The sequence below is a fragment of the Xenopus laevis genome, chromosome 7L, assembly GCF_017654675.1.
Source record: "Xenopus laevis strain J_2021 chromosome 7L, Xenopus_laevis_v10.1, whole genome shotgun sequence".
Classification (NCBI taxonomy): Eukaryota; Metazoa; Chordata; class Amphibia; order Anura; family Pipidae; genus Xenopus; species Xenopus laevis.
In genome coordinates, this window is record NC_054383.1 from 100,563,792 (window position 1) to 100,624,739 (window position 60,948).

The following is a 60,948-nucleotide window of genomic DNA, read 5'->3' on the forward strand; positions in this document are numbered from 1 at the left end:
CACTTGTTGGCAAGAAATGGTGCAACATCACCCCCTGCTGGTCAATGTAGAGATTGTACTAAACAGGCCAATGCCAACACATTTGCCCTAATATTCTGTAGGGCGGATTAAAAAAAAAAAAAACCAATTTCTAACTTTGCCTGCCATCCATCATGTTTTTTTAACCAACAATGTAAAATTTGAATGAAATTGCAGGTGCCTGTAACTGGAACACAGTGTACTAATATGGACACAATAATGTTAAAGCTTCCTCATTGTAGAGCCTTTAAGGGGAAGATTTATCAAGGGTCGAATAGTAAATTTGAATTCGAGTTTTCGAGTGTCAAAATGCACACATTCAAATTTTAATCCCCCTATTCGAATGTAAATTTGAATGTGAGATTTATCTCAACTCGACCATGGAAACAGTCCAAGGGTCAGATTTATCAAAATGTGAGTTCAGATTTTATTAAATAAAAACTCACACATGTTCTATTCATTCCTATGGGATTTTTTTAGAAGGGTATTTATCAAAGGGGAAGTTCCAATTATCAGCCATTTATAAATATCCTTCTAAAAATCTAGGAACTATCTAGGAATGAATAGAACCTGGGTCATTTTTTTATTTATTAAAATCTAAACTCATATTTTGATAAATCTGCCCCCTAATTCGAATATTCGCCACCTAAAACCTGCCGAGTTCATGTCCAAGTCAATGGCAGAGGTCCGTTGAGCCATTTGGAGATGGTAATAGCCTTCCTGACATTCAAGTTTTTTTTTTTTTTTGGTAGAAAAATTCGATTTGTACGAATCGAATACGAATACAAATCAAATACTCTTCAAATTTCCGGGTCAGAATCATTCGATCGAATATTAGACATTCAAATAACCTCCCAGTCAAATTCTGATTATATTCAAATTTAAAAAAATTCACATGAATTTAAAATTCGACCTTTGATAAATGGGCCTCTACATGTTGGTGTGTGTTTTGTATAGCTCATGCCAGAGACACACAAGATGAATAGACGGATACCATAAGAAGAGCCATGTCTGGGGCTGGTGCACCTGGACCACCTGTTACATGTGATGAGCGATGAATACATTTTGTCCTGTGCCCCCTTTTTTTCGGTGGTTTAATATCCATGTTCTGCATAGCCACTTTCTGTTGTTGTGATCATTCGAGCCCAGCCAATCAGCAGAGGAGGAAGGGAAGAGCAGCTAATGATGCACCATACACTGGCAGATATGTTTCCTCGGTCAATAAGATTTTTCAACTTTCCCAATCCCCGAACTAACAGATATCCATAGTAATCTTACACCCGAAATGCTGGTACAATGCCATTGTCGGGCTGCCTGTCACTTCTCTTGCCGACAATGTAGTACCAATGTTATTGCCAGGGAAAAGGTTGATGTGAAGCGAGTCTATTAGAAAAAAACGATGTTTCAGCCTTGTTGTTGGGATTTGTTTTCATTTAGTCTTAGTGAGCTTGGGCACTAATGTTGGGGATGATGCTTGCCTCACAGTCGTTGGTTCGATTCATTCACAAGTGTTCACGGAGTTAAAGTCAGGGCTCTGTGCAGGCTGGGCAACTTCTTCCATTCACATCTCAGCAAACCCGTTCTGCATGGACATCACTTGATGCATTGGGGCATTATTGTGCCAAAACAGGAAAAACGGAATATACTTGCACACTGTTGCGTTGAATTAATGTTAATGTTTGCTATTACTGTAACCAGAAGTCCTTTGAATCAGAACTGCTCCTAAGACACCCTCAGCCCAGGTGTATTTACCACCTCCCAACCAAACTAACTAGGCTAAGAGCAGAAAGTGGTCACTCGTGCTAAACTGGAAGTGACACTTTAACAGGCTGGAGTTCGGTTTACATTTATCCTATGATAGTTCTGCACTGCCACAGCCTGACCTACTGCAGCATCTCTCTCCACGTCTCTACCTCAGTAGCAGGAGGGGGTAAGTATCACTGGGCTTTGTTTGGATTTGTGAGTTGCCTTAAAAAAGAACATTGCAGTACTATATAACTGGTGATACAGACACCTTCTTATCAGCTACAGCACTGCTGTGGTACTGAGGGCCGGAATTTTTCTGGCCTACGTGGTCGAGGGCCGATAATGGAAGCCAGTGTTGACCACTCCCTGTTTTTAAACCACGCCCACATTAAACCACATCCCATGACTAATGAATCCTGTTTTCATTCGTAATCAGCCTATGGAAGGATCGCGCCGCCCCTAACCCAGCGTCACTGAAACGTTACAGAAGCTCATTTAGCAGCGTCGGAGGGTCGGGTTAACACAGGTTTGCGGGGGCTGGGAGCAGTTTTAAGGGGGGCTTTGAGATGATCTATTGCGGGTGCAGCATTTTCTTGATACTGACACGTTCCTATGATTTTTATAGGAACGTGTCAGTATCGCTTTGAATCCATATGCCTCCTCCTCCCCTGTGGATAGAACAGCAGCCCCCCGCACACAAAAAAAACCCTACCAGGCTCATCACACACAGGGAGCATAGGATAGAAGCTTCTGATGAAGTGACCTTGCAGTCACGAAACGCGTAGAGCCATGCACTCCCCTGCCTTGCACTTCTGGACTTTGTGATTTTAACGAGTTTCAATAAAGGATAATATTTTATACAGTCATTTTCATATGTCTATCCAAAGGAGTTCACCAACGTGTGCGCATTTATTCTTGAATGTGCACTTCATTGCCATTACACAAATGTACTTTTTCATTTTGTCTTTAAGTTTATGCACCTCTGAATAACGGCATCTAAAACTTAAAGAGTCTAAATATGACTATAAAATATATTATTTTCATATATTTATACTCACTATTTGAAACATCTTTAATTAGCACTTTCAAGATGTCAGACTTGCTGGTTATACAGTAATGTACCTGTTTGGTCCTGCTTTGATGTGCTGATATAAATTTATAACCAGGAAAGAGGGAACTAACTAAGGTAGAGCCTAATGAGAAGCTATCACCTTTTTTGCCCCACCCCCACCAATTATTTTTCCTCATTCTATTTATGCCATGAATTCTTAAACCAGCACCAATAATCTACACATATTAATATTTATTTACATTTAATGGAAACCTGGACTCTGCCCTTTTCCCCCCAGGAAAGATGTTTTTCCTATTAGTCTGCATTAAAAGATGGACATTACATCAATGCTTCAACGCAGTTTTATTTTGCAAGTGCATGATGTACAGCATTTTATCAACTATATATTAATGTTTAAGTGCAATTCCTGTTATTTAGGGTAACCATTTCAGAGGATTGAAGAATAAAGCAGATTATTATTATTTTCCTTATTATCTGCAGAAACAAAGGTGACTCATTTTGCACCATGACTATGGTACCAATAGAGACCCAGACAGTAGCAGTTTAGGACATGGCTAGTCTTTGAGAAGAAGTGGTGTTTTCACTTGCTCTGCCACCTCCTTTCCAAGTAGGGTGCACACAATCTCTAGAGCAAACTCAAAGCTGGTCCCGGGGCCCCGGCTTGTGATGAAGTTTTCGTCCTTGACCACGCGCTCTTCTGAATATTTATATTGATCTACAAATAAACCGACAGTCGTTGTCTTTAATATCACCAGCACTACTCTAATAAAATGTGTAATTAATTATTCAACCTAAAGTTATAAAGAAGCCATTAAGTAAAATAATACAGAACCTATTATTTCTGTGTTCATTGCTGATCTCCATCCCATTGGGTACAGACCCATAGAGAAGAAAGAACGCAATTAACACATGCGTTGCGGTGTCATTAAACACATATATAACTGTACAGCAAATAGACTGGGTGCAGGAGATCAGTCGGCCTGTCTGTGTATCACTGAATTACATACAGACAAATGCTTTGTACAAGGTGACACTAGCAACTATGTCCCTAGAACTGTAGTTAAAGGGGATGTTCACCTTCCAACACTTTTTTCAGTTCAGTTGGTTTCAGACAGTTTACCAGAAATACTTTTTTAGTTACTTTCTATTTTCTATGTGTGACCTTTTTTCTAATATTTAAGTGTAAAGTTTAATTTTTCACCTTCTGAAGCAGCTCCAGTAGGTAGAGACCTCCGTGGGTACATTTTTTGGGACCTGTACCCGACCCGTACCCGCAACCTTACCCGATTGGATCCGCTACCCGACCCGCAAGTACCTTATACACAACCCAGCCCCGTGAGACCATCAAGAATCAGGAAGTGCTGTCATTGTAAACCGGAAGTGGCGTCCTCGGAAGTAGATGTGACCAGAAAAAAGTAAATATCGATATTGAGAAGACCCGCGGCCCGACCCGCAAACTCACAGAACCGCGTCTTTACCCGCACCCGGAACTTCTACCCACAACCCGCAGGGTACCGCAGGTTTTTGCGGGTAACCCGCAGGTACCCGACCCGCTGCAGGACTTTACCAGGAGAGGGGAGTCACCGACTCTGTAAACTGTTCTAAATTGATACATTTAATTGATACATTTCTTATCTTTGTCCCTGCTGAGCAGAGTCCTTGGGTTTCATTACAGGCAGCTGTTAGAATTGATACAATAGTTACGAATATTCCAGAGATGCTGCTGAGAAATTTATCCACTAAGGGGCAGATTTATCAAGGGTCGAAGTAAAAATTTGGATGAAAAAATTTCGAATTTCGAGCTATTTTTTGTGTACTTCGACTAGGGCAGGGATCCCCAACCTTTTGAACCCGTGAGCAACATTCCGAAGTAAAAGGAGATGGGGAGCAACACTAGCATGAAAAATTTTATTGGGGTGCGAAATAAGTGCTGTGATTGGCCATTTGGTAGCCCCTATGTGGATTGTCAACCTACATTGAGGATCTGTTTAGCAGTACAACTGGTTTTATATATCCAAAACTTGCCTCCAAGCCTGGAATTCAAAAATAAGCACCTGCTTTGAGGCCACTGGGAGCAACATCCAAGGGGTTGGAGAGCAACATGTTGCTCACGAGCTACTGGTTGGGGATCACTGGACTAGGGAATAGTCCAAATTCAATTCGAATTTGAAAAAAATATAAAATTCGAATATCGAAATTTATCATGTACGGTCTCTTTAGAAATGTGACTTCTAAAACCTGCCGAATTGCTGTTTTAGCCTATGGGGGACCTCCTAGAACCCAATTGGAGTCAAGCTTTTTTTTTTTATTCAAATTCGATTGAATGCACTATACTTCAATTCATACTATTCGAATTTGAAGGAAAACGGCCTATTCAAACTTACATTTTTTTAATAAATTTCGGTTGGTCTTTTTTTATTCGAATTTCGAAGTTTTTTTTTTTATTCGATATTCAACCCATGCTAAATCTTCCCCTAAATGTTGCAAAATTGTAACAGTTTAGAGTCTGCACTTGAATTACTGAGCTGCCAGAGACAGAACATTAAACTTTAAAAAATGTAAAGTAATTGAAAAAAGTTGGAGAACGATCTGAAAACAAATGAACTGAAAAAGTGTTTGGAAGGTGAACAACCCCTTTAAATACGTCATATATATATGTTTTTTACGTGCTTATCATAACATTTCTAGTGTTTGTAGGAGATGTAGATCTAGGACGAATGAGCTACTGTATACATCTTGGGAAACATAAGTGGCACTTTACAAATGCAACCACAAAAAAAATAAACAACAACAACAAGGCAATTTGCATCCGAAAATTGACTGTGCACTTGGGATCATAAATGATGCTTATAGTGTGCGGACCACTGGATAAGAAACTACACTACACAGACCAAAGGGTAATGCTTTCAGCTGGCTGATGTATCATATTACAGTATAACCAATATGTTACCTGGATTCACAATTTTATCTTTTGCCAGAGGGTGTGTTGTGATGGTTTTCCCAATTCCTACACCGTGTACAGTCAGGGCAGTGGGTCCTGCAGAAACATGGAACCATATTATAAAGGACGGATCTGCACACACACTGGTTAATGCAGTTGGGGGAGTATCCCCTTTTATTCAGCCACCAAACATTGAGTGTTTGGTGGCTGAATAAAAGGGGATACTCCCCGACTGCATTAACCAGTGTGTGTGCGGATCCGTTTTCTAAATACATACATTGCTAATGGACCCGACCGGGTCAACGGAAGAAACGCACCACCAGTTGCAGGATTGGTGAACTACAGGTGTGCGGTAGGAGAAATTACATTGTAACCATATTATAAAGGGCAACTTAAAGGGAAACTATTGTGAAAATTTTAATTTAACATAAGCTCCCTCATACTGAAAAAAGAAACTTTCTAAAAACAATCAATTAAATATTCTGAATCATTTCTGAAATAAATCGCGAGGCAGAGCTGTACAGGTAAATCCAAGAGAGTCGCGCAGATCTGCTCCTCTTGCTCACTTCTCTTCTGGAGGGGGGTCGGGGGATGAAGGGATGCCCCCAGGGAGGGCAGATGAGCTGCTGCCCAGGGAGATAATGGGTCGGACAGGGGCTTTAGGCTGCCAGGATCTCACCTATGTAACTGGCCTCAAGCCTGTGGGCTCCGGATTCATAACTTCCGGTTTCGGCAGAAGTCGGGTTAGGGAGAAGATGCGGAGTGCAGAGCTGCAGAGTGAGTCGCCATATCGCCGTTCTCCAGTAGACAGGAAGCAGTGTTTTCTAACAGTATTTTTTTAATAAAGCCTTGCTATGAATACACTTTATGCAGGGTAGATCTATTATTAGTGTAGGTAGAATGGATTTTTTAATAATAAAAATAAAAAAATTTTTAGCGTTACTGTTCCTTTAAGTTTATGTTCACTATTCCTCTCTCAGCATCTGTTTCTCTTCATTCTGTCTTCATGCAGCAGTTGGGTGTCAGTTATTCATTGACAGTTAGATCCAATAAACCTTATAGGGGGCTTCCTTTCCGAGCAGATGTATTAGAACATACTCAAATAACGATTCCAGCACAAACAAAATAACTGCCTTTGGCACAAATTGTGCATGCAGAAAGACAGGATTTCTGGTGATTTTAATAGAGTGAGCTCTAATACATCTTCTAGGCAAAAGAAGCCCCCCTATAAGATCTATTGGATCTAACTGTCAATGAATATCTGACACCCAACTGCTGCATGAAGAGAGAATGAAGAGAAACAGATGCCGAGAGAGGGATAGTGAAGATAAACTTGATTATTTCAGAAACGACGCAGCATATTTAATTGATTGTATTTAGAAAGTTTCGTATTTCAGTATACTGAAGCTTATATTAAATTTTAATTTTTGTGATAGTTCCCCTTTAACATGAACATTATGAACTATAACTTTTCCCCACATTCTTTTCAATCATATTTTATTTTAACCGCATATGCTTAAAGACATTCTTTACATCTGTATCACCCCCCTAGGACTCCAACTGCTCACATTGGAAAGAGAGTTTAAGTCATTAATAAACTCTCGCTTCTTTCAAGGTGGGAATGTTAGCTCTGCATATGGAACCATTCCCCTGCCTTGTGCTGCCAGTACTCAGTATCACAGTGCACTATAACAGAGCACCACTGCCACCTTTTCACCTGAATATAAGTGCAGTACAGTGATGATAAACAAATTTAAGTTCATCAAATGAGTAGAGTGGAGGCATCACTCGAAGGACTGGCTCAGATACATCCAGTTGGAGCTTATACACTCTGTGGATGGTATACTCGTACTCGGTGGGCTGTTTTCAGCATGTCAAAAGTGTGGCACAGTGCCTGAAATCTGCCCTGTCTGCTTTATGCACTAGGACATGATGTAGTAACAAGAGCAAACTTTGTCTTCGTAAGAAGAGTTATTTAATTTATCTAATTTCATAATATCAATAAATGTCAACTGCTTAATGTTGCTTTGAATTAATGATAACATATTTATTAGTTTGTCCATTTTAAAATGCTCTTACTAAGATATCTGACCTAGGTATTGGCCAGTAATATGCAAATACCAGTAATATGCAATTATGGAGTTCTGAAATATTCCCAACATGACAGATGACATGGATATTTTACGACATTGTAACTGTACTATACCTGCACATATAGCTGCAATTAAACCTTTTTTGGCTTCCTGCTCCTTCAACACCTCCTTCACTACAGGAGACTGAAACACAACACAAAAGCAGTGTGTTATTGGGTGTGCATTGCTAGCATATAATCATTTAAGTTAGGCAGCTTTCTAGCAGGTACTTTGTTAAAGGGGACCTGTCACCCTAAAAAATAATTCCAAACCCTATTTTATGATGTTAGTCAAGCAAAATAAACTTCACGTGCACTATATCAATTATTTAAATCTTGTTTCTTTTAGTCTTTGAATTAACAATCATGTGAAACAGGCAGCAGCCATTTTGTGGACACTGTTATTAAGACAAAGCTTGAGATCATCATTAGATTGTTTATGCACCAAAATGGGGCACCTGATGCCCATGTACTGGCTACAAAATTAATTTTGGAGACGGAGGGGGGAATTTAAGGTGCGCAGTGAACTTGAAAGTAATTGCCTGCCATGCCTCTATGCCTAAGGCATAAAGGAAGGGCAGGCAATATATGATTGACAGCTCAGATTTTTAAACAAGTTTATAACCACTGTGATTGTTTAATAAAAAAAAAGAATTTGGGTTGCATGAATAATTTTAAAAGGACTTTTATTATACAGATTTTCAGGTGTGAGTGACAGGTCCCCTTTAAAGAAATGCAGTTAAAGGTTTTGTAGGAAGTTGGAAATGTTGAGCATTACAAACGTATGAGGATGTCTTAAATAGGTGGTTCACCTTTAATTGAACTTTTAGTATGTTGAATGGCCTATTCCTAGCATTAAGTTTTCATTTTATTTGTTTTTAACAGTTTTCATTATTTGCCTTCCCTTTCTTACTCTCTCTAAGTTTCAAATGAGGGTCACTGACCCCGGCAGTCAAAAACCATTGCTTTGTCAGGCTGCAATTGTATTGCTACATGTTATTACTTATCTTTCTTTGCAGGCCCTCTCTTATTCATATTCCTGTGTCTTGTTCAAACCACTGCCTGGTTGCTAGGGTAAATAACATCTAAGCGACTAGATTGATGCGGAAATATAACTGGTGAGCTGCTGAACAAAAAGCTTTATAATTGAAAATCCATAAAAAGAACTAATTTCATATTGTCTTAGTACAATATGGGACCAAAATGCTCAGCCCCTTGGGTTTGATGGATATTGGATCTTTCCATAATTTGGATCATCATACCTTAGCTCTACTATAAAATTATGTAAATGTTAAATAAACCCAATGGGCTGGTTTTGCTTCCAATAAGGATTAATTATATCTTAGTTTGGATCAAGTACACTGTACTTTTTTATTTTTGAAAAGAAAAAGGAAATCATTTTTAAAATTTTAGATTATTTGGAAAAAAATGGAGTCTATGGCAGGTGGCCTTTCCGTAATTAGGCGCTCTCCAGGATAACGGGTTTCCAGATAAAGGATCCAATACCTGTATATCAAGGTCTACGTCATATTAAAAGGTGAACAATCCGTTTAACTACACAAAACAAATGATCTCTTCTGCCTCTACAGACTTCTATACAAAAGTATAATGAAACACTGGATGATGCTAATAAAATCATTTACCTCTGACAAATTCTGAGCACCCAGATTGCCCCCCGGAAGTACCACCACATCATATGGCCCCTGAAAAACAGAAAGGAAGGAAATGACATGTTGTGTGGCCCCTGGGATGATGTTGGTTTCATTGTCCAGGATAAAGTGAGTATATGATAATGGAGCTCTATCATGCTAAACCAAGAGTTGCAGTTATTTCTCTGAGAAAATCTATTGCATTATGCTTGTGAATCAGCCGAGCTACATTACCAAAACAGGACCAAATACAATTTCACCAAGGATTCAGCAGTTGTGTGCAAAACAACTTACAGAGGTCTACTTAAAACAAATCATTAGCAATGCAACAAAAGACCCACAATTATCTCAGTACTCAGGATACCAGAACCACCTGCCTCAATGATTACATCTAGATTGCACTTACATCAGTTATAATGGAAAAGCTCAGGAATTCCAAGCAACCTAGACCTAGTAGAGCTTGCTTACAGACCAAACAGATCAACAGAAGACAGTCTATAAGAGTCACTGCACTATGTCCTACAGCAGCTGGTGGAACAACATACGTGTATGTGCACAAATGCTCCTTCAGGGCTATGGCTCAGCATTCATCCCCATCAGCACAGGAAAACTCATCCTAAAACTAAAAAACCGTGGTCTCTACAGTATACTATGGAATTGCTAAATTTCCTGACCAACACAGACCCCCAGTCTGTCATAATTGTAAGGAACACATCATCCACAATATCATTGAACTCCACAACGATGATGCGCAAGCCTTAAACTGTTCTCTTACAATTAAGACTTAGACTTAATTCTAAGAGACAGTAAGTGGGTAAGGAGCATGAGAGACTCAGAAAATTGCTGGACCTTTTTGTGCAGGAAGCTCACACATACTAAAATTACACCTGTCTAAATTGTTCTCTGTATACGTTCATGATTGTGTATCCAAATACAGTAAGGGAGTTATTAAACGTAATTTATTCTGATCAAGGTTTCTTGGGCAAAAACTCGAATTTTTCAAGATTTATTGTACCCCACGAAGCTGCCAAAAGTCCGAATCTGAAAATCCACCATCTCAAACCTGTCGAGGTCATGTGGAAATCAATGGCAGATGGCCCTTTTCTAATTTGAAGATATGATAATCTGAAAAATTCAATAACTCGAAAAAAAAATCAAGCGATTCAGGGGTCAATTCTGAAAAATTCTTACGATTCAAGTATTTTCACGATTTTAGCGAGACTTTTCCCAAACTGGATTTTTCTATTTATTTTATAAATAAATAAGGTAAAATCGTGGATGGGAGTTTGGTTGGGTTGGTTTTATTGAAATTAGGAGAAAAATTCAAGTTTTAGTAAGTAAACCCCTAACTGTTGAATCTACAAGTTCACGGATGACACCACAGCAGTGGATCTCTAGGAGACATATAGTATAAAAACAAAAATCAGCCATATAAATTATAGAAGGAATGTGCTTAAAAAATGTGTTTGGGCCTGATTTATTTAAAGATTTCCCCAAACCCTAACTAGCCCTGATTAATTCTCTGGCACTATAGGATAGGAACCAATTAGCAGCTAGACTGACCTGATAGGGAACTGAAGCCAGTCTTTGCCTGAGTGAATGTGCTGTGATTGGCAATCTCCCTCCTATACTGTGCTTCTTGCAGGGACATTAGGACATGCCCACCCCTCATTTGAAAAACAAATAGTGACCATCACAGATCTATGGGGAGCATTTTAATGAAGGGGGTATTTTTGAAGAGAATATTAAATTTTAGACCCACGTAAAACTAGCACTGTTTTTTTGCATATCCTATGTCTCCTTTAAAAGCCAAACTTTCTTAGAAGCCTGATGAGCACAGCAGCACTCACTACATTGTTCAGATCAGCTCTTTAAAGCTTACTGACGGGACACCTCCGTTTGGCACGGAAACACGACACAAAAAAATAAAAGCTCTCTAAAAAAGGATCATGAAGACCACAGAAAAGATCAATGCCAAAAACCTTCATCCTCTTGAAACAATAGAATTGGCCTTCTGCAAAAACAGAAAGAACAACCACTGTTTTTTTTCCAAGCCCTGAAGAAATGTTTGCCAACATAGCTGAAGCATTAGAAAGGGTAGTTTGGCTATGCAATTCCCCTGTATAAAGCCCCTCTGTCTCGCCCAGATCCTTTAGGTGCTGTTCAATGCACCCCTGTCACTGTTTGAGAATTTACAATATCTTGTATAATACACCTTACTGCCAATGAGCTTTTTGTGGTTAGGTCTGATTGGTCTAAAAATTTTTTAAATAAAATCTGAAGGCAATATTTTATCATAAAATTAAAAGTACACAAAAAAATCTCTCCTTGAACTGATATGGATATATTAATATTAAATAGCAGTTTGAGCTAATGTCTCTAATGTTTTTTGGTGTCCATCAAAAGAGTCTATAGACATTCTGCAGTTTCAGAAAGTAATACCTAACATTATAAATGCAGAGGCTTTTCATTTAGCATGCAAGTGAATTATTAGAGTGTCATGTCCGAAAATAGACTTTGACCTTCAAACTGCCATTTAACCAGCCATGCAGAGCTGAACTGGACTGCCACTAAATCAGCCCTGGCAGGCAATGCACCCAAGCCCACGTCTGCCTTTGTAATTAAGAGTTAAAATGAGCATTCCACTGGAATAAGCTATATAAGTATTAAATATCATCTTTATAATGCAACTATCGTTTCATATCTCACATTATCATTCATGTGAGGCATCTAATGACAACTAATTGGTCCCTTAGCATAGAAGAGCACAAGAAAAAGTCACAGGTTAGCAGAACATACAGACTAGAACATAAGAAATAATAAATAACTGGATCAAAGAGGAGTGTTTTGGATTCACTGTGTAGCACTTCTATAATTTCAGTGTGCTACAGTTGTCCATAGTTTCTGGCCCTTATATACTCCGGAACAGGGATCACTTTAGGCAGTACAGATGATGTAGCTAAGGAGGGGTTCTTGTGCAGTAAAGCCTGTAAAGGATTTAATTCTCCTTGAAAATGACTTCCAAATAAAAATGATCAAACTACATCCGTTTGATAAATGCAGTATTTTCTCTTGTGCTCTTGTATCACAACAACATTCACACATGATTAGAGACACAAACATTTCAATGGCCTATTTATAGAGGACCCGGATACTCCAATAAATATTGCAAACTGTGGATAATGTATCTGCTTTTCATAGTCTGAAATTCTACATAGAAAAAAACTGTTAATTTGCTTTTTCCAAAGCATATGGTTCTGATTTACAATAGAAAATACAGTATAATAAAGATAAAGTAGGAGTGATGAATAAGTAATGTCTCACCTGTGTGCGGGCCTCCTCCAGACTAGTGTCGGGACACAACATCACATCTCTGCTGCATTGAACAGGATCCTTTCCGCTTAGACCTGCAACCGTTACCTTTATCTGGTGAATGTAAAAATCACAACTGTAAATAAACTATTCATAACAAAAAAATGAGAACCCATGCTAAATGGTAATAAACAGTAATCGTAAAAAAACAAACAAAAAAACATTGCAATTTGTGTCCAAATTTTGCACAATAAGAGCTTATAATTGCTGGAGGTAAACTGCTCAAACTAGTTATTTATCTTGATGGAAAACAGAGCAATGCTGCAAGTGTTTCTTTCATCTGCACCCTTTCTTGCACCTTTTCTTGTCCACGGTCAAAGTAAATAACACCTTTTTTTCCCTGAGCTGGGACAGTAAGGGGGACATGTGGAGTGTGTCTGGGAATAAGGATCTGGGAACTGCACTGAACTATAAGGCACCTAACTCCACAGATTGCTCCTCCATGGTGCAGCTGACAGCCCCACACTGTATAAAGTAAACTGCTTGCTAGCCAATGCATTCCATGTAGAGAGTATTAAGCAATGTATTGGTTGTATGTTTGAGCAGTCTTATGGATGGCAGCATATGTTTATATATATATATATATATAATCAATGTTTCATAGCATGGAGTGGTCTCCACCATGGTAGGCTTGTTAAGTTCTTACTTCCTACTGGAGGGATCACCTGCACCTATGACCTGTAATACCAGTCATGCCTACTTATTGATACTTGGCTGCTGAAGATACAGACAAAACAGCCTTACATAAGGAGTTGCTGCCCCAGTGTTCTTATGCTATCCAACTAGCTCGGTACACACACATATCACACAGCACACCATGATCTACCAGCAGGACACATTTTCATTATTGTTCTTTACTACTGGCCTGTCACCATGTTCAGCTGGCAACCTTGATCCATGGTTCTGATCAGCAGATGCATTTGTGTTGCTCTATGAAAATGGGCCCTTCTGGGTGCTACTGCCCTTTTCACTTAACATTCTTTGTAGCTACCATGCTGCCATGTAATAATGCTTGCACTTTTAGTATATGTTGTATTCAACAGGCATTCACACGTCAATGTCTACCAGTGATTTAGCACAAGCCCTTATTATCAGCTGATCTTGGGGCTAGGACCACAACAATCTCATCAGCCCTATGTGGTCGTTTAGGCAATGTGTCAAACAAATGTCTCATTCCCTGTAAAGCCCCAGCTCATTCCCTGTAAAGCCCCAGCTCATTCCCTGTAAAGCTCCAGCTCATTCCCTGTAAAGATTCCCTGTAAAGCCCAGCTCATTCCCTGTAAAGCCTAACTCAAGTCACAAGAAGCAAGGAGTGAATGTCTCCAGGCTGGCATAACACAATATCCCTTTAATGAAGTACAGCAGAGCTACTCAGGTTAATGCCAGGCCCAGGGGGGCTTTTCTGCACATTGTTGAACTGATGCTAAACCACAAGCTTCCAACTACTACTGTCCAACTACTTCCTGCATGTTGGAACTACGTGATCAACCAATAGACTGACAGTACGACTCTAGCACACCTCCAGAGCGAGCTCAGTGTTTTGGAATCAGCAGTTCCATGCCCAACACGCGACTCGTATGCATCGGGCAGCCGCCATGAATTACTCACTCCAGCCCTTCTCATGACATCAGTAGGAATGACCGTCTCCATCTCCTCGGCCCCTTTGGCCAGAATCACTAGAGCCCTCTTGCCCGCCATCCTCTCTGTCTCCGCTACTTCACAGACTCCACCTCCACCGTCAGAGCACACTGAAGTCACGGTACAGCCACACCCCCTGGATGAATTGACGGAAAGCCTCGCGGGCCAAACTCTGCTTTATTTAATAAAACGCGCGACAGGGGTCACTGACTGCAGAATCTCAAGCTCGTCCCACAAGCACAGCTTGGTTACGTGATCTGTGGCGTCACCCACTGTCTGTTCTATTACTGGGAGGGAAAGGGAATTCGTAGCGGCGACTGCAGGCGCATTTTGTTCCCGACCCAGAAGGCGATTATTAGGCGCTATCCGTGGGAGTAGCCTCACAGAGACACTCACGGTAGGGACCACCCGGCTGCCTCACACTCACCCACGGATAACGTCCTTATTCCCAGCAGTAATAAACAGCACATGTGACACTATATATCTATATGTTACACTCACACCCACTCGGCACAGCCGCCATTATTACACAAAGCCCCGAATAATGAGTAGGCTGTGGCTGTCATTTTGTGGGTAACTATGCGTTTTCCCTGGGACCCCAACCTGTGCTGCGCTTGTTCTACGGTACAGCAGAGGGGACATGTTGTGGGGTCCCAGTGCCATTAGGGCCTCTAGGAGAAGAGAAATTGATGGTACACATAGTGTGTAAAGAAGAGCGAAGGAATTCAGATTGTATGGGGGAGTTGTAGTTCTGCAACAGCTGCAGGGGGTTTCCACTTAGGGCTCCCCTTAAAGTATTCAACCCTAAAGTTTAAAAAACCCTACCCTATATAGACCCTCTCCCCCCAGCCTAAGTGTTAAAACAAGTTTCAAATAGTTTATACAGTGTAATTAAAGTTCATTTTGCTTGACTAATGTGATAAAATAGGATTTGGAATAATTTTTTTTTTTTGTGACTGGTCCCCTTTAAAGGAGAATTCAACCCTAAAGTTAAAAAAAACCCCTACCCTACATGGACCCCCTTCCTCCAGCCTAAGTGTTACCCCGGGCAAATGCCCCTAACGTTTTACTTTACCCCTCGGTGCAGATTTAGGCATCAGAGTTCAAGGGCGCCATCTTCAGCCGCTTCGGTAATCTTCAGAATGAGACCGGCGCCTCTGCAATTTTAGTGAGTTTCGGCGCAGTTGCTCCATCTGAGCATGCACCGACATGCCACTCTCTTTCCGAAGAGAAGAAGATGGCGCCCGTGAACTCCGATGCCTGAATCTGCACCGAGGGGTAAGTAAAACGTTAGGGGCATTTGCCCGGGGCAACGCTTATGCTGGAGGGAGGGGTCCATGTAGGATTGTTTTTTTTTTTAACTTTAGGGTTGAATTCTCCTTTAAAGGGGACCCGTCACCCAAAAAGATTATTCAAAATCCCATTTAATCACATTAGTCAAGCAAAATAAACTTTAATTATACTATATAAATAATTTGAATCTTGTTTCCTTCAGTCAGGGAATTCATAATTATAACAAGCAGGCAGCAGCCATTTTGTGGACACTGTTAGTAAGACGAGCCTTGCATCAACTCAGCATCTTGTTTGTGCACCAGAATGGGGGACCCGACGTCCCTTGTTTTTTAAACTAAAAACTGTAGTCTTTCAGAACCAACCCCAGACTTGGTATATACATGCAGAAGCATTCACACAGTCTCCGTCTAAACTCCCCCGATTTTACGCTGCATGGGCTCACAGTGTTTGCTTAAGTGTTACTGTGGTAAAATAGTGATGAATAATTTGCTGGGTAACCATGGGGGCAGCCATTCAAGTTGCAATAGGTCTGTACGGGCACATGTTTACACTGCATATAACTAACAAGCTGTGTAACATACAATGGGTTTAGTTCTTACACAAGAACCAGATGGCATTCATGGCTCTCTACAGAATGAAAACCTGACCTGTAAAATAGAACATTTGTTCATACGTAGATGCTGCGCGAACAAATACAAATTATACATGTAAACGAAAACGTACATTTGGCTTCTAGGATAAGCTAGGAAAATAAATGTGTTTTTCCTAATAGAATCCCAATACATTGTTGAATAGCAAGTAAAAGTATACACAGGTGATTAAGAAGCCCGTGGGTTACTAGCTCAATTTGGTAAAGAGTCCCCATTGTTTAATGTTGGTGTTCTCGGTCAGGCTGCTCTGTAGCACAGACGGGAGTGGTTTTGTTTTGTTTGTTTTTTTATTCTGGATTTCTCCCGGCTTATTGCTAAAGGAACCCTTTCATAAAACTCCTCCTTTCTACCGGAAAACCAGGTATAACTGGATAAAATAGTGCTGTAAAAAGGGAAATCCTATCATGCTGCATGTTTTAGTAATTTTTCTACTTGCGCTAAAACTTTTATTGTTTTCCTTGTGCTTTGACTGCCTTTTCTTTTAAACTCCAGTCTGCTGGTGTTTTATCACTGAATGTACACAAAAGTGCTCTCTGCCTGAAACTCTGACAGGGTTATTTATCAAAGGTCGAGTTGTGTTTTCCACAAAAAATTTTGAGTTTTCAAGGTAATTTTTTTGGTCAAAAATTTATTTTTCGTGTTAAAAAAACCCCTAATTAAATTGTTCGAGTTTTTTTTTTTTAAAACCTCAAAATTTTTCAACTTTTATTATACTCCAGAGCTGGAAATAGCTCAAATCCAAAAACACATCATCTAAAACCTGTCGAGGTCATGTAGAAGTCAATGGCAGAACCATTTGAAGAGGTTAATGGCTTTCATGATGATCCAGTTTTTTTAGGTGGGTTTCGCACAAAATCTTGATCAATTCAATCAGTTTGAGTTTTTGCAGTCGAAAACTCAATTGATTCGGGTGTTAATACCTGTAAATGCCCCTAAGTCTTTAATTACCCCTCGATGCAGAGTCAGCGCAGCGCAGCGGAGGTTATAAGCGCAATCTTCACCACTTCGCGAGTCTACAGTAAGTAAGCGTTGTATCGGCGCATGCACAGTTGTAGCAATTTTCCGGTCCCAAACAACTGCGCATACCCCGACAGCCACGAAGCTTCCCGAAGCAGTGAAGATGGCGCCCGTGAGCTCCAATGTGATGACTGCATCAAGGGGTAATTAAAGACAGTTTGCAGGTATTAACACCTGGTGGGGAACAGGGAGAGGAGACTATGGAGGGTAGGGGCTTTCATTAGTTTGGGGGTTTAGTTCTCCTTTAAGGAATTACCAAGGAGTGCTGCTGAACTGTTTTCTATTACTAAGCCAGAGTATGGTGCATTGGTAGGTGAGGAAGTTAAAAGGGGCCATACACTCAAGTGTGCATATTTGGGTTGCCCCCACTTTCACAGGAAGAGGCAGTTAACATTAAAAGGACGATTACAGTAAAGAAAAAAGAACTATACTGTGCCTCCACCATGCACACATGGCATCCATCCTGTGTGTGTAAATACAGGAATTAATGCAATGAACATAACACTGCTTATGGGGCAGATTTTGGTAAGAAAAGGCTTTTGTTTACATTTTGCAAATTACAGTTGATTAAGAACCACAACCACCTCACAATTGCCACATTATGCTGTGTGGCAGGCAGGCACAACCTGACTGGGATTCAAAATAAGCCCTGGCATTTCAAGTACACACAGAGCCAAATAGCCCCACCAGCCCAATAAATAGTGATTTTTATATGGCCTATTCCAGCAACCCCTCTGACATTTGCCAGAACCCACAGATTGCCAGTACAACCTGGTGGCAGCCTTCACTTTATGCTACTATGATGAAATCTAATTTGGGGTGATTTTCGTATGTTGACCCATTACAAGCATGACAAACTTTGCTACTTGTGTCGTGTGTGTGTGTGTATATATATGTATATGTGATTCAGGAGATGAAACAAAAGTGTGCTTTTGTAAATAACACAGCTTTTCTCCTGTGTTCAGTGATTTCAGGAAAATGAAGACACATACAGTCTGGTGTTTCTTCACGGTGTGCTTGGCTCTTTCTTTAACCCATCAGCATGATGAACACTATGAGAATGGGGAGCACAATGCTGAGTTTGACAAAAAACTGTTCCTTGGAGGAGAGGTATAATAATCAGTAGTAACACAATGCTGCAGTTCACTCACAGAGCTTTATAATGTGGCAACAGTGCTGATGAGAAAGGCCCCTACATGTACATCACATACAAAATGTCTTTGAACTGTCCCGCATCTCTCATTTTAAAGGGACACTGTATATTGTAGAGTGAATAATTTGTAGTGTAAACAATTTCATTCCTGAACCAGCAATTTTTTTTGTTGTTGTAATATTGGTGTGTAGCAGCCATCTTGGGTCATTTTGCCTGGTCATGTGCTTTCAGAAACAGCCAGCACTTTAGGATGGAACTGCTTTCTGGAGCGACATGATTTTTATCAGAGCACAAGTCACATGACTGGGGGCAGCTGGGAAACTGATAATATGTCTAGCCCCATGTCAGATTTCAAAATTAAATCTAAAAAAAATATTCACACAGCACAATGTGTCAGAAATAAAGCAATGTTAAACAAGTAACAGCAATTGGTTTGCCCATAGCTTGGGGCACAAGTAAGTGAGCTATCTTCTAGGAACCCAGAAAGCTCAGGAATACAACATTGTTATTATTTTCTGCCATGATTACTGATTTGTAGCTTTGTCTCATTTCCACAGGAAGAAGCTGAAGAATTCACTGAATTGAGTTCAGAAGATCAGTTAAAAAGGCTCAAGTCGATTATTAGGAAAATCGATACAGACTCAGATGGATATCTAACAGAGGGTAAGTATAAGAGCAATATTTTGTCTCTCATGTACATATTGTGACGAACTGACAGCCATATTTAAACAGCTGAGGGTTTATTTACTTAGCAAAATTAGTTCAGCACAGCACCACGTAGTTAAAAAAATGCCTTTATTCAAACTCTCATGGCAGACCCGTTAAGCAAAGTTTCAGGCCTATATATGGCCTTTTATCAAGCTATGTACAGACAAGTGCTATAGCACTTGCTGCAGTGGATTTCGTAAATTAACTTGTAAATTAATTTTTAACATCAGAACAAACTGGCCTTTTCAGAAATATTTTATTAAACTGGATTAAAGCAAATACCTTTGCACTTACATAGCCCTAGTAAGTCAACAACATCTGTGGCATCACTCCCAGAACACCAAGTGTTTTCTGTTATGCAAGAAGACACTCAACGTTATATTAATTTTCAGTGTGTTATAGACAGACCAATTCTAAACAACTTTACTAATGGTCTTCATTTTGACAATTGTTGGAAATGTATTCATTATTCGGGATTCTATTCTGCCTTTTTTAATCCTTAAAGGGTTGTTCTCCTTTGAGTTAACAAAAGTATGATGTAGAGAGTGATATTCTGAGACAATTTGCAATTGGTTTTCATTTCTTATCTGAGGTTTTTGAGTTATTTAGCTTTTTATTCAGCAGCTCTCCAGTTTGCAATTTTAACAATATACTTGCTGGGGTCCTAATTACCCTAGCAACCATACATTGATTAGAATAAGAGACTGGAATATGAATAGGAGAGGCCTGAACTGTAAGATGAGTAATAAAAAGTAACAATAACAACAAATTTATAGCCTTACAGAGCATTTGTTTTCTAGATGGGGCCAGTGTCCCCCATTTTAAAGCTGGTAAAAGTCAGAAGTCAGCAAATAATCCAAAAACCGTAAATAATAAATCATGAAGACCAATTAAAAATTTGCTTAGAATTTGCAATTCTATAAAATACTAAGGGGCAGACTTATCAAGGGTCGAATAGGAAATTCGAATTTTGAATCTTTTTTTCAGCTCACTAATTCGAATTGGGAATAATCCAAAACTTGATTTGAATTTCAAGATTTATCGAATTCGACTATTCGTCTCCTAAAACCTGCCAAGTTAATGTAGAAGTCAATGGGAGAGGTCTAGTGACCCATTTGAAGAAGTTAATAGCCTTCCTGACATTTGATTTTTTTTCGGAGAAAAAACTCGATTCATGTTTAGTCGAATTCGATCCGAGTTTTTGGGTCGGTAATAACCTCCCAATCGAATTTCGAGTATATTCGAATTTATTAGAGTAAAAAAAAAAAATTCTCATTCGACCAATGGGCCTTTAAAGGTTAACTCAAAGGTGAATCACCCCTTTAAACTAAAAATGTTATCAGGCTGTTAGGGTCACTAACAACTGGACTCCAGAAAAAAAGACTGACTGTGAGTGTTCCGTTTGTTGTTATTCTTGTTTTTAATTGGCCATTGTTTTCAGGCCCTCTATTAATCTCCAATTGTAACTTCTAAGGGAAGGGTACACGGAGCAGATTATCTGCTTTCCTCCGCCTGCGTTTTGCACATAGGCAATGAAAAGTGAGTTGACAGGCCTGTGTAGAGCTGCACTGAACAGATTTCGAGGGAAAAAGGCAAACTTTGGCATTTTTGCACTGAAATCCACTCAGCGTAGCATCACCCATAGGCCGACTTCATGCCTGTCAATGGGGCTACATGAAGGTGAGGCTGATATCAGATCCGCTTTCCTCCACCTGCATACAAAACACAAGCAGAGAAAAGAACTGCTGCTTGATATCTCGGGTAATTAAGTCCTAACAACCATATAGCAGGTAAATTCCATGTTCAGTGTTGCAGGAAAAATGCTTCAAAAATGAGTTTAAATGAAGACTGGTAGATTATGCAATAGTATTACGATAAAAGGACTGCATATACTATACTGTAAAGTGTATTTTGCATAATATTACATAGAGTTGAATTCTAACTCTTTGCTTATTGTTTATTCTGTACTTGTTACCTTTAATGTTTAGTTAAAAAACATGTTTGTTTCTTCTTTAATTCAACAGAGGAGCTGAGTTCTTGGATTCAGAAATCTTTCAAACACTATATATTAGACGATACAAAAGAGCATTTTGCTGAAATTGACAAAGACGCCAATGACATTGTGACCTGGGATGAATACAATATGCACATGTATGACCGAATAATTGATTATGATGAAAACACTGTTCTTGAAGATGAAGAAGAAGAATCATTCCGGCAGGTATAATATTGTAGCATGTATTGTACTGTGGATATGGAAAACCATTTTTCCTTCAAATCACTGAGCTCTTGTGTCTCTTGTGTGGGGCTCAAAAAGATAGAGCGCTTCATGCATATTGGTGACTCCCTTCATGAATAGTAACACCTATAACATAATCTGCCTTTGTGACAAAAGTATTAAACTAATAAGTAGCAATGTGACAAGAAAACAAATTAACTTTCGTCTCACTGCTCACTGACATCTTTACATTTAATACTGCAATAATCATACCAATACCATAAAACCAATACCGTTCTTTACCATATTATAATAAGTATTGGAAGCAAGTTAGAGGAAGACCTCAACTGAAGTTTTCGTTTAGGTTTTAAAGGGGCTGTTCACCTTTAAATTAAATTAAAGGACCAGTAACATCAATTTTTTTTATTAAATAAGTAGGAGTGTAAGCGGAGTTTTGGTTAGTTATTTCTTAATAAAGACTTAGCGATTTAAAAGTTTAATATGTCCTTGTGGGGTTTTTTTTCGTTCTACACTAACATTTTTTAATAAAAAAAATTGATGTTACTGAACCTTTAACAAGACAAAACAATTTGCCATTGGTTTTATAATAATTATCCTAGCAACCATGCACTGATTTGAATAAGAGACTGCAATATGAATAGGAGAGGCATGAATAGAAAGATGACTGACAAAAAGTAGCAATAACAATACATTTAAAGCCTTACAGCGCATTTGTTGGGGTCAGTGACCCCCCATTTGAAAGCTGGAAAGAGTCAGAAGAAGGCAAACATTTCAAAACTATAAAAAATGAAGGCCAATTGAAAGTTACTTCGAATAAACCATTATATTAAACCGTATATTATATTATTTAATATAATATACTAAAAGTTAACGTAAAGATGAACCACCCCTTTTATCTCTTAAAAAAGTAAGTCACATTATCTTGTTTATTTCCAGGTACACATGGACCCTAAAGGTTGCTTGTTCCTATATAACAGCATAGCAGTCTGATGATTAGTTTACACGAGAAAAGTGGGGGAATTCAGAAAATAATCAGGATATGGTTATACCATCCCTTTACTTTTGTTTACCTTCCCAAGGTGAAAGAATGTAGATATTTTGGTTACAAGTGAATCTAAAAAAAGCAAATGACAGTAATTGGTTATACCATTAAGGAGTCTGAGTTGCAAGACCAATTTTGCAAAGGTGCACATGGTTCAGCTCAAACAAATTGTCAATAGCTGACACAGTATGTAATGCTTACATGTTTAGCAAAATGAATGTGAACAGGAGCCCGGACAGTTTTTTTTTTATCAGGCATTTTACCATTGAATTGGAGGCTATCTGATGTAATTCCGATTATAATCTCCGTCCAGCAAGTCTTACATTTGTTAAGGTTCCACTAAAAATTTGTGTTTTCGAGTTGATTTTTTTTGGTCAAAACTCACATTTTCAGGTTAAACAAAAACTCAAATTTTTCCACATTTATTATACCCTGACCCTGGAAATAGCCTGCCCTGGTCATGAAGGAGTCAGTGTCAGAGGTCCCTTGAACCATTTGAAAATGATAATAGCCTTAGTGATATTCAAATTTTTTTCGGAGAGTTTTGCCGGAAAACTAGAAAAATTCAAGCGATTCGAGTTCTTTACTGCCAGGTTTCGCAACTCGCAGAATCCAGTTTTTTACTTTCAAGTTTTTTCTCATATTAGATACAATTCCAGTTGTTAGTTAATTCGAGGTCCAAAGAACTCTAGCATTCGACAAATAACCCCCGTAATGTGGGCAAGTTATTTAAAGGTTTATTTATTTTATTTAATAGCTAAAAATATCTCATAAACTGCTAAAAATAGAGAATTAATGTAAATTGCATAAAAATACTAAAACAACAATATCTTGATACATAATCTGTTGTGGCCAATGTACAACCTGCTGTATTTTCAAAATGTTTGATAACAGTTAAAAGCATGAGATATGCTCTCTGCAACATGAAATTAGAGTCTGTGTAACTTAATTCTGGGACAAGGGATTTCAGATGGAGCAAATATGTATTGCAATTACATCCCTTTAAATGGTGAACTATCACTAGTCTTAATATTCAGTGGCTGTTTAGTAATTGCAAATGACAAAGGGGAAGTAAAGTCTAAAATAGAATAAGGCTAGAAATGCCGTATTTTGTATGCTAAACATAAACATGAACTTACTGCATCACAAGCCTAATCAAACAAATGATTTATGCTTTCAAAGTTGGCCAAACGGGGTCACCATCTTGTAACTTTGTTAAACATCTTTGCAAGACTAAGACTGTGCACATGCTCAGTGTGGTCTGGGCTGCTTAGGGATCGTCATAAATTATCAAAACTTGCCAGAAGCCGATACAGCAAGACTGATTAATAATCAGAATATACAGACTGCACTGGGTCCTGTGTTGTCATGTAATCTAATGTGGAGTTTTTGTACTGTTTAATACAAACTTTGTCCAATTCTGCAGAACCAGTGGCTGCAGCAAAATAATCCTCCAAATAGAATCCCAGTTTATCCGTTTAAATCTGGCTCCATGATCTTTGTCCCTGCAACTGAAGTTGGAAACAGTAAAGGATATGTAAAGTCAAATATAAAATCCAATACAAATCTCTACACAGTCGCCGACTGCTCTACAGGGAAACAAACAAAGCTGCTTGAGTTCTGCATGGCTGGGAAGTAAGGGGGGACTCCCCCTGCTGTTTATAAGAATGATTGTTTCCCTGCGGAGCATTTAGGGACCGTCTGGCTATTCCTATCCACAGCAGTAAATTAAGCGAGAATTTCACTGCAGACAGTCAGGTTTTTCTTATAAAAAACGTATATTGAAGATAGGTTTATTTTTCATTAAAGAAAGTAAAAATGGGATTTTATTTTTTTTTGCCTTTACATGCCCTTTAACATGCTAATTATATTTTCTTTGCATTTAAAGATTCATTTGAAAGACAAGAGGCGCTTTGACCATGCAGACAGAGATGAGATTTCTGGTTTGAATCTGTCGGAATTTACAGATTTTGAGCACCCAGAGGAAACTGATCATATGTCGGTAAGAAGTAAATCAATAAAAGAAAAAAAAAATTATATATATAATATATAGTTTCATAAGATACAGATTTTGGCCTTTGTATATTCTTCACAACATTTTTTCTCATTATTTTAGGAATTTGTCATTGAGGGAGCTTTAGAAGAACATGACAAGGACGGTGATGGATTTGTTAGTTTGGAAGAATACCTTGGAGATTATACACAAGATCCAGGTAGGTTTACACATTATTAATCTGTGTCCATTCACTGAAGACTCTGACAACTAATGTTAGTACAAGCAAACTACAATTTTTAACTTCTCACTGTTGTTAAAGAGTGTGTATTCTGGGGTAGTCCAATGGTCCTAATCCAAGAAAATGGCAAGAAAATCATAGCAGCAACATTTCAATTGAATCCCTTAGCAGAATGTTACCGCTATGATTCTTTATCATACAGAAAATAAATATGAAAAAGTGTAATTATGGAAGGACATTTAAAGTAGCCTTATTGTATATATAAATCACAGTGCTCATATTACAGAGGTTGGCTTTGGAGGCTTAAAGGCCTACCAACACCAACACCAACTTGAAATTTCTGCTGTTCCTTTCTCAAAGGGGATTGGGTTTTAATACTCTATGCAGTGACTTTCTTTTTGTGACCTTAGGATTCCAAACGATACACTAGGATTTGTGAAAGACCAGTGTATTTGTGGTTTTAGTATTTTGTAATTTACTAGTTAGTTTTCTTTTTGTTTTTAGTATTCATTGTATTCTAAGCAGGTGTCAAGATGTTATGCAGCAGTATACTTGCCATTGTGCTTCCATCAAAAGTAAAGGGACAATGGCTTATATTACTGTGTATTTCAAAGGGGTTGTTCACCTTTGAGATAACTTTTAGTATGATGTAGAGAGTGATATTCTGAGACAATTTGCAATTGGTTTTCATTTTTTATTACTGACAGTTTTTGAGTTATTTAGCTTTTTATTCAACAGCTCTTCAATCTGCATTTTAAGCAATCTGGTAACTAGGGTCCAAATTACCCTAGCAACCATGCATTGAATAACAGACTGAAATATAAATAGGAGAGGCCTGAATAGAAGGATCGGTAATAAAAAGTAGCAATATCAATACATTTGTAGCCTTACATAGCATTTTTTTTCTTAGAAGGGAGTCAGCGCCGCCTCTTTTTAAAGCTGCAAAGAGTCAGAAGAAAAAGGCAAATAACTATAAAACTATAAAAAACAAATAATGAAAAGTTGCTTAGAATTGGCTGTTCTATAACATAATAAAAGTTACCTTCAAAGTGAACCACCCCTTTAAAGAACCCTGAGTGTTTTTATTTTCTTTAGAAATGATGTGAGAATAATTTCTAAAAATATATAATTGATCATACTAGAAAGTCAAACATGTCTTTGGTTTACTGTTCTTTATCACTAATGTGAATAATTATAGGAAACTGTAAACATTACAGGTATGGATCCATTATATGTCATCCAGAAAGTTCTGAATTACAGGAAGGACATCTCCCATAAAGTTCATTTTAATCAAATAATTACAATTTTTAATAAATATTTCCCTTTTTTCTGTGATAAAAAAAACCCATCATTTCCTTTTTCTCTGTAATAATAAAACAGTACCTTGTACTTGATCCAAACGAAGAAATAATTAATGTTTAATGGAGGCAATTACCGCCAATTGGATTTATTAATGTGTACATAATTTTCTAGTAGACTTAAGGTATGAATATCCAAATTACGGAAAGATTCCTTATCCATAAAACCTCAGGTCCATAGCATTCTGGCTAACAGGTCCTATACCTGTATCTTGTACCTGATCTCAATTACGATGCAATCAATCCTTACTGGAGGCAAAACAATACTATTTGGTTATTTAATGGTTAATGTTTACATGATATGGTATGGACATGGTATGGAGATACCGATTACTGAAAGAACTCTTATACGGAAAACTCCAGGTTCTAAACATTCTGGATAACAGGTCCCATACCTGTATTTATTCACATGTACAGTATTGGTAACATATTTCCTAGATTAAATGTATGCTGTGATAATTAACCTGTTAGATTAGTGCTCCCTCCCTACTTTATTTTTACTTTTTATTTTAATTAAGGTACAGTGGAAGATCCACACTGGTTAATCGTTGAGAAAGACCGATTTGTGAATGATTATGATAAGGATGGTGATGGCAGACTCAACCCTACAGAGCTCCTCTCTTGGATTGTTCCAAATAACTTGGGAATTTCTCAAGAAGAGGTAACTTATTGCTTTTTTGGTTCCTTATACACGTTGTTTCGATGTGCACCAGTTCTCTCATTGTATCTCTCTTTTAAAGCACAATATACTCATTTTTAATCTCCAGTGGAGCCATTTCATATTATTATTGTATAGACCAGTGGCTCCCAAACTTGTGGAGCTGTCGTCTAACATTTAGTTACGTGGCCCACTTAATTTACATTTTTGGCTAACTATATTGAAATCATTTTTTATTTTGCACAGCCTGTTTATTTACCCAGTTTTATCTTTACACTGAACTGTTAAGAAAGTGAACCTTAAGAAAGCCCAATAGGATTATTTAGCCATGAACATGTATTTATGCAGCTTAGTTATCCTTATCAATTACAAGGTATTGTGCTATTGCCAAGGAAACAGGAAATCAGCCAAACATGTTCTGATGTTCTTGGTAGGGATGCACCGAATCCAGGATTTGGTTCGGGATTCGGCCTTTTTCAGAAGGATTCGGATTCGGCCGAATCCTTTTGCACGGCCGATCCGAATCCTAATTTGCATATGCATATGGGGAGGGACAAAACAGGGAAGTAAAAAATGTTTTCCCCTTTGCATATGCAAATTTGGATTCGGTTCGGTATTCGGACGAATCTTTTGCAAAGGATTTGCAGGTTCAGTGCATCCCTAGTTCTTGGGAAAGTTCTAAAATATTGATGTCCTCTAATAACCTGCAGACTGCAGTGATGTACATAATGTCCTAGCACAATCTTTATAAAGTAATTTTTGTTCTTTATTATGTCTTTCTTTAAGGCGAGCCATCTGATGGAAGAAATGGATAAAAATGAGGATCAGAGATTGAGCGAAGAGGAAATTCTACAAAGCAAGGATATATTTTTATCCAGTGAAGCTACAGACTATGGAAGGCAGCTTCAAGATAAACATTTTTACCATGATGAACTTTAGTTTGATTTAATCCATATGATATTGTTTTATTATTTTTATTTATAGGAGATCACAAAACACCTCAGCTAGTTTGCTAGCTACACATTTGGAAATAGGAGCACACTGTTCTGTTGAGTAGATGGGTTATAAATGCCATTTAAAGCTTGGAATAAGTAGTTCTACATCTTAGCATTTTGACCGACATTTGCACATTAAATGTTCTCTTCCTTGTTACAGACTTTGGTTTAGGGCGGAGATATTGTTAAGTAGCAATATGCCCATGCTGGCAAGAATGATGATTGGACTCATAGTTTATCACTGTTGGAGAGACGGGACATTGGCTTTCCCTCATTTAAGCATAAATTGACTATATTTCCAAATTTTACAATTTGCACTTTCTTTCTCTTTGAAAGACTTCAAAGGAAAATATACGACTGAACTAAGAACGAAAATTCTTTCCATATCATGTGTGCTTGAGCAAATCTGCCGTATTGCTTGATTAGGAAAGCACTTAGAATACATTTGCATAAATGGAAGGATGTGTCCTGTTAACACGGTAAAATGTTTATGGAAACCATTAGTGTTTATTCAGACTTTGGTGGAACCTGCAATAAGCAGCCTGTAACTGCAGTTTCACTGACTTTTTCTCTGTTACTAGAGAGTGCCACACACAGATACACAAATAACTGAACTGCATAGCTACTTTTCTTCTGAATCGACTACACTTAAGTGAGTACACTTATATTCCTTTTTTATATTTCTGTTTTCCTCCGGATGTTTGCATTTTAGGTTAATACTCTAAAACGCATCAGTATTTCCATTTGCCATGAGCCCACCTTGGTTATAAGAAGGTGCACAGGTAACAACCAATGATTTAAAAGAAATTGCATCTACTTTACTAACTTTATTTTTTTTAAGTTGTAATCTGTCCTGTTCCCTGTTATTCTATCCTAACTGCTGTGATTTATTACCATCTTTCACAAATAAAAGATTACAGTAATATTTCAAGTTAGGCTTGTTCGATTATTTTTATAGCAGGTGTCCAAATCACCATCACAAGTGTACAGTACAATATACACTGAATTTATGGGCTCTAGACTGTGAAAAATGGAATTCTGTATTAACTTGTTTTATAATCACATGGTTACATAGATAATTTGAACTGGAAAAAAAGTTCAGCCCTTCCAAATAAACCCTAGTGCACACATACATATTTACATATTTAGATCTATCTATTCAGTCATATATATATATATATATATATATATATATATATATATATATATATATATATATATATATATATATATATATATATATATATATATATATATATATATATAATGTCAGTACAGTGAGCGCACTCTTCCCGGATTTAAAGTATAGATGGTGGTGCGTTGTTCAAAGCTTTATAATATACTCCAGTAAATGGACCTGCACTCCTTCATTTTGGTGAAATAAATCAATCTGCTTTATTCACAAATTCATCTCCAACGTTTCAGTCCTCTCGGGGACCTTTTAGTATACAAAATACAGCATTTCTAGCCTTTATCTATTTTAGACTTTACTTCCCCTTTACTATAGGTATTGGTGTGTGTGTGTACACACACACACACACACACACCAATACCTATACTAAACAAACTATAGATCTTAAAGGGGAAGTAAAGTCTAAAATAGATAAAGGCTAGAAATGCTGTATTTTGTATACTAAACATGAACTTACTGCACCACAAGCCTAATCAAACAAATGATTTATGCTTTCAAAGTTGGCCACAGGGGGTCATCATCTTGTGACTTTGTTAAACATCTTTACAAGACCAAGACTGTGCACATGCTCAGTGTGGTCTGCTTAGGGATCGTCATAAATTATCAAAACAGCACAAGTCAAATAGCATCTGCCAGAAGCAAATACAGAAAGACTGATTAATAGTCAGAATATACCGACTGCACTGGGTCCTTTGTTGTCATGTAATCTAATGTGGATTTTATAGTTTTTGTGCTGTTTAATACAAACTTTCTCCAATTCTGCAGAACGAGTGGCTGCAGCAAAATAATCCTCCAAATAGAATCCCAGTTTATCTGTTTAAATCTGGCTCTGATCTTTGTCGCTGCAGCTGGAGTTGGAAACAGAAAAGGGGATGTAAAGGCAAATATAAAATCCAATACAAATCTCTACACAGTCGCCTACTGCTCAACATGGAAACAAACAAAGCTGCTTGAGTTCTGCATGGCTGGGAAGTATGATTGCAGAGCAGTTAGGGACCATCAATCACTATCCACAGCTGTAAACGAAGGGGAAATTTCACTGCATACAGTCAGGTTTCTTATAAAAACAGTACACATTCTTTAATTAAAGTATATTGGAGATATGTTTCTTTTTCATTAAAGAAAGTAAAAATTGGATTTTATTTTTTTGCCTTTGCATGCCCTTTAAGGTCCTTGGATATCATTATGCTTGTTCAAGAAAACATCCAAGCCCCTCGTAAAAACATTAACAAGAGTCAGCCATCACACCATCACCTGGCAGGTTATTCCACAAACTCACTGTCCTCACTGTGAAGAACCTCCTACACTGCTTTAAATCATAGTTCTGCTTGTGAAGTCTTAAGGGGTGGCTCCTGGTTCCTTAATATTTTGTGTGTGGGGGTGGGGAGGTCCTCTGCTATCTGTCTGTAATGTTCTCTAATTTAATATGTAAACCTAACTAGGTGTAGGATCAATAGTGCTCTCAATATCAGGGACCCCCCCCCCCACTGGTGTAACAATTAGCCAACAATTGGAACCAAGAGAGCTGAAAAGACCCGTTTTGGCTGTACACTTGAAAAACGGAATGTAGCCCTAAACATGTTGTGGGATTAAACACTAACTGCAGTAAACTCTGCTATTGGCTCTCTCGGTTGAATCATTAGGGCCTATTTATTAAACCTCATTTTTTCTGGTTGAATTTTTAAAGGGGGAAAACTCTTTAGAGGGAAAAAAACCTCGATTTTTTAGAGATTTATTATACCCCAAAGCTGCTAAAAATCAGAAAATACTTAAAGGAACAGTAACACCAAAAAATTTTAGTTTTTTTAAAGGGATGAAAATATCATGTAGTGTTGCCCTGCACTGGTAAAACTGATCTGTTTGCTTCAGAAACACTACTCTAGTTCATATAAACAAGCTGCTGTGTAGCAATGGCGGAAATTGAAAAACGGCTATATGGCACAGGTTAACAGATAACACCATTAGACAGACAGAGCTTATTTGCTATCTGCTGTGTAACCTGAGCCTTTTCTCCTTTGAATGGCTGCCCCTATTGCTACACAGCAGCTTATTTATATAAACAATAGTAGTGTTTCTTAACAGTGGAGTAACTAGATGCTACTGGGCTCCACAGCAAATTAATTTTAGGGCCCCCAACATTTCCAGAGGTTGTCCTGTTTTACCAATATATATTGACATTTCTCATTAATTAGGGCCTCATAGGCCCCCTATACCTCCTGGGCCCCCCTGCAGCCGCAGGGTCTGCTTCCTCTGTAGTTACGCCCCTGTTTCTTAAGCAAACACAGCAGTTTTACCAGTGCAGGGCAACACTGCATTATATTTTCATTACTTTAAAACACTTTTATTTTTTGATGTTACTGTTCCTTTAAGCCTGTCAAGGTTACAAAGTCAATGGCAGATGTCCCTGAAGGTGTTTCTTGACATTGTGATCTCAAGTTTTCACTTGATAATCCGATAAATTTAAGTTGTCATGGTAACATTTCGATAGAGTCAAATTTTCAGAGCAGCAATTCAAAAAAGTTACACAATTTGGTTTGACGCAATGTTTTTTCATGCTAACTTTTTCTAGAAGAATTATTTTTAAATTAAGGGGATTTTGGTTTGGGAGTTTGGTTGAATTCTTTTGTTTATTAGAGTTTTAGTAAATAACCCCCTTTAGTTTACTAGTAGAGTAATTATGTATCCTTGCAAGTGAGTTTACACCAGAGGAAATGACTCCAACCGTGACAATCTACCCTCATAGTTTAATTTTATCATTCCTGTTACTGGTTTAGAAGCATATCTCTGCACTCACCCATCACTTGTCAAAGGGTTCTCTTTCTTCCAACTAACACCCATAACATCCCAGAAGTATCTATTACATTTAACAATTCCACTATCACCCCGTCTCCCCAGGCCTGGATTTGTGGAAAGGCCACCTAGGCCCGGGCCTAGGGCGGCAGGATTTTAGGGGGGCGGCATACTGCCCAACCACACCCACATTGGTTCATTTTTTAAATTTCCCCTGCACCAATACCCTTTGCTCCAGTCCAGATGATGAAAATTTGCACAAATAAAGGGGAGGGGACAGGGGCGATGAACGGCAGTGCGCCTAGGGGCGCCCACTATTTAAATCTGGCCCTGCCAGGCCCGGTCCCTTTGGGTTATCCTAGATATTTCCCTGTCCTTCACTCCTCATATCCTGTCACTTTCATCAAAGAAACATATACTAAATACGATATCTAGTATAGGTAAATCTAAAAACAACTGGACTTGCTGAGTAATCAATGAAGACGTTTCACTACTCATCTGAGCAGCTTCTTCAGTTCCACTGACTGGTGTGGGAAGTTCTCGGCATATAAACTCTTCCACTTTATGTGACGAATTGGCTGTTCCATAACATAATAAAAGTTACCTCAAAGGTGAACCACCCCTTTAATATTAACAGGTAGAGAGTGACCATATATGCTCAGAAGGCATTCGGTCAAACTGAACAAACAAATCTGGTAATGGGGGTCAGAAATGTACAAAAGAGGGGTTGGTGAACGGACAATCCTTGCACAATCCTTCCTCCACCAGGAAATCAGAAATGCATCTTTACCTTCTGGAATCAAAGTTCTAGTGAGTTTGTTGTCTTCCTCACAATAAATTGGTCTCAGGGTTTACTGAAGAGTTTACATGATGGTGTAATGTACTATACGTGGTCCAACCTAACAAAACCTGCACACACAGACAACACAGCCTAATATTTTCTGCTAGCCTAAGAGAGGTCTGTGAGGAGGCAGTTGCAATTGCGAAAAAAAACCCAATAAAATCCCTTTGCTGCCGGGCAGGCCAGGTTCACACTAGATACAGTATGTGGGTGGGATATCAATCTTCTCAGTCTTTGCATAACAATAGGAGCTCACGGCAGTTTGTGGTTTGCAAGTGGGAAATGAATTAAAGACAAAGTGGGTTGAGATACTATAATTATCTACTTAGAGATATTGTAGTTTCGCTCCGGAAATTGTGGTTCGTTTTTGTACTTTCTACATATTATATCCCAAGAGTTTCTCTACACTGAACCCTGCTTATATCGTGTATAGATTTTATAGCCAACAAAGTAAACGTTTCTGTTGTTTTGCTACTAGTCTGCTTTTTGTTACATTAGAGGAGTCGGTTCGCCCCCTAAACTGATGCACAGGTTGAAGATTATTTGGCCTGAGCCCAACCCTAAACTGCCCCAACCTGAGCCTACCTGGCCTGCCATGCTGCTTTATATACCCATGGTTACCCCATCCTTGACATCAGTGGAGGGGCAGGGCAAGCACAAGTATATAATTAGGTACTACCCCATCACTATTGGAGCTGGAAAAATGCAGAGAAGTCTGGAAGCAGCTTGTGTTGGCAGTGAATACAGCCCAGCAGTGACCCGCCTCTTGGGGCAATTGGTCAGCCTGAGTTCACCTGACCCATGGGTAAAACAGTGAGATCTTACCCATTTCAGACTAACCCATTCATCAATACCCCCTAGGAGGGGCAGTGTCTGGTGGGCCCAAGCTGAAGGCAGTAATTTCAAAAGAGTGCATATTTGATTTCCTAGATACTACTAGATGCACTTAAAGGGCAGATAAAGGATATGTAAACCTTTCTGTGCAGGAAGGAATTAGCGGGAACCATGCATACCAGGAAACACATCCCCTTCTTACAGCTCCAGCCTCTTATGAGAAACTGTGTTCCTTAAATACACAAATTCATTATAGAATATAGAGCCATGGCCATTGGAGTGTAAGCTGCTGCAAATAGTTAACCATAAGTATATTAAACCCTCGTTTTTTTAAAGAGTGAGAGTGGGGATGCAGATATTCCACCCAAAGAAGCACAGTGGTCCACGTGAAAACGCGTCAAGGATTAGGACTGGAGCAACTGACCTGTTTTAATTGTACAACGTTCTCAGTTTCTTGTTATTGTGTGAGTTTATCCAGTTTTGGGGGCACATTTTTTTTAATAAAAAAAACCCGCAAGTAGAGCAATAGAACATATACATCCATCCTGTGGTCCTGGAAAGCTATGGCAAGGCACCCAGTCTGTCAGTAATTCTGGTAAAATTTGTCCAAACTGCCCCAACATATTTGACCATGTATGGTCAGAGGGGAAAAACAGCAAATTAAATGAATTTAACTCATTAACTGGCAACAACATAGGGGGAAATTTACTAAAGGGCAAAGTGACTAACGCTGGCGTAACTTCGCTAGCGAAGGAGATAGACTCTAGCGCTACTTCACACCCTAACGCCAGGCGAAGTTGCGGTCTGGTGAACGAATGTAACTACGCTAATTCACTAAGATTGAGATTTGACTGAACGTTACCTCTTGCGCCAGACTTGCCTTCACCAGCTCAGACCAGGCGAAGTGCAATAGAGTAGATAGGACTTGGTCAAAAACCTGTTTTTTCTAAGTCCCAAAAAACGCTGGCGTCTTTTCCTTTTAACAGGGTGATAGGCTACAAAAGATCGTAATTTTCATTTTGGGGTACCCGGCTTCCCCCCTACATCTCCTTACATATGGCACATAAACTATACACTGGGCTCATGTGTAGGGCAATATAACAACACTATTTTATTAAGGTTCCCTGGGCTTGTGTAATGTAATGTATTGGCTGCAACATATACGTCCATTGCACTTTAACTTCCCACCGTATGAAATTAGCCAAGGCTAGTGTAACTTCACTTTGCTTGCCGCAGTAACGCTAGCGCAACTTCCCAAGTGTTTTGGCGCCCTGGACGCAACTTCGGATTTTCATGATGGTACCCCTGTAGGGGTCAGCGACAGTTGCGTGAGTTTTAGCGAAAGTTGCTCCAACAAAAAATAAGTAAAAAAATTACGCAATTTTACTCTGTTTTTTACACAGCGATGCCTGGAAATGTGTGGCAAATTATTCTGCCGTTTTTTACACCACATAATAAATATGCCCCTTAAAGTTCCTTTCTTTTTCCCAGGCAGATTATTAGTATGATTAAAAGAGATTTTTCCAAGGAAAATAAATGATTATGAAATCTGGAAACCCCACTATGTAATTCAGAGCCAAAGCAGAAGCAAATTGTAACCGAGAAAAACCCAACAAAATATTTTTATATAAACAAAATAGAATATATTGCGTTTTTTCCTACGCTCCTCTGCGGTGGAACACATTACAATGGACCACAGGGGAACGCAGGTAAAAACGTTCGTTAATAGGAGTCCTTATACTGTCACGTTTGGGGTGTGTTTTAGAAAGCGGTTGTTGTATTTAGAGGTGTGTTCACAAAGTACCTGTAGCCAAAAAACTTTCACAGCACTGCAGATTTTCATGATTTATACTCTCTATTTAAACAGCCCTCCCCCTAGTTACATAAGTATGTACATTGTGAGTGACTGAACGGGCTTTGCCAATAATATAACAATAAATAATTTCCTACAAACTTAGTCCTAATTATTGTATATAGGTTTGCTCTTGGTAAATAAGCGGTTTTTGCCTGATGAATTTGCCCCCTCCTGAAAAATGTTCTGCCGACACCCATGCTCAGAAGTGGGAGAAAGTGACTAACGTTAGCCAAAGTTAGCCAGTGTGACATAATTTCGGGAGTTTGCCGATTTACTAACGGGCGCAGGCATAACTTCTCTAGTGAAGGAGATAGACTCTAGCGCTACTTCGCACTTCTACACCAGGCGAAGTTTCGCTCCGTCGAAAGAGCATTATTTCGCAAATTCACTAAGATGCGCCTTTTACTCAATGTGGGAGAAAATTCCCATGTTGAAAGTGGGAGAAAATACCTTCCTCACTCAAAGGGGGAAATTCACTAAAGGGCGAAGTGACTAACGTCAGCCAAAATTCGCCAGCGTGACGTCATTTCGGGACTTCACCAATTTACTAACAGGCACAGGCGTAACTTCGCTAGCAAAGGAGAAAGACTAGCGGTAATTTGCACTCTTACGCCAGGCTAAGTTTTGCTCTGGCGAAAGCGCATTACTAAGCGCCGTATGCAAATTAGCCAACACTAGCGCAACTTCGCCAGAGTTCGGCACCATGGACGCAACTTCGGATTTTAGTGAAGTAGCGTTGTCCTTGCGAATCTACGCTTGGCAAAGTGTTGCATTGTGAGCGAAGCTGGCGCTGATAAATTTCCGCAGGTTAGTGAATTTGCCCCATATGGCATGATGCATTATCTTACATTTATCAACTTTTACCAAAACTTGAATTTAACTTACCTTTTTATTAAACCAAGTTCAACCAAACTCCCATCCATGATTTTATCTTATTTATCAACAAAATAACTCACACAAATTGGTTCAGGAAAAACCACGATAAAATTGAGCGAAAACTCCAATCGTATAAATTGTTCAGATTTGACACTCTTGATTTTTTCAGGGTTTCTCCCGAAAACCCTGAATTTTATGTACTTTTGGGCAAAACCCAGCGCAGATCACAATATCTTCAGATTGTAAGGGACATCCCCCATTGACTTATACATGACCTCGACGGGTTTGAGATGGGGGTTTTTCGGATTCTGACTTTTTGCAACATCGGGGTATAATAAATCGCAAATAATTCACATTTTTGAGAATAAATCGAGTTTAGTAAATACCTACCATCTTTCACTTCGCCGCCCTCGATGCCAGTTTTTCCAGATCTTTTTATTTAATTGACTTGTATATTATTGTGTCATCTGCAAACAACGATATGTATGTTGTACAATGTACCACAAAGTAGATTCTATGCAGGCCCAGACTGGCAATGTTGTGGGTTCTGGCAAATGCCAGAGGGGCTGCTATAAGGTCCCATATAAAGTCAGTATTTAATGGGCTGGTGGGGGCTGATTGGGCTTCTGTGTACCTGAAATGCCAGGGCCTATTTTAATTCTCAGTCCGGACCTGATTCTATGATCTGTGGCACTTAAAGGGTTAATTATCCTACGACCGCCTGCCTGCCAGAAATATTAACATGCAAGTGAATATGTACAATATATCTACGGGAAATACTGCTCAAGGCTGTGTGGTTATTGTATTGTTATCAATGTATGTATATTGTTATGTATATAGTGGATAGTGTTATGAAATCTACTTTATATGTAAATTTATGGAAGAACCAGCAGTTATGCATCTAGACATCCTCTAGATGGCGCTATTGTCCATTTAATTCAGAGTACTGGATCTATCAATTAGTTAGTGGATTTCAAACAGTAATAACACACCAGTATGTTTTTCTTTTTTTTTTTTTTACGTATAATCCCAAATGAAAGGTCAAGTGAAATACTGTAATGTACTAACAAAAGACACTTAGCAAAAAGGAGATTTGGGAAATATTTTTGTTTTGAGAATTATACTCATTAACTGGAAACACAAATTAATGCTTGCCCATTGTATCTATGCTTTGTGAAAGGGGATTGTTCACCTTTAAATTAACTTTTAGTATGATATAGAGTGATATTCAGACACGATTTGCAATTGGATTCCAGTTTTTATTACTTGTTTTTTAAAGTTTTTTTAGCTTTTTATTCAGTAGCTCTCCAGTTTACAATTTCAGCAATCTGGTTTCTAGGGTCCAAATTACCCTAGCAACCATGCACCGATTTAAATAAGAGACTGGGATATGAATAGGAGAGGCCTTAATAGAAAGATGAGCAATAAAAAGTAGCAATAACAATTTTTTAGCCTTACAGAGCATTTGTTTTTTAGATGGGGTCAGTGACCCCCATTTTAAAGATGGAAAAAGCCAGGAAAGAAGAAAGCAAAAATTTTAAAACTATTAAAAAAAATGAATGTCAATAGAAAAGTTACTTAGAATTAACCATCCAATAAAATACTATAATAATAAAAAAAGACTCAATTTTATCCAAATAATGCACATTTTTTAAAAATGATTGACTTTTTCTCTGTAATAATAAAACAGGACCTCCTTGGACTTGAACTTATTGGAAGCAAAACAAGCTTATTGGCTTTATTTAATGTTAAAATGATTTTCTAGTACAGGTATGGGATCTGTTATCCAGAATGCTCGAGACCTGGGATTTTCCGGATAAGGGATCTTTCCATAATTTGGATCTTCATACCTTAAGTCTACTAGAAAATCATGTAAACATTAAATAAACCCAATAGGCTGGTTTTGCTTCCAATAAGGAATAATTATATCTTAGTTGGGATCAAGTAGAAGCTACTGTTTTATTATTACAGAGAAAAACTGCATCATTTTTAAAAAGTTGGATTATTAGATTATAATTGAGTCTATGGGAGACAGCCTTTCCGTAATTCGGAGATTTCTGGATAATGGGTTTCTGGATAACTGATCCCATACCTGTAGTATGAAGATTTAAATTATAAAATTTGCCCATCACTACTTGTCAACATGAGCAAAATAAAAAAACATGCTGAAAATACATTCTCCCTATTCTTTTAATTTAAAATATGTTGTTTTTTTTTAATATAAAGCAGTTTTTGTTTCACGTTTAGGGGTATATTTATTATATGTGTAAAATGAAATTCGCAGGAAAAAACACGTAAAATGTTTACACCATTTTTTAGGCGGCGAAGCCTGGTGTATTATGCCGCTGTTTTTTACACAAATAAATATTCCCCATACTAACGATTAGCCGAGTTAATTCAGAGATAATGAGATCTGTATAAACAAACCCCATACCCTTTTCTTCATGCATTTGTTTCTAACTGTCTTGAGTACAATAATACAATACTGCAATAATCTTTTGTAAATCAGGCATTACTGTTTGCCCACTTGAAGAGTAAGAATGGCCTGCTGAGTACCATCTAATACCCTCGTGGGTCTCTCCTTCATGAGCAATGTAGTGTCAGTTAGAAGGGTAATATATCATTGTGCAATGGGACTGTTCCACTGAGTAATGCCAGGGGGAGTTGTCTGATTTCTCATTTCATTTTACACAGCAAAAAAGTTGTTTTTTTAAAGAAGGAAGCAACGTGTGTATATAAGAAGAAGAGACATCACATCAGCGCTAAAGGGGATGTCAAACTCCCCAAAAAATACAATTTTGCCTAAAAAAAGAAAATGTAATTTTAAGCAATTTTCCAATTAACATTACTAATGGCTTTAAAGTTATTTGTATTTATTGCACTGCTGGTTCTGTCTCTTGAATGCTATGTAGCAGAAGTCAGCGTATTTATGGGACACGCAGATACTGCTTTCCATAACAGTTATAATTACTTGCTTTCAAACCCCTGAAGGTCTGTAATTTATATGTATATATATATACATACATAGATTTGTTAAATAATAAATAATCATTTTTTGCAAGACCCTGTTGTACAACAGCATTCATTCCATTTTTATATATATATTCTGTTAGCACCAGGGCAATAACCTAGATAAGTGAATGCATGAGGCATCTAACGATTTTGTTTGTTATAGTTTATACAGGAGCAGTGACCAGCTCCATGTTGTAGCTCCCACCCTTCCCAGCTATAGTCAGGTGATCCCACTGGTGTCTAATAAAAGGGCAGCCAAGTATGGAGGTTTACTTTGAAAGCAGCAAGTTAAGTTGCAGGTAATACCTAGTCCCTTTGTAAAATGTATAATGAAGCAATAGAATTCTTAATGAATCAGATAAAATTGAGCATAGGACTGGCCAGATATGGGATGACTTTGACGTAGTTGGCCAGCTTAAATATATTGCAATATATGGACAAACAATCCCTGTTTTGTTTAAAGGGTAAGGCATTTTTTAGTAGCAGTATGCACAAAATGTCGCTGTCTTAAATATATTGATAATGGGTTGAGTGCAGAGGACTCTTGTATTTGACTATATGTATTTTGTGGTCACAGCCTCATTGCACCCCCGCCTAATGGTTTTAAAAAATAGTGGTGAGCACAACTTTCCCTTGTTTGTTATAGTTTATACAGGAGCAGTGACCAGCTCCATGTTGTAGCTCCCACCCTTCCCAGCTATAGTCAGGTGATCCCACTGGTGTCTAATAAAAGGGCAGCCAAGTATGGAGGTTTACTTTGAAAGCAGCAAGTTAAGTTGCAGGTAATACCTAGTCCCTTTGTAAAATGTATAATGAAGCAATAGAATTCTTAATGAATCAGATAAAATTGAGCATAGGACTGGCCAGATATGGGATGACTTTGACGTAGTTGGCCAGCTTAAATATATTGCAATATATGGACAAACAATCCCTGTTTTGTTTAAAGGGTAAGGCATTTTTTAGTAGCAGTATGCACAAAATGTCGCTGTCTTAAATATATTGATAATGGGTTGAGTGCAGAGGACTCTTGTATTTGACTATATGTATTTTGTGGTCACAGCCTCATTGCACCCCCGCCTAATGGTTTTAAAAAATAGTGGTGAGCACAACTTTCCCTTGTTTGTTATAGTTTATACAGGAGCAGTGACCAGCTCCATGTTGTAGCTCCCACCCTTCCCAGCTATAGTCAGGTGATCCCACTGGTGTCTAATAAAAGGGCAGCCAAGTATGGAGGTTTACTTTGAAAGCAGCAAGTTAAGTTGCAGGTAATACCTAGTCCCTTTGTAAAATGTATAATGAAGCAATAGAATTCTTAATGAATCAGATAAAATTGAGCATAGGACTGGCCAGATATGGGATGACTTTGACGTAGTTGGCCAGCTTAAATATATTGCAATATATGGACAAACAATCCCTGTTTTGTTTAAAGGGTAAGGCATTTTTTAGTAGCAGTATGCACAAAATGTCGCTGTCTTAAATATATTGATAATGGGTTGAGTGCAGAGGACTCTTGTATTTGACTATATGTATTTTGTGGTCACAGCCTCATTGCACCCCCGCCTAATGGTTTTAAAAAATAGTGGTGAGCACAACTTTCCCTTGTTTGTTATAGTTTATACAGGAGCAGTGACCAGCTCCATGTTGTAGCTCCCACCCTTCCCAGCTATAGTCAGGTGATCCCACTGGTGTCTAATAAAAGGGCAGCCAAGTATGGAGGTTTACTTTGAAAGCAGCAAGTTAAGTTGCAGGTAATACCTAGTCCCTTTGTAAAATGTATAATGAAGCAATAGAATTCTTAATGAATCAGATAAAATTGAGCATAGGACTGGCCAGATATGGGATGACTTTGACGTAGTTGGCCAGCTTAAATATATTGCAATATATGGACAAACAATCCCTGTTTTGTTTAAAGGGTAAGGCATTTTTTAGTAGCAGTATGCACAAAATGTCGCTGTCTTAAATATATTGATAATGGGTTGAGTGCAGAGGACTCTTGTATTTGACTATATGTATTTTGTGGTCACAGCCTCATTGCACCCCCGCCTAATGGTTTTAAAAAATAGTGGTGAGCACAACTTTCCCTTGTTTGTTATAGTTTATACAGGAGCAGTGACCAGCTCCATGTTGTAGCTCCCACCCTTCCCAGCTATAGTCAGGTGATCCCACTGGTGTCTAATAAAAGGGCAGCCAAGTATGGAGGTTTACTTTGAAAGCAGCAAGTTAAGTTGCAGGTAATACCTAGTCCCTTTGTAAAATGTATAATGAAGCAATAGAATTCTTAATGAATCAGATAAAATTGAGCATAGGACTGGCCAGATATGGGATGACTTTGACGTAGTTGGCCAGCTTAAATATATTGCAATATATGGACAAACAATCCCTGTTTTGTTTAAAGGGTAAGGCATTTTTTAGTAGCAGTATGCACAAAATGTCGCTGTCTTAAATATATTGATAATGGGTTGAGTGCAGAGGACTCTTGTATTTGACTATATGTATTTTGTGGTCACAGCCTCATTGCACCCCCGCCTAATGGTTTTAAAAAATAGTGGTGAGCACAACTTTCCCTTGTTTGTTATATATATATATATATATATATATATATATATATATATATATATATATATATATATATATATATATATATATATATATATATATATATATATATATATATATATATATATATATATATATATATATATATATATATATATATATAAATATTGCTTTATATTTTAAAATTGTGTTGATTAGGCAACATAGTGGGTGTATGTCTCCTTTAATTTAATTACTTGGTTCCCAGCACAGAACTTACCTGGCAATTGCCCTAAATGTCCCAACTCCTTCTTTGCCTTTTCTCATTGGCTGCCCCAGCAGCATCATGTGCCCCCATTTACTGACATGTCCCACATTAACATTTACCAGCACCGGGTTACTTCATTCTATGTATGTCCCTAGCAGCAAAAACTGTTGAGTGGGATTTCCTTGTGAATCATTTCAGATCCATTTAGCAATCATAGAATTAGCGTTGTGCTTGCTTCATCAAAAGATATAATATAGATATTGTATGAACAGGGGGGCGGAAGGGCAGTCTCATCACTCCTCCCACTTGGGAAAGTCCACACTTTGGTATAACAACAATGTTGTTGTGACACACAGTAGCAGACGGGAGTGTTGCTGGGGAATAACCTGCACTGCAGAAGATCTCAGAAGAATGAGGATACTGAGCATCCCCCTATTGTGAGGCTTATTTGGAGACAAGGGGTACACGACTGAGCTCAGCTGTTTTTTGTAAAGGGCAGCACCTTAATGGACATATCTGGACCCAACACATAGACAAGCAACAGGCAGCAGCCTCCCTACCCCAGGACTGGATCTTTGTCGGAAGCACCGTAACACCATTAAAGATCTGTATGCAGCTACACAAGCACAACCTGTTGCACTCAGCTGCTTGTCTGTTCTGTGTGCACAATTATTCCCAGAATGTTCCATAACCTGCCCTGAATATCCAAGGAGGCTCTTCTGCATCTCTAGATTCATCGCACCGACTCAGCACAGTAAGTAATCATATGGCACATCAGTAATGTGTTAGCCACAACTCACTCCATCTGTTTGCAATGACTCTTTCTTTTATGCATTTTGTACCGTTTCATAAATAACACATATGTCATAATGGGCTGGATTCAATTCAGTGAGAAAAAGGTTTATCACATGACAAGTCATGGACGAGATGCAATTCAATTCACAAAACGATATCTCACGTGAAAACTCCATTGAAGTTTATGGTAAAAAAACTGGAACTGAATTTGGAATTTTTTCTCCCCGAATTGAATCTCATCCATGACTTTTGACGAGATAACTCTTTCTCATTGAGAAAAATAATTGCTGTTTGTTATCACTGTACCTGAGAAAGAGACCTTATCTGTCCCAAAAGCTAGGATCCGTTAAACAGAAACCCATTATCCAGCAAGTTCTGAATTACAGAAAGGCTGTCTCACATAGACCCCATCTTATCCAAATAATGCACATTTTTTTTAAAAATGATTGACTTTTTCTCTGTAATAATAAAACAGGACCTCCTTGGACTTGATCTTATTGGAAGCAAAACAAGCTTATTGGCTTTATTTAATGATTTTATTAATGATTTTCTAGTACAGGTATGGGATCTGTTATTCAGAATGCTCGAGACCTGGAATTTTCCGGATAAGGGGTCTTTCCATAATTTGGATCTTCATACTTTAAGTCTACTAGAAAATCATGTAAACATTAAATAAACCCAATAGGCTGTTTTTGTTTCCAATAACAATCAATTATATCTTAGTTTGGATCAAGTAGAAGCTACTGTTTTATTATTACAGAGTAAAAGGGAATCATTTTTAATAAATTGGATTATTAGATTATAATTGAGTCTATGGAAGACAGCCTTTCTGTAATTCAGAGCTTTCTGGATAATGGGTTTCTGGATAACTGATCCCATACCTGTAGTATGAAGATTTAAATTATAGAAAAATCGGTTATCCATATTACCCCAGGTCCCGAGGATTCTCCATAACAGGCCCCATACCTGTATTCTGCAATCTACTAAATAAGTAATTACAACTCTTCATTTTCCTGCTTTGTTCAATGGCTATCATTGCAAAGGTATGGGATCCCTTACCTGGAAACCTGTTAACCAGAAAGATCCCAATTAGAGGAAGGCCGCCATCTCCCATAGAGTCTATTTTATGTAAAAAAAAGTTTTTTTTTTTATTATCTGTAATAATAAAACAGTAGCTTTTAACTAAGCTATTGGTGGCAAACTATTGTAAAAATATGTATTTTAGCAGACTTAAAGGTGTGGTCCACCTTTACATTTACATTTAAATTTTGATATGTTATAGAATGGCTAATTCTAAGCAACTTTTCAATTGCTTTTCAGCTTTTCTTCTTTATAGTTTTTGAATTATTTGCCTTCTTTGTCTGACTTTTACCAACCTCCAAACAGGGGTCACTGACAAATGCTCTTTAAGACTCCAGTTTTTTGTTATAGCTACTTTTTAGTATTCACCTTTCTAATCAGGCCCTCTCCAATTCATATTCCAGTATCTTATTCAAATCAATGCATTGTTGCTAGGGTAATTTGGACCCTAACAGACAGATTGCTAAAATTGCAAACTGGAGATCTAAAAGATAAATAACTGAAAAACCACAAATAATAAAAACCAAATGTCTCAAACTGTATCAGAATATCACTCTACATCATACAAAAAGTTAATTCAAACTCCTATAAAGTATGAAGATCCAGATTATGGGAAAATCCAGGTTCTGGAAAACCCCTGGCTCCAAGTATTCTGGATAATCAATCCTACAACTGTTCTGTTATTATACTTTATCCATCTGACACTGTTCTACCAACTGCCCTACCTATCAGTAGGGCATTGTTAGCCTTCATTTCTAGAACACCAGCATATGCCACAGCATTTAGGTTGAGAAACATTAAACAATAAACATCTTAGAAAGTTTAATTGGTAAATTATAACAGAAACGCTTCCCCGTTTACTTTGGATCTGCGTTGCTGGAACAGCAACGCTTTTGCTGGATTATTAGGTAATAAAGATGAAAGTAAGATCTCATATAAGGATAATAAGGAACAACCATTAATAAACATTGATCATTTCTGTACCACTACCTTAAATGAACTGCCTTTCACCTTTCGCTTCCCCTTTTCAGTAGCAATAATTCACTTTTACTTCCTTAGGTAGAGCCAGTTCTGCTGCACATTCCAGACTGTCTGGGGAATACCTAATACAAGATGGAAATTGGCTTTTGGATCCTCTTTCTTGGGCTGCTGGTGCTAATGAGCGCTGATGCTGATGAACACTATAATAACGGTTGCCAAAAAATGTCGAGAAATTGCTGCGTTCTATGTAATCCCGGTAAGATTGTTTTCACAAAGCGGTAAATCTTTGCCTAGTTTGGCCACCCATACTGTGGACCACATCGGGCTGATCTGGTCATTTGGTACAAACAACCACAGCTCTCATGGGGTTGTTTTGGGCCCTTGGGCATTAAATGTATCACTCAGTACAATGTTAGCATTAGCACTGCTACATCCCTAAACTATTTTGGTTCAAGCTAACCAACATAGACTAATAAGCTCATAACAAGGTTACATTGGTTTATCAGCCATTCAATATAAGGTTGCAGGTTGGTGGCAGCAAGGGGTGGCGGTATTACATATCAGGGAGTGGGATAATGATATTTAAGGGCAGACTTTTGCCAGGAGGAGGGGTCATGGCATGCCGGACAGAGATTTGTGCATTTTTGGCATCCCTTATTTGGCTACAGCATTTAAAGAAAAGCAAATATGGATTCGCCCAATCCTCAGCCTAACTGACCTGCTACCTGGGCTTTTACTAGTATCTAGAACAGGGATCCCCAGCCTTTGTTACCCGATGAGCCACATCCAAATGTAAATAAGCTGGAAAGAAATATGAGTTCCTGGTTGCACCAAATAAGTACTGTGATTGGCTTTGTGGTAGTCCCTATGTGCAGGCTCGGATTTGTGGAGAGGCCACCAAGGCCCGGGCCTAGAGCGGCAGGATTTTAGGTGGCGGCATGAAGCCTAACCACACTCACATTAGTTCAGAAACACTGGGGATGCGCAGGAGATATGATAGTTTTTTAAATTTCATGTGTACCAGTCCCCATTGCTCTGGTCCCGATGATGAACATTTTAACGGATTAAAGGGCGAAACGGGGGAGACTATTGATTGAAACTGGTTACAATAATTTTGAATTGTTTTTTTTTACAGGATACCGACTTAATATGGTGACTGGGTGCGGCCAGTGTTATCGTTGTCCCCAAGGAAGCTTTATGGAAACAACTAACAACAAGTCCAGCTGTCAGAGATGTAAAATATGTGAAAGTAAGTCTCAGACATAATTTTGATTTTTGCCTGTAAATGTAACACAATTATAGGATCTTTTATCCAGAAACCCAATGTCCTGAAAACTTCCAAAATACCGGAATATTAATTCCCATATAATTGCTATTTAAAGGGGAACTATCACTGAAATTTAATATAAGCGCCCTCATGCTGAAATAAGAAACTTTCTAAATACAATCAATTAAAAATTCTGCATCATTTCTGAAATAATCAAGTTTATCTTCACTATTCCTCTCTCAGCATCTGTTTCTCTTCATTCTGTCTTCACGCGAGCGCATGCGGCTTCCAGTACTCCTGGGCCACATGACGCCCTTCAAATTTTGCCGCCCTAGGCCTGGGCCTTTGTGGCCTCGCCACAAATCCGAGCCTACTTGTCGGATGCATTTTATTGATCCGTCACCATCCCAACAAAAGCTTTTGTGAAGTTTAGCCCTTAATCGTTGGTGATCTAAATTACAGAAGACACCATATATATATATATATAAAGCAATAGGTTCCAAGAATTTTGTAGATAATAGATATCTTATTTGGTATGGCTAAGGTTCTCTATCGCAGGATCAAATGTAACACAGGTCAGAGACTATTTTTACAATAGGCCCAAACCATCAGAGTTATAATATTGTGGTAACATTAATTATGTAACTTAATATCTATTATTTATAATATCCATTTATTCCCTCATCCCAAACATGTATCATGGCTCAGACTTGTATCCAAAACCGTCTCTGGCATTTCAAGTGGACAGAGGCCCAAACAGCAACAGGCCCATAAATTAAAGACTGTCTATGGTATTGCTGGCATGCCAGAACCCAAAGATTGCCAGTCTGGGTCTGCCTGTATTAGGTGCTGCTTTCAGCTTCCTTTATCTACTCTTTGTATAGATTCAGTTTTCCATCGAGATACAATGAGCACATTTTCTTTTGCATAATGTTCCTTAAAATAGAATTAAAGCCTAACTAAAAAAGTAGCTAGATATGTTATACATTACGTTTTGGCTTCTGTACCAGCCCAAGGCAACCACAGCCATTTAGCAGTAAAGATCTTTGTCTCCAAAGATGCCCCAGTAGCTCCCCATCTTCTTTTCTGTTGATTCACTGCACATGTTCTGTGCTGCTGTCACCCACTTACAATATACAGTACACATAGAATAGAAATGTCACAATATAAGGCTGATTAGTAATTAATACAGATAATTACTACATGGCAGCACAGAAACCAGTGCAATTAGCATCAGAATTTAATGATCAGCCCTGTAGCATCAGCTTATATTACAGGCCAACCTAATTTTCTGCTTGTGAATTTGTGACAACCCCTAAGCTTAGCTTCTCAACAGCTGCTCAGAGCCCACTGAGCATGTGAGCGTCGAGGACAATTTCCAAGATGGTGACCCCCTGTGACAAGTTTGAAGTCCTGGATCATTGCTGCTATTGAGAGGCTGAAACTTTAGGCTGGTGCAATAAGTTCAGTATATAAAATATGACATTTTTAGCCAATTTTTAGTTTTAGGGTTTAATTCTCCTTTAAACCAAAATATTTACATTACCCACACTCTATATCTGCAATTTTTTATGAGTTAAACTGTATCACAGTGTTTTGCTGGGTTAGCATTTTAATGCTTCTCTTTAAGAACCGAGAGTAAGGAAAAGAGTCACTTCCTCACAGCCTCCCCTGGGCTGGTGACATGAAGCCATAGACACGCATGATGGCATGGGATTCCCTGGCTCTAGACAGTTTAACCACAGTCACAGGAGTTCCCTTTCCTCCCACGGACAGGATACACCTCACTATTATATACTGTATGTGTTTGTCTGATTTTATCAGCTGTGTATTTTGCCAGGATATAACAGGTACTGGAACTATTTTCTGGAAACCCATTATCCAAAAAGCTCAAAATATGGGAATGTTATTTCCCATAGAATCTTATTCAAGCAATCAATTCTTTTTTTTTTAACTGATTTCTCTTGTACTTGATGAAAACTAAAAAAAAATCATGTTTTAATTAATTGATGGGGCAGATTTATTAAGGGTCGAATTTTGAATTCATGTGTTTTTTTAAAACGATATTAAATCCGAATATACTCTAAATCCAATATCTAAAACTCGGATAAATTTTACCGACTCGAAAACTTGAATCGAATCCAAATCAAATTCGACTAAACTCAATTTCGAGTTTTTATCAGAAAAAAAATTGCATTTCAGGAAGGCTACTCCAAATTGGTCCGTGGACCCATTGACTTATACATGAACTCGGCAAGGTTTTAGTTGGCGAATAGTCGAATTCGAGTTCTTAAAGCCAGAGAATGATAAAACTCAAAATTCAAATCGAGTTTGGATAATTAACAATTTGAATTTGAGAGTTTTGACCATAAAAAAAAATTTGAAAATTCGAATTTTCAAGTTGACCCTTAATAAATCTGCCTTTTAATGTTTCTTTGGCCTTTCAACAAGGTGCTCCAAATTATGGAGAGACCCTTTATCCGGTAAAACTCCCCATAAACATGACGATTCTTCTTGCCGAACGACCGAATTTAGTGAAGTCCGACCAATCCTTCGAAATTATCGTGCGGTTAGTGGGATTCGAACGATCGTACATCTTACGATTTTTCGGCTGACATCTGTCAGGAAATTGATCGGCCAGGTCAAAAAATCTTTGTCGGTCCCAGTGCAATCTATCTATGTTTGCAGGGCCAAGCAGCTCCCCTTTGTTTTCCTGGCAAATTGGTCTTTTTAGTTGATGGTAAATTCGTACGGTCGTTCTGAGAAGATCGTGGTCTCACGATCAGGATCTGATCTTTTAAAATTCTTAACATTTATGGCCAGCTTAACTGTACAACATTATCTGTCTCACAACAGGGTTGAAATGCCCTGGCAGAGTACCAGAGGATCTCCCCTTGCCCTAGTGGGCCCCAGCCGTGAATTGTGAGAGTGGGCCCTTAATATCAAGAGGCTAAGCTCAACACTACCAGCCACTGCATATACTAAGCAGCCTGTTTTGTTGGTTCCACTGCCAAAACTCTCCAGAAATCTATGGACCAAAAACTGAAACGGAAAACAAAATATTCAGATTCACCAGGGACCATCAGGACAGTTGGTTCTGAAAGTGTAAATTTGCATAGATCTAATCACTCTCAGTAGGACTGACTCATATATCTATAATCAGAGGGCTCTATCTGTGATATGCAAAAAGCAAATGGATAAACAGGGTCTCTAGTATACTGTATTGTAAGCAACACCCAAGCATCGCCATCTTGCAAGATGGTGCACAAGTCCTTTGAAAAAGATGGTAACAGCCAAAGTGCTTATAAGTAATAGTGTATAAAACAATACCCTACTGTCAGGGCTGGATTTGCTATTTATTCAGACAATCACTTCCCCTTCCTCCTGTAAATATAATGTCCCACGTGGCCAAAGATTACTCTCTCCCTCTGTATAACATATGCGCACACACAGATTTAAATAAGATTGCATTGTGATGGAAGTGGAAGTGGAATTTCCCCTATGAAACTTCTGTGCTTCCCCATGTATTAAATTGAAGAATTTACACTTCAACAACTAAATAACTTGATCCCAGGAAAATAACCATCACTGCGCTCTTAGTGGCTCGAGTGCCATCATCAGCAGTCATATACTTACATTTCCACTCTTTCACAGTCACTCAGTTTTCCAGGATTTCACAATAAATCTTCTCTGCCAGTCATTCTGGCTGACTGTACCTTTGTGGTGCTGGTATAGGGCTAACAATAGTGCTCAACTAACAGCTTTCTTAAAATAATTCTCTTTGCATATATTTTGAGTCACTGTCTGTAGTTTCTTTAAAAAGTCTTTCCATATCATCACTGTAAACCTGCTAGAATGAAAGGAACCTGTTATTATCACTGTCCAATAAGCGCTCTGTGATTCATATGTGCCCCTGAATAGGGACCGGAGCTTCGTTGTAGATACGTATAGCCCTAGGATGAGAAAATGAATCTAAACAATACAAAGTGTTTATTTCTGCATAGGAATAGTGTGAAAATGTGAGTAATGTAGTTCTGGCAGCAAATCCAGTGATAAACAGTGGCAGCCAAAATACCCTTTTCTGACTGCCACCGCTTCTAATACTATTGTCCCTATTGAACAGATCATGAATATGTATTTTCTAATGTTTTCTGGACCATATCAGATCAGGTGGGGCCTTGTTTGGACAGCAGATAAAGTATCAGGACATGCCAGAGCTGATAACAAAATTGTTGCAAGGAAAGAAATTGTATTTAAGGTCAACTTAAAGGAGAACTAAACCCCCATACCAAAAATGCCCTCTTTAATTGCCTGGCATTGCCCCCCCCCCCAATCCCAACCAGCACTGTGTATTAGTTAAAAAAAAAACCTTAAAAAAACCTGAACCTAAAATGCATAGCAGAGAAGCTCCAGGGCACCATCTTCGTATTCTTTAAGGGCTCAAGGCCGACATGAAACCTGCAAGAGCATGCTCAGTTGGGCCAAGTCAGGAATCGGTTTCAACTGCACATGCTCAAATCAGTGTTGAGACCCAAAATAATACAAAGCAGTGGAAGATGGTGCCCTGGAGCTCCGCTGCACTGCTCTGCATTTTAGGATAAACATTTTTTAAGGGGTTGTTTTTTGACTAATGCACAGTGGGGGAGGGAGAGGGGAGGGGGGCAATGGCAGGCAGTTAACGTTTTTTTTGATACAGGGGTTTAGTTCTCCTTTAAGATGGCCACACAATATAAGATCTGCTTGTCAGCAAAGGATTGAAGCCACACAGCTGCACTCCTCAATCTGACCGGAAAATCAAACCTGTATTATCAACATCTGGACAATTTTTGGCCAGATATTGTTCAGGTAGGCCCATACGAGGACCCATACACAGGCAGATAAGACTCCATATCAATCTAAAGGAGCTGAATGGGCAGCTAATGTATGGTCACCATTAATCATTTTCATTGTTGGGGTAAGTAGGTTTTATCTTTAGCATAACTGACTTTCCCAGTGTCCTGTACAACAGCTAATAATCTATTGACCAATAACCTAGATAACCCCTAAGCAAAACTAAAACTCATTAACAGACCTTCATTTCATTGCTTAAGAGATGGGCACTATATCTAAAAAGAAAAAAAACAAGGGGAAATAGAACAAAAAGACAGAAAGGGGAAAATGAATGACTCGTGGTGAATGAATAGACTCGTGGTACAGCTGGTTTTTGGATGATAAAGTTCACTGTGACTCAAAGCCGCATGCTTTGATCGAGGATGACTGAAGTTTCCGTGTTGCTTAATTGGGGACAGAAAAAAAGCAAAGCGTGAAGGTGAAAATGACATACATTTCCTGGAATTGATCACATATAAGAGCATTACATTAGGCATATATTTAATAATATACTTATGTTTCAAGTTAATATTTCCCCAATTAGGCAACCACATCGAGGGATAAATTAGCCAGATATCAGTTGTACAGACCATCATATTACCCCAAATGGGCAGTTTACTTCCGCCTATGTATGTCCAATTTGGTAGCAGGGGCTCCATAGAATATTTTTAAAAAAACATTGGTGGCCAGGGGCCTATATAGTATTAAAATATTACATTGGTGGCCAGGGGTTTAAATAAAAAATGAAAAAAACCATTGGTGTTCAGTGGAACTTACCTTAGGTTCCTTTCGTGGCTTTGGGTCTTTTCTAGGGATGCACCGAATCCAGGATTCGGTTCGGGATTTGGCCTTTTTCAGCAGGATTCGAGTTCGGCCGAATCCTTCTGCCCGGCCGAACTGAATCCGAATCCTAATTTGAATATGCAAATTAGGCGCAGGGAGGGAAATCACATGACTTTTTGTCACAAAACAAGGAAGTAAAAAATGTTTTCCCCTTACCACCCCTAATTTGCATAAGCAAATTAGGATTTGGTTTGGTATTCAGCTGAATCTTTAGAGAAGGATCCAGGGGTTCGGCCAAATCCAAAACAGTGGATTCGGTGCATCCCTAGTCTTTTCATGGCTTTGGGGCTTGAGCTTCGCTCCTTTCGTGGCTTCTGGTATTTTTGTGGCTTCAGGACTTCAACTTGGGGTCTTTTCGTGGCTTCGGCTCTGTTCGCGGCTTCAGAGTTTAACCCTTCAATGTATTATATGTGCATTGTTTATTTAATAAATTGTATTCATCATTCAGTTGTTTATACCATGTCTTTAACCACAACAGATGTCTTCGAGTACAGTAGGAAGTGCACCCCCACCTCGAATGCTGTATGTAAATGTACCAAAGGCAAAATATGTGTCGGGGAGAACTGTGAGAAGTGCGCCATCTATGAATGCCCCGATGGGCAAGAAATTAGAGAGCAAAGTAAGACTACATGTTTGTACAGTTCTGTGTAACAACATTAAAAACCAAAATATTCCAACTATCATTTTATCTACTCTGTTGATTCTAGAATGCACTGACTGTCCTAGTGGAACATTCAAGCCTGGAGGGGAAAGCAAATGCAAACCATGGAAAATGTATGTACTCATTTTTTAAAAATGTTAGTATGGATTCATGATTTTGTTTCAATAAACGGCATGAACAAAAACCAAAGCCAATAACCCTTAGTCACCTTCCCCCCTGTGCCTTCCTCTATTCCTACCTGTCCTCCTCCTTTCCCTTTTTACTGGCACCCTGGCACCTCTTCTTTCATTTTCTCTTGGATTTGTCCCAGGTTGATATTAACTGCTAAAAATACAACAATTTCCCTATGGGTTTTCCTGTAATCTCTAATAAGGTTTTACTGCCAGAGAGACAATCCTAAATCCACAAAAGGGGATTGAGACTTTTACAGTTGTTTGAATCTCCCATGCCCAGATAGGTTGTTATATTACTAATAATGTATACACTTTGGGGGTAGGGTTGCCACTGGTCAGTAAAAATGTTGCTTTATGCCAATGTTAATTATAGGCAAAAACACAAAAATGTAAGAAGGCCAGTGACAACCCTAGTGACAACCCTATTTGGGGGCAGGATAATAAATTGGGCTTTTATCCAGGGTTATCACTAGGGCTGCTACCTGGCCGGTATTTTACCGGCCTGGCTGGTAAAAAGGATGGCTGATCCCATTGTTATTAATAGGGAAAAAAGATAAATATATAGGAAGGCTGGTATTTTTTTCCAGAAAAGGTGGTAACCCTAGTTATCACAGGGGGTATGATTAGCCACCATCAGCCACTCATAGTTTCTCCTTAGCTGAAGTATTAGCAGGGAACACCCTGGGTGCCTGTACAGTAACGTACAATGAAACTAAGTTTAGATAGATAGCAAAGTTAGCAGGGAAACGGGGACTGGGAAAAGGCGTCTAATTTTTTATATGAAACTATAGTATAATGATACAGTTTCAGTTTAGGGCAGATAAGTAGATGGTGACACTGGAATTTCATTGATAGATGCGGCTGTATGAACCAAAAGACAAGGGCCTAGTTAGCAATCGCCCAACAACAAAATGGCTGCTGGGAGGTTTCCTGCCTTGGCCAAACTTCCTGCTGAATCTTCCAACACCTCCCTGCCTCACCAAACCATAACAAATCAGTGCTAACTTTTTACATTCTGTTGCTATAAGATGTAATAACCAAATATTCAACAGTTCTCGCTAGTATTTCACCTAAAATATGCACTTCATTTTTGACTGCCAATTAATTCTTGCTGTTATTTCTCTATAGCTGTCCCATAGGAGTCAAGGTTGTGCTTAATGGTACCCGCACCTCAGATGTGATTTGTGGAGACGCAGTGTCCCATACTACAGAGCCAACAAGCACAACATCTAATAGAGTCACCCAGAGACCAAGTAGGTGTCCCCAATATTCACTATACAAACCACTTGTGTAGATTTTACATTAAAGGAAAATTGTCTCTTCAGTTATCTGTATTGCAGGGCCCTGTCATTATACCTCCTGCTTAAACCATTATGAATTGTAATTATGAGGATCTATACCCAAATATAGTCTGTATCTATTACGGGTATAGGATGCATTACCCGGGAAAACCCGTTATCAGAAAGCTCAGAATTACGTGAAAGACCATCGCTCATAGACTTCATTTTAAGCAAATTATTCAAAATTTTAAAAGTGATTTTCTTTATCTCTGTAATAATAAAACAGTACCTGGTAGTTGATCCAAACTAAGCTGCATGGATCCATATTGGTGGCAAAACTATCCTATTGGATTTATTTCATGTTTAAATAGTTTTCAGCAGAATTAAGGTATGGAGATCAAAATTACCAAAAGATCCCTTATACGGAAAACAGGTCCAGGTCCCGAGCAGTGGCGTAACTATAGCAGCTTCCCCCTCCCAGCTGCTCTTCTCTTTTAAATTGATGCGCTCACGCACCTTCGTCGGCATGCAGCAGGGGAGTGGGGCGCGACCAGCAGATCAGGAGAGGTAATGCACACTGGGCCCCTCCAAATATTATTTGGCAGGGGGGCCCTGGCGTGCTTGTTTTGCTGCTGGTCCAGAACATTCTGTATAATAGATTCCAGACCTGTATTCTCTTTTGTGCCATAAAGCTGCTGAACCACACGGACGTTTTTTTACTTGCCTGGCCTGTAAAAATCATGCTTAATGCCAATGTTATTAAAGGAAAAAAACATTGAAATATAAGAGGGCCGGTAATTTTTCCAGAAAAGGTGGCAACCCTAACTACAGAGCAGCAGAGCCAAGGATATCCAGCAATCGTAGGTCCATAACAGAGGGAATAAACAGGGAAATTTTTCTTAAAGGACACAGAAAGTTAAACTAAAGAAGTCAGCTGGAAATGTTGTACATTTATGTACAAGGCAACCACAGCCCTTTAGCAGGGAAAATCTGCGCCTCCAAAGATGCCCCAGTAGCTCCCCATCTTCTTTTCTGCTGATTCACTGCACATGCACTGTGCTGCTGTCACTTACGGAGCTTAGGGACTTCTTACAGAACATTTATAGAATATAAATATCACAATATAAGGCTGATAATTACTACATGGCAGCATAGAAACCAGTGAAACTAGCATCAGAATTTAAAAATCAGCCCTGTAGCATCAGCTTATATTAAACCTCATTTTCTGCTTGATAATTTGCTACAACCCCTAAGCTTAGCTTCTCAACAGCTGCTCAGAGCCCACTGAGCATGTGAATGTCGCAGACACTTTCCAAGATGGTGACCCCCTGTGACAAATTTGAAGTCCAGGATCTTTGCTGCTATTGACAAGCTGAAACTTTAGACTGGAACAATAAGTTCAGTATATATAACATGACATTTTTTAGCCCTATTCATTTTTAGGGTTTAGTTCTCCTTTAAGTGCTTTAGAGCTGCTAGCAATGGGTACTGGTACAGCAGTCGTCTTTATATAAAACAAACTAACTTCATGTGGGGCTTTAGTTCCCAAATGGATTAAAAGAAGAACTTATATTATATAACTTATATAATATTTGATGGCAAACAAATGGTGTAAATGGGGTTATACAAGAAATGGTGTATTTATAAAGTCAGTTGTTTTCCTTATACATGAGTTACTGCCATGACTCACAATGCTAAAAATAATGCATCAAAAAGAGCTAATCAGGCTAACGAAGAACATCAATAAATTACACCACGCTAGACCTGATGTAACCTGTTGAAGTCAATGGGGCACATTCAGCTGGCAGGAAATATGGCGTCAAACGCTGTGCAAAAAAAGCAGAGGAAGGAAACTTGTGGTTTTTTTTTTTTAACCTAACTTTTTTACACTTGGCTATTCATTTGCATAGACTAAATATGTCTTTCTAATCAGTTTGTGATTTTTATATGGTGTCCTTAATGTGCGGGTGTTTGTTACTTCTCTTCACAGGAGTCGTGCCAGGAGACAAGAAAATTGTAAATGTGCATTCTGTCCATAAGAACATCACTAATGAAGAGCCAGGTAATTCAATTTAGTAGTGTGAGAATTGTTTGACTCTGCCCCTGGGCACAGATGTTCCGGAGATGTTAATCAGCCGGTTTTATGAAAAAAGTTTACATTAGTCTAAATATTACTAAGCATTATTTTATACCGCTTACCATGAAGTTAAAATGGTGGTCTGGTAAAGTACAACCCTGTTTTTTTAATTCACAACTTTGTGAATATGGCCCATAGTGCAATGTCGGATTGGGGATCAGGGGTTCACTGGGGCTGCCAACTCAGATACCCCCTTAGGGCCACCCACCCTAGTTGCAGATTTAGCAACTTATTATCTACTGCAGCCACTGTCGGGGTAGGTCCATGGGGAGCGACATCAGTTTTCATGGGGAGCATGTCTGTCTTGTTGGGACCCACCAGATATTTCCTCACAATCCCGCCAGCCCAGTCCAACACTGTTATAGTGTTGCATAGTTTTTGACACATTATGGTCATTTCTCCCCCTATATAATGAATTTTGTTTTTTGTTTTTCCTGTTTCCAAAAAGGTCCAGGGCCCTCTGTAAATGCAGTTGTGATACATGTACTAATTTTTGGAGGCATAATAATCTCGTTAGCCATCTTGTTTTGTTCCTTACCATTTCTCCCCCTAATGAATTTTGTTTTGTTTTTTTCCTGTTTCCAAAAGGTCCAGGGCCCTCTGTGAATGCAGTCGTGATACATGTACTAATTTTTGGAGGCGTAATAATCTCGTTAGCCATCTTGTTTTGTTCCTTACCATATATAAAAAAATGGATCAAGAAAATCAAACAGGAATTCAAGAAATGTAAGTGCTGGCTACTGTTTGTTATCATGTCTGCGGTGTGATTTTACCAGAAGATGTTAAAGGACCAAACAACAAACTTGGTCTGGAGCAGACCCAAAACTATGGGCCTGGCTTCCCTGGGGTCAAAGTAGTGGATGGGGTGGGCCAGCCTAAAGGCAAGTAAGGGTGAGAGTCAAGGGCACATTTGTGTTTCCTGTACCTGTATCCAGGACTGTAACTAGGGGTAGGCAGAAGAGTCATGTGCCCACTGCATGCCTTCCCTAGTTGCGGCGCTCAAGTTGTCTGAGCACTGGGGGGGTCTGAATCCAGTCGAGGGCTTGCCATGGGCACCCCCAACCTTAGACCTGGCGCTGCCTGTATCTGCAATCTTTATGACCTAAGGGACCTAAGCTAGCATTCAACAACGGGCCGAAAAAATATCTGAAAACCTTTCACTGGTGGCAGTTTGAGACTTGCATCGGTTTGGGTCAGGTTTCAGGCAGGTAGTGTGTCTGGATAGGGGGCATAGTCAGTGGTGGGTGAAGGTCTGGGTAGTGGGTCTGGGTTGGGCACGGGTCTTAAAGTCCCACAACACTCTCAATGTTTTCTGTAGAACTGTACTAACTTCAATCAGTTACCTATGCTGCCATATATTTATGGTTGAAAAACAAATAGCTTGGGCTCTACTAGGAATCTAGTATTGCAGTTAGTTTCACATTTTCAGGTATATACTGGCTGGCTGAAACAGTTAATGAACATTAACTTATAAAACATGTGCATTTGTATTTACTTACAAACCACTATTATGTTTTTGTTATTTATTCCCAAGAGGTTTGACCAGTGAGGTTAGAACCAACCTTTTAGCCAATCAGATAATCGGTAAAACAAATACTAGCAGAGCCAACTGTAACTGTAATACAAATACTCTTGCCTTTATCAGACAATATCTCCATCTTTTGCAGTTCCTATTCAGCCAGTAAAAACCCCCGAACAAGAGGACCCTTGCCCTTTCCCTGTGAAGGAGCAGGGAGATGATGAAGAAGAAGAACCAATATTCAGGGAACCGTGACACGTTCCTTAGCTTTCTGCTAACACCCCCACTCACCAAGAAATGGTTTAACTTCATGATATCACTTTAAATAAGTGTCAAACTCTGCTGAAAGGCTGGTTATTGGCACCAAGAAGAACTCTGCCGAGGAGACTGACAACCGACATACCTTGGGCCCATTCTGCTGTTCGGCTTTGTTTCATGTTTTTTTAGATTAAGGAATTTAAAAAATATACTAAATAGTTTTCTTAAATATTTCATCTACTTTTAGCAACTTATATGACTTGCCAATAACTAACGACATTATCATATTCTGTTTACATTGATTGAATCCACCACTAAGGCTAATGCACTAAGAAGTTAGTGAATCAGTAGATACTAGTCCAAGCAAGAAGAAGATGGATGCCAGTGGAAGCCCCATCAGTAATTCTAGAGATGTATTTCATGATCTGCAGGGAGTCACAGTGTGTGCTGAGACCTGGAATGTAAATGTTCAGAGATTCTGTCATTTTTGTACTGTATAAAGACAGTTACAGACATAAAGACTGTTACATGTAATGCTGAAAGTACACAAAATACTAAAATTTAGTGATGTGTGGATTTTTTCACCTGCCATGGATTTGTGGCAAAATTCCGCATTTTGCTAGCGCCATTTGCAAAACGGAGGCAAAAATTCACTGCAGAAAAATTTGCCGTGGCAAAAAATTTGCAGAGAAAAACACCCATAAGAAAAAAACGCCCATTGACTTTAATGCATTTGCAACAAGAAATATTGTTGCGGGAGTAAAAGATTGTCACGCGTAAAAAAATGTTGGCGTCCTTTTTTTTAAAGAGGATTTCCTTTTTTTAAGCAGAAGAAACATTAGAGTGATCATGTTATGAAATGCCTATATGCATTTAAGTATTAAAGGATTATTCAAATTAAATGATGAAAGTGTGCAGGAGCATGTCCCAGACTTACAGTTTAAGGATATACCGTTATCTATACCAATGGAAATCCAGTAGGCACTCGGAGATCTTACAACAGGCGCCCAAAGATTAAAGTGGATACTATTTGAAAAAATGTAGGGCACACCAATGCCTCTATATTTATATATTTCCCCCCTGGTGTAGGCACCAATGTTACCTCTAAATTTGCCTTGGTATTGCGGCCAAAAAACTGTTTTCTGTTACACTATTAAAACTGTTCTTGTGGTCAAAAACAAACACAGGAATGGGATCCCTTATCCGGAAACCTGGATATACGGGTGTACACATACCAGCTCCTGTGGCCAGTTTAAAGATAAAATGTATTCTGCATTGTATTGCAAGCGATACGCCTCACTTTCTACATTCTATTAATGTATTTTATGTATCGTTCAGTTTATTGTATCTGATTCCTGCTGATTGCAGCATAATTTATCAACTTTATTCTTCTATCGAGGTAATATTTACGGTAATATATAAGTGCTGTCCTATATAAGTGCTGTCTTAGGCACTATGGATCTATTTAACTGGGCAAGTTTGTAACTGAGTAGTAAATAAAAGTAACCAATCAGTGATTACCTGTGGGGAGAATAATGAAGCAATAATCTGATTGGTTACCATTGGTTATGCAATGTTAGTAAATAATCCCAGTGGCCCATTGCACATACAGCCAATATCTGGAGCCAATTTGAGAATCCTCCATCTGAAGGTCACATGAGGCTATATACTGGGTCTATGTATAAATATATCAATTGATGTTATAAGAAGCTTTCAAATACACTTAATTTTTATATAAATTTGAAGTAAAACATACTGTTCTTTGTTTGGAGCATGATTTATCTGTATGTTTTTGTTTTGTATTTCCTTCTATATTTCGTTTTTTCATTTCCTACATTTTTATAGTAAAACATCCCTGAACAGTTGATGGCCCCATATATAGTGAAGCAGGGAATTGTTACTAATGTGTGTTAGGTTCCTTGAGGGCTGGACAGCTTTATTTAAGTTGTACTAGATTAATATCTATAGCGTTATTCCCTTACTGTTATAATGTGGTCTTGACCCTTTCCTACAGTTTATGCTCTTACACAATCTTTATAAACAACTCCTAAATCTCTTAAGTGACCAATGTTCTTATTTTAATAAAATAACATAACATAATCAATTGAAAGTTTATTTAGATTATGCTGAAAAAAAACTGTTTGCAATTACTAGGATTTAAATATGGCTTTTTTATACAAATGTCCAGCCTCAGCCAACTGGTCTGTCTACTCAGTATTTCCTATTCAGAGAAGAGGAGGAGAAGAACCACTGAAACCTTAGTTGTCTTGTTCATGGAATGCAGACAGGAAACTTGCTGATATATTAGATGCTAGGGGTCCTCTGCACCCAACCATGTTTGTTATAGTTTATACAGGAGCAGTGGCCAGCTACATGTTGTAGCTCCCACCCTTTCCAGCTATAGTCAGGGGTTCCAAGTGGTGGCCAAAAAAAGGGCAGCCATGTTTGGGAGTTTTTACCTTGAAGACAGAGACACACATGGAGATTCGGGGAGATTCAGTTGCCCGGGGACAAATCGCCTCTTCTTTAGGCGACTAATCACCCCGCAATGCCTTCCCGTAGGCTAGAATCAAAATCACCGGTGGGATGGCACTTGGATCACTTCGTTTTCCGAAGCTGCCTCACAAGGAAACTTTGAGCGACCTCGGAAAATGAAGCGCTCCGAGTGCCATCCAGTCAGCAATTTAGATTCTAGCCTACGGGAAGGCATTGCGGGGAGATTAGTCGCCCGAAGAAGAGGCAATTTGTCGCCGGTGAGGGTAGGATTGGCCAGACCTGGGAATACATTAACACTGTTGGCCAGCTTAAATATATTGCAATTTATGGCCAATAAATCACTGTTTTGTTTAAAGGAGAGGCCATTTTTTTGGTTGATTAATGTACAAAATGTATTGATGTCCTTAATCTATTGATTATGAGTGAGTGCAGACAACTTGTCTTTGTATGAATTGTGTGGTCATAGCCTCAT

General features: G+C 38.6%; 3 protein-coding genes across 3 annotated transcripts; 2 read left to right on the forward strand and 1 right to left on the reverse strand.

The window, feature by feature from the left end:
- Positions 1–3,161: 3,161 nt before the first annotated feature.
- Positions 3,162–14,636, reverse strand: park7.L (parkinson protein 7 L homeolog; the record flags this gene model as incomplete). Its single annotated transcript, NM_001090427.1, is given in 6 exon segments — positions 3,162–3,551; positions 5,787–5,873; positions 7,984–8,053; positions 9,552–9,611; positions 12,882–12,983; positions 14,538–14,636. Coding segments are annotated over 6 exon segments (570 nt in total). The 3' UTR covers positions 3,162–3,390.
- A 248-nt stretch (positions 14,637–14,884) lies between these two features.
- Positions 14,885–29,098, forward strand: rcn2.L (reticulocalbin 2 L homeolog; the record flags this gene model as incomplete). Its single annotated transcript, NM_001091633.1, is given in 8 exon segments — positions 14,885–14,964; positions 18,493–18,637; positions 19,238–19,343; positions 21,413–21,609; positions 24,558–24,671; positions 24,786–24,882; positions 26,780–26,922; positions 27,706–29,098. Coding segments are annotated over 7 exon segments (942 nt in total). The 5' UTR covers positions 14,885–14,964; positions 18,493–18,505.
- A 13,345-nt stretch (positions 29,099–42,443) lies between these two features.
- On the forward strand, positions 42,444–60,036 carry tnfrsf9.L (tumor necrosis factor receptor superfamily member 9 L homeolog). The gene is made up of 9 exons (XM_018226097.2): positions 42,444–42,871; positions 45,052–45,229; positions 46,109–46,222; positions 52,431–52,571; positions 52,660–52,726; positions 53,915–54,039; positions 56,057–56,128; positions 56,792–56,929; positions 57,871–60,036. Exons 2-9 carry the CDS (start codon positions 45,106–45,108, stop codon positions 57,975–57,977), a joined length of 888 nt encoding a protein of 295 aa, XP_018081586.1. The 5' UTR covers positions 42,444–42,871; positions 45,052–45,105; the 3' UTR covers positions 57,978–60,036.
- Positions 60,037–60,948: the final 912 nt, after the last annotated feature.

Coding starts and splice junctions, on each gene's coding strand:
- tnfrsf9.L (XM_018226097.2), top strand. CDS start 45,106: ATGGAAATTGGCTTTTGGATCCTCTTTCTTGGGCTGCTGGTGCTAATG. Junction 45,230..46,108: donor CTGCGTTCTATGTAATCCCG/GTAAGATTGTTT, acceptor TTTTTTTTACAG/GATACCGACTTAATATGGTG. Junction 46,223..52,430: donor GAGATGTAAAATATGTGAAA/GTAAGTCTCAGA, acceptor TAACCACAACAG/ATGTCTTCGAGTACAGTAGG.